This window comes from Platichthys flesus, chromosome 18, assembly GCF_949316205.1.
Source record: "Platichthys flesus chromosome 18, fPlaFle2.1, whole genome shotgun sequence".
Lineage (NCBI taxonomy): Eukaryota > Metazoa > Chordata > Actinopteri > Pleuronectiformes > Pleuronectidae > Platichthys > Platichthys flesus.
The window spans coordinates 9625676-9697764 of record NC_084962.1 but is presented as its reverse complement, the minus strand read 5'-3'; positions in this window follow the sequence as shown (position 1 = coordinate 9697764).

Genomic DNA, 72089 nt, shown 5'->3' with positions numbered 1-72089 from the left:
GAGTGAATAATGTATAATTAATTCTATTTATACATCTACTCTTGTTTGAGTCGGTCATTGCAAGCCCACTACACCAATAAGCCAATAATTGCCATGTTGTTCTCACCAGTGTCAGGAGAAAAGAAAACCTTAAAGCTGACAAACACAAACCAATCCCTAATAACAGGGCAGCAATTTCCTGGGGACCGGGGAGTTGTGTTGCACAGGGGAACTGCAGATTAAGACCAGTCCATGCACCTCAAGCACAGTATGTCTGTACACCTGTGTACCATTTCCATATAGATTGCCTATCCATCATTTCCATTTTGATATTGCAGGAGAGAGGCAGGACTGACAGAATAGACTGTGAAAAGAGCAAGGACGAGGCGGGAGAGATTTAGAGGCAGCGATATGTGTGGACACGTGGAGGCGGAAAGCAAGTGAGTGAGAATTGCAGATAATATGTACTTTGAGTGAAAGGACAGTTGTATATTTTCGTCAATATGAAGGCAAGACAAAACATGAACGGATGAGGCGTCCTGACCTGGTTTTAATCTGCAGGTGAAAGAAAGAAATCTATCTGTAGCACATGTTTTGTTTGAATATAATGCTGCTGCAGCTATTGCACATCATGTTTAATTTTTGAAAATATCATAAGACCATTTTGAGCCATTTTTGGGAGCGTAACATGGCAGCTGTTGGCCCACTGAGAGTTGGCATGGCTAAGAGAAGCCCTTTCAGTCATTACACCACAACCCTGAAGCCTATTAATCTAATCACAGGATGATTTCTCCCCTCTCCATCAAGCCTACATATTGTTTTTTTCACAGATAATCCCTCTACTTTGTGTGTAGTGACAGTAAAACATGTTGCTTCAGGTGTGTCATCCATGTGCGTCACCACGTCAACTTCGTTAAGAATCAACCCTGACCCTCTATCACCCCAATTATGGCGTACAAGTAATCTCCCCCCCCACACACACTTCTCCAACACACACACACATACGCACACTAAAGCTTCCCAGCATCGATGAGCTGCTGATTGTTTCTTTTTTTGCTGAAATCAATCAGGGTACAGGGTTTATTTGCAGCTTCCACTTAATATGCTCTCAGTTAAAAGTAATTGGAGCTGCTAATGAATCATTATGGGACTGTCACATGTACCCACGAGTCAATAAAAAATGGCCACCAGTGCAAATAACAACGTCGGAGCTCCAAAAACAACATCAACAACGATGAGAAAAAAGAAATTACAGAGCAGCTGTGTCCTTGGTTTGCTTGATTCTGGCGTAGTTCATTTCTCCCTGCTGACACACACTGCTTTTAATCTCTATTCCATGCCACTCCGACTGCTGTTGATAGGCTAGCTGTGTGCTGCTTCATGCCCATGAAGGCAGTGAATGAACAGGATGCGCCAAGGTTAAAAAGGTCACGTGGGGAATCTCCCCCCCTCACTTCAACTTATAGAAGCCTACCTTTCTCCCCTCTCCTGTGTGCACCTCCCAACCGGCAACAGGAAGATGAATTGATCAATCTGAAAACGATAAGGAAAAATACTTTTCCTTTGGAGGGTTTCAGAGTGCATGCTGGATGTGCTGGCTGCCGTTTACATCGGAGTAAATAGATCAAATCCTGATCTTGGAGGATGGATAATTCTCACACTCCCTACTGACTCTCGTGGTCCCGCCTCGGCAAAGCTTGCCGGATATAATTGTCCTTTCTCTGACTCATAAAGATCAACACAGCTAGGAGAATCATCGTTTGATCCTGTTAGACGTTCGTCTGAAATTGTGTCACGATTAGCATGTGAATTCTTGAGTCACTGCCAAAAAAACCACAGACCTTTGACCTTTGTCCACGTAATTCTAAATCGGTTTGTCCTTCAGTTGGAGTGGACATTTGGCCGGAAGAAATGAAATTCCCTCAAGGCGTTCCAGAGATATCATAGGAATGAGACGGAAGGGCGAACAACCTGAAAACATAATTCCCTGCATGGCCATGGCTTCAGCTGGAGCTGAGGCATACAAATGAGAATAAAGTTTTGTAAATTTTTTAGTCTTCACTGTCAAAACATAACTTGAAAGCATTCCCATTATACTTCTGTATTTGGCTGTGAAATAAGCTTCAATGACAGATAATTAAAGCTTTCTTGCCTTTTTTGTATAACACAAAGAGTAAATAATGTATTAATGCAATTACTGTTTAAAAGCAGATAACGGAAGCTGCAGGATTTGGTTGTGACGGCCACCCTCAAACAATGTGGTATCATTTTACGCTATTTACTTCTGGGGACATAAATCCTACTTATCATTCCTCCAGTGTTTGAGCAAAAGAGATAAGAAGGAATCAAATGGCCTGGTTATTCTGTACTGGAGAGCTCCGCTACATCCATGGGGACGGACAAGACAGTGTGTTGGTTTGCAGGTAGAAAAGTCACACACAGGTCAGTGCTTCACCTCACCTGCAGGGGGGGGGACATATTGAGGAACACTGCAGGACGACATTGACTGGATTTAGAGACTGAGGTATTTTTGAGAAATCCTCGCACGTCGTGCTTTCACTTGCCTAAGAGCAGCGATTATAATACATTAATATTAATCAGCTTATTTGTCTTCCTCCTTGTCAGACTGCTCTGGACCATTTCTTAGTAAAACCTGTTTTCAGATATTGACTGCGAAAAAATATCCGCACAACTGGGTCTAAACACAGCAGGGGGCTCTTCAGCCTCTCTCAGATGTGTTCACAACAAAACAGAAATCTCCAGCGCGTTCGGGTGACGGGTTTCACGTAGTGCATGCAGAGGAGGACACAATGTGTAAATTCCGCCATTCTGCCATAAAAGCTCATGAATCATCCCTACATGAATTATCCCAAGTTGACATCTTTGCCTGTGTCTTCTACGTGTTTGGCTCCTCTAATTTATCCCAAAACATTTATATTCCTTTATCTTTTGTTTCCTTTTTTTTAACGTGTTAAAAAAGTCAATATCTCCTACTTTAATCTCACAGACACTCATTCAGATATTGTCTGGAATTGTTACTTTGGAGCTGACCGGAGAAACTCCAAATAGTGTCTGCAGCAACTGACTGCTCATGATTTCATTGATGCTAAAAAATTTAGCATCAACAGAATGTTTTGTTTTACAGAACAATTTGTTATATGGTTTAAAAAAGACTAGTTCTTGGGTTGCCAGGTTGAGTTTGCAGTATGAAGGCTTAATGTTTTCTCATTATCAAATAAACCAACGGCCTTTATGTGGATGATGTGCGGTAAACAATCAGCAATAGGTACTAAGTTATCTGCATATATGCAACTGACTCTTCAAACAGTTATCCATTTAGGGTCCAGATCATAGACTGCATATAAAGATGGAAGATGTACTAGAACGAAAGCTGCCATCTTGCATATTTAGAGCCAGAGTTGGGCAAAGGGCAACAGTAGCGAGCTTTCATCTAAACATGTGCTTGACCAATCACAAATCATCTTGCACCGTTTTTTACAGCATCAAATAACTAAATAAAAACCAAACTCATTGGAAACATGACCATATGAACAAACCTCATTGAGAGAGACATAATCCATCTTTGAGAAATGTATTTGACGTGCACATTGACTTTTCGGTTGATGTCTCATCAACATGGATGGGCTGGGCTTCATGACCAATGCTGCAGCCAGCCACCAGATGGCGATCAAGACAATCTGGCTTCCCTTTGGTCCAGACAGTCTGAAGTCATTGAAGGTGAGTTCACACAATATTTCTGCCTTCTGAGTTGTTTCCTGTGTTTTATTAGGTGATCACATAATGATCAATCGGCTCGGCAAGGAGACTTGGCAGAACCACAAGTTGGACCCAGATCAATAATACCATCCAGGGAGAAACCTCTCTGCTACTCTCGACAGTACCAGCACTCAGTCCTTTGCTTTGTTATGTTGTGAGTTCTCTGTGCCGCTATGATTCAACGTTGTGTTGTACAACACATAAGTCCTCAAACTAAGACAGAGATGGCGTAAAGCTTCTGATTCACTGACGCTTTTGTTGAGAAATCATTAGTCATGAATCGTTGCAGTTGCTGAGTGGGTTTTCTTTCATGTCGATGCATAATGTGGCATAAAATGAGCAATTTCTGCTCCTGATGCATATTTATGGTTCAAATGCCACCCTATGTTTGGCTGGGCCATACCTGATGAATTAAAGAGCTATATCTCTATACACAAAGCAAATGGACAAACACCAGACTGGTGGACCTTTGTCTTTATTCATGCCTTATTAAAGCTCTAAAAGTTGTGTGTAAATTATTTGTTAATCATCTATAAAGTCAATTTTTACAACGAGCCATTGAAAAAGCTATTTACTGTTGAATTAATGGAAGACTGGAAACTTGCTGTCAGGGGTTGATCTCTAGCGATGCTAGATCAAACAATTTAGGGATAGCAATATCAGTCGGCTTTTCTTTGACTAGTCTAAACTGAAAAACGTCAACGACTATTGAATGGACGGTTATGAGCTTTAGGACAAATCTGTTTAGAAAGTACACTTCAGATAAATTCTGAATTTTCTTTTGATGAGTTATTTCTATTAGTTATTTTACAATGTAAAAATGAGATGAACTGTCATGACTGCATTTACCGCATTTATCATTAATTGTCATTTGGGGCCTATATTGTTCAGATGGATGAATTTACATTGTAATATTTGAGATGTTGCCTTAAAATGGTGGGCAGTAAATTTACTTTGTAGTAAATAGTTAGGGATTTTGGATTCAGCCTTATTCAGTTTGTTTTGTACCAAACGTCTTTTGGAATAGACTGCGTGTGTTTTTCTGCATTTATTCATTTTACCTAATGTGATATTTATTCATGGCTGGATCATCATTTGAACACATCTCCACAAACAAGGGCATTGGGAACCATTCCACTCTGTCACTTTCACTCTCACTAATTACAAACACAAGCACCAGGTCAATAAACCTTTAGAATGGTGTGAGCTCTTGTACACAAACCCATCGTCTTACCCGCTTTCCTTCAGGCACATTTCACATCCCCTGAAGTATGTAACAGACTTACTCGACTGCAGCGCTGGAACCAGGGCTGCTTCTGGAATGTGATAGGCGGAGATGAAGAACACGGAGGAAAACAAAACATTAAGCATTTGTCTTCCAATCCCAATTTGTCATGGTAGGAGGGAGCAGAGGGAAGAGAGAAAGAGAGGGCCGGCAGCAGACAGTAAAGTGAGCGGGTGAGAGGAAGTGTGAGGGATTTGCTCGACTGTGACATGCTGACTAGTTTGAGTCAGATATCGCAGCTGTTGGTCCTAATTACTAAACTGTTAGAGTAAAGCAAGCGGGGAACTTTGGGGAGCTGGGACGTGGTTGTGTGTGTGTGTTTGGGGGGGGGGGGGGGGACAAATAGATGGAGCGTACAGATCCATTATTCACGTTTAATTCCTTTTGTGAAAACAAGTCAGATTCTCTTGAGGAAAAAGGAAAATATTCATTCATTGAAGAATAATATCAAAAATTCAACCAAGCTGCCGACCCGTGCAGTGCAACCTTTTTTGTACCGCACTTCCTGTCCAAATGTGGTGTTCATCAATTTCATATCGGCGAGCTCAGAGGGTTGATGGTAATATGATTCCCCCCATCATATGAATTGGTTCATTTGGCTGTTTGAGACAGGGCCAAGAAGTGTGGGGCCTATCAGTGTTGATCAAGAAGAGGCAGCGAGGGGTGGTCTCCAGTGAAGCCTGAGTGTTGGTGGCTGATAAGGTGACACGTTGCTGTGCCCTCGGGAGCTCGCTGTCTCACTTTCTTTTTTCAGCTCTACTCATAAACACACACACACACACACACACACACGTTTCTTATCTCCGAGGAACGAGAGCCCCCACTCCACGAGCACAGTCGTTCTGCCTTTCCCCTCTCTTTATCTCCTCACAGTCATTTATTTGGGAGATGGAATCAGAGCAGCTCCCTTCGCTAACACGCTGTAGCTCTGGAGATGTATATAAAGAGGCATAGCGGAAAAAAACACGAGGAGGAGAGAGGAAGCAGGTGGAAGCCGCCGGGAGCTCTGCGGGCCGGGATAGGAGGTCAAAGCTGGTGGTTTAAAGCGAGAGGTGAAAGAGCGAAATGGGGGAATTGGGGGGAGAGCTGGGAGAACGGAGTGGATGAGAGGGGATAACGTGATTTGCCAACGACTACATGCACATGAGACGAAGGCAGTGAGGCAGAGGGAAGAAGCTGTATCAAAGACCAGGTTTAGGATTCAATTTCAGGATAAAAGTGGTTTGACATGGTTAAGGACACAAAATGTGGAGTAATAATAGAGTCACGCCAGAGGACTTCGGCACATGGGAAGAGACACTGTAATGAAACTGACTGTGGCTTTGCACAACTGCAAAGAAGTGGAAAAACATATATAAGGGACTGATTCTAGAGAGAGATGGGCATTTTCCAAGAAATACAACCAACACCCATATCAGGGTTGGCTCCTCATTTTCTTCCTCCCTATTTGGCCAATCATTTTGAGCAAACATATTCCCTCAGGCAGTGTTGGAGGACAGATGAAATCTCACACTTCTGTCACTGGTTGATAAAAGGTTACCATGTGGGCTTCAACATGGATCCCGCAGTTAAAATAAGCTACACAGCTGAAAGGGTCTCACTCCGTTTAAAGGATAGTACCAATTATATTTTAAACTGCACCCCATTTTTCCCAATTATTATCGACCAAAAGGATCAAGCGGATAAAAAATATTTGGAATTGGTCCAATGTAGAGCAAGAACACTGTAATTGGCAATTGTAAACAAAACAAAGTGACCCAAAGATGCAAAAATAGGTCCAAGTTTAAAAATAGTGGAATTGTAAAGGAGACATATAATGCTAACCCTAACCCCCCTTAAAATGTTCACACACTCTTATAACTTTAGATATAACTTTCCTCATCGTGTCCATTGCTGCAGCTCCTCTTTTCAGCGTCTGTCTGAAATGCTTGTTTTTAGCTCCTGTCTCTTTAAGCATAGTCAGTTCACTTTTATGCTCAGTCCCTGGAAGTCAGTTTGGGATCAGATGAATTTATAAGAGCAAAGTCAACTTGAAAAATATAACAATTTATGCAATTAACCCAAACGTGCTAACCGTGCAAGGGGTTTGTCATCCATTAGACATGTTCAGCAACGGGGGAGGGCTGGAGCCTGTGTTGGCTCAGAGGAGGATTTAAACCACTGGTTTTCTCTCCAGTGCCTGAGGCAAAACTATGACTAAATAACTTGATGGGTTTCTGAAATTAGAGAAGATCAAATGCACAGTGGGGAGCCTATTACATTTATGAACCACGGGACCATGTGTCCTATCAAAGATATAATTTCTCTCCTGACATCATTTTTGCAAATGTTATGCTTTTAATACAGCATTCAGAGGTATTTTAATTTTGCCAAATGTGCAGTAAATTATTTTATATATTACATTTTTAAAGTTTTACCTCCCACTCTCGCTGTGTTCTGCTTCAATTTAATTTGGCTGTGTTTTCTCTTCTAATCCCTCTTGTGTTGCTTATTGTGTTTAATAGCTTTCTCTGTCACTTTTTGTAATTTTGTGATGCAATTGATCTGTAATGTGCAGCTTGGTGGTTGAAAAGAAACTTCCAGCAGAGATTATATCAGGGTTCAGATGAGGTAGAAACAAAGAGGGACATGTTTTTCATGCAAATATTCGTTCATCTTTGCAAACGACTTTGTGGAACGATGCCTCGTCACCGTCATGCATTAAATCCTCACTATCAGACATCTTGGTTTGCTAACTCAATATGTTAAATACCACTTGCCTAACAAGTTTCAACATCTCTCTGGGAACATTTCGGCTCCCTTGCTTTTCCCTCACACAACATATTGTTGCTAACGTATTTGTGTTGGTGCCATGGTTCCCCTTGGTGAAACACTAGAAAGCCTCTGTCGCTCGCTCTGCTTTGCTCCGCTCTTATCACAAAAGCTACCTTGAAAGGAACATTTCAAGGACATCGAATTTGGGCAGTAATTATCTTTGAATGTGTTTTTACAGGAACAGCAGTGGGATCAGACGTGAGATAAACTGCTCCCTGTGGGCGATGAAAAGAATGTAGAGTGCGGAGGCAGTTTTAAACTTTTATCATTGGAGGTCACTAAAAAGTGATAATTAAGTGCATGGATACATGAAATCGGAATGATCGCTGCAAACCTTTGTCAATTTGTTTGCTGGTTGGTCTGTTGTCATGTTTGTTTGTCAGCAAAATCACACAAAAACCTTGTCATTGATTTCCCAGGTAAAACACTTTGGATCTTGGCACATTTAGGGGACTCATATCTATGAGTTTGTGCAATTGAATGCAGTTTGATTTAATTTAAAGTGACTGTTGAGTCTGTGCGGGGGTGTGGGCTCGACTGGGTGCTGTTCCAGTTACCTCAGCCAAGCTCATGTTTCCATGCGTGTTTAACTGCCTGTCAGTTAGCAGGATTAGGCAAAACTGTTAAAAAATTGTTTTTATATTTCTTTAACATTGCAAGATTTTCAATAGTTTATTAATTTCTCTGAGAATAACCCATGTATCTGTTACTGTTGTCCTGATACATGACAGTTATAGTGTAATAAAGCAACTAGAGTGGTTTGGTTGCAATGCTACACACAACAGAACATGTACCATTGAAACACAATAAGAAGCAAAAACACAGCGTCTGTGCTGAGTAATTTATACATGAGCACTTTGCTGTTGCAGATCATATCAATAAATCCACATTGTCCTGTACAAAATATGCAGAGTGCAAAAGTGCTGAGTTGGTTCGCAACATGATTAGATTTACGGGAACGATCTGCAAGTTTTCATGAATAGATGTCAGGGTGGCAAGGATCCAGAAATAGATAATGGTTGATTTATTGCAATTACAACACACGCACAAAAAAGAGGCATTTTCAATAAAACACATAAATAAAAATCCAAGTGGTGCAATGACCCAGACTCACATTCATTACCTGCTTTGCTGGAGCAGCGACAAAGCAAATATTCCCACCATTGTTCTAAAATGACAAATACCCCACCTGTGACAAAGTGTCCATTCGTAACTTTTAGAACACAAGTCTGCATCGTGGAGCAGGAATGTTCTATAACGCACACACACACGTGACATTTTGTGTTCGCAGCTTTATTAATCTTTGTGACAGTCTTGCACCGGCTTCCTATCACAGAGCGCCTCTAGTCCGCAAGAAAAATGGTTAGATAATTCAATCTCCTTTATGAATTAAACATCCATTGGGCTGTAACGAGCTGCATATTCTCCCGATGTGCTTACGATGCACAAAGCCCATGATGAAATGATCAAATGATGCATTATGCCTCATGTACACTTCATACCGTACCTGAAAACTCTTTTAAAGTCAAATGAGAATGTGGGAATTATTTGCATGTTTCAGTTTTTCTTTTGCAGCCTTGGAAGAAGTAACAGTTTTCTTTCATGGTGATATGTCCCCAACTTGTGACGCATGTTCAAGCACTCTCACAAGGGCCACGGTTCTGACTGACAGTAGAGAGGTTACGAAACCAGACACTGGCATGAGGTGTGTCTGTGCTTTATTTTTTTTTTAGACGCCTGCAGGGTGAAAAGAGGGAATGATGAAAGGAGAGTAGTGTACCTACGGGAGGTCAATATCGACACAACCCTCAGCTCAGGAAATTACTGGCCTGAGGAGCACAGTAGTAGTTCGGGCAGAGGAGCAGCCAGATTGAGTACATGGCAGCACAGTAACAGTAATACTGTTCCAAGCCCGACGGCTGCTGGTGACCAGCATCATTCCGTCAAGGATCCTTCAAGGTGCTTTGCTGTTTCACTGGGCAGTTGAAATGTAACTATGACAGCTTTTTACAGACTTGAGTTGGAGACACAGAGGTACAGAAAAGTTTTAAGGGTGCAAGCTGAGACAAAAAGAAATATCTCCTTATTTTTGTTGCAGGTATTGTTCTGTCACAATGCTCCTGGAAACAACTGGCTTCAATCAGCGGAGCCTGGACACCACAGTGCTGGATGGCTCGACTGAAGGGAGCAGGGGGCTTATGAGTGTGAAACTGAGCATCAGCAGAACCACATGATATCCAGACTAGAGGGGCCTGTCTTAGGTGAGTATTTCATATACTAGTATAAGTATACTAGTACAAGTATTCATTTCAATAAAAATGAGTGTAGATTAGGTCTTCTATCTCAGTCATCTAACTTAAAGGAGAATGAGTTACTATATAAGATCCATGCTGACCAAAGCATATTCAGATTGTAGTTCATGTGAAACAACTTCACTTTCTACAACCAGTAACTTGTAGGTTAATGAAGGAAAACTCCTTCTTTGCCCACTCTTGGAAAAATATGGTCAATCAGAATACAACATTTGTAAGTGTTTGTAATAAAAACCCTATATGCTCATAATGTGCATGATAATGAGAAACTTATTAATAGTTTATAAGTGCACACTAATATACACTGGGAATTAAATTCAGACCAATAATTGTATCTAGATTCTACTAATACAAATCACGAGTCAGCCTTTTTTTATAGTAGCAACTAACTAATTAGATCCAAAGTAAGTGGAAAAATGACGACTTGGAAAGAGAACAATGACAGAGGCTATGTTGGAGAAATATGTATTTAAACCTGCACTATGACTTTTCTGATTGATGTCATGTTGACAGTTTTTGTCTTGTTACGTCATTGTTGTAATGCCTAATAACTTACTTTGTGCTCCTGATTAGCCCTCATGGCTCTCTAGTTGTGTTTTTAAGTTGTCACTTGTTGCGTTTGTTTGCTACTGACAAGTTTTTGTGTTTTCATGTGCATTTTTTGAAAGAACAGAGGATGATAACATCCGTTTTAAGAGAAGAAGCATTACGCTCATGTCATTCACAGACATACACTCACCCCTATGTGTTCCACCATGCTGGTCGTCCACCCCTGTTCCCATTTACCTAATCATCCCTTTTGTACTTTACCTTCCCGTTACCGCTCCCACCTGTCGTCAGATTGTCTTTGTGCTCACTGCCAAGTTCTCCAGACCTTAGAATGCTGAACAGCTTGGTTCCTGACTGTTTTCCTGCCAGCTTTTTGTGCCGTTGCCTGCCTGGTTTGTGTGCCCCTCATTCGATGGTTCTACTAGAGACTCCTTACCCGAGCTTTTCTGAAAACACGAGAGACACTATAAATAAAGTCCACAACACACTTCAGTCACATGAAATGTTTGACAGCTGCACATCGGCAGAAAATGTGTTTAATGAGATCTTCGTTAAGTTGAGTCAATCTCATGATATTCATGGAATGCTGTTTCTACATTTGGTTCTGCTGCAAGGAACCGACCCACTAACAGAACTTTTCTGCGGAATTCAAATATTTATTGCATGAATAAAAACAGGAAGGTATGTGTTAGAATATATAGTTGAGCATAGGCTGTTTTCACAAATCACTTGAAGTGATTGCAGCATTTCTACAGATCAGCTTGTTTCACCCAACCAGCTGTGTTTCCCATTAATTATCTAGACTGTGGCGGTCCTCCATATTCTAATTTGTCCCACCACAGTTTCATATAGAATCGAAATACATTTTTTACACCTCTCAAAACATCAGAGATCTATTAGTATTGTGCTGTGTTGCTGCATTGTATATCTGTGCAGGACTATTTGCCGTGTGCTCGCTCCAATCATCATCATCCATAAAGTTGTCACCATCCACACAGACAGTAATAGCTTCAGCTGCGACCACACGTCTGTGCGTATTCGCAAGTGGCACGCAATGCGGTTCTCTCTCTCAATCGAGAGCTTGTCTTTCACTCTTCAGTCTGTAAACCTGTCAGACAGACTCTGTTGCACATGCGAGCGATGCCCATGCACGCACATGCACCTGCACTTCTGCCATAGATTAGAGAAATCCTGTCGGAAACGCTGGGGCTCATCCCAAAGCATTTTTTTCTGCTAAAAATCATACTGTAATTTGAAATGATTTCTTTAATACACTCCATCCAGTGGGGAGGAGCTTAACATTCTGTTTAAAGACAAAAAATAAATCAAGGCGTGCTATGTCATATTTCACAGCTGCAGAAAAAGATATGTTGGACACCTCTGTATGTTTCAGGCACTCTGCAGGGTGTGTTTATGGTCTGATCCCTCCATTAACAAGCACTGCATGTTCCCCGCTCCTCTCCACCACACACACTGCACACACATGGCGATGATGCAGGAGTAAGAGGTCAGCCTCCGAGTACATACCGCTGTTTTTTTCAGTGGAAGCGCATCTCTGTCGTGTCCACAAAGGAAAACCAGTAGGATCCCGCTGCCGCGTCAGGCATCAAGCAGAGCCATACACAAAGCACTTTTACATGAAAACACAGAGAAATACACACAGAGCGGTGCTTTGTCAGACGGGGGAGCAAGGGGAGGAGAATTGAAAGCATGAGAGGAGGAAGACATGTGGCATAATGTGGCCTAAGCTGTGATTTAAATGTCACCCAGTATGGCGCCCCTGAGAAGCACTGAATCTCAGCGTTTAATGACAATGATAGTGTGTCGTGCATTCATATGACTTCCTCCCAATCCATAATACTGATTTCATATGGTTCTTACTGTGTGTTGACCAATCCGTGGTATTGATCAGGCTGACAGAGGCAGAGAGAGCTAGAGCCCAGTTGGACCCATGCTATTGATCAGCAGCAGCAGCAATGTAAAGAAAAAAGCTTAAAAGTAAATTTCAAAAAGTGGATTCAGGGTTTCTGAAGTCCAAACCTTCCCCAAAACTCTTTTTCTTCTGTGATATGTTTTAGATGGTTGTTGGACAGAAGTTGACTTTCAAAGTCAGATTTTTTCTCTATAGTATGTGTGAAATTCAAACATTATTTTTTCCCAATGTTTGGTTCCGTGTGTGTGTGTCTGTGTGTGTGTGTGTGTGTGTATTTGTTGTCTCCCTGAACTCATGAATTCAGAACGAGTGCTGGAGGCCACCCACCCCAGTGCCTTCAAGTTGGTGTGCAGCTCAACAGCAGAGCCTGCTTATCCACACAAACACACAGGGCAGTCTGCACCACCAGGATACCTTAATATGAATTTCACTGCAGTGGAGATTAACAAGCTCCCTTTGGCTGAAATTAATCAGTATTCAGGGGGGAGAAGACGACAGCCTCCACGCGGCCTCCCCTGCAAGTAATGAGATATGGTGCAAGACCAGCTCATGAAACTAATGTCGCCACCCAATCGTCACGCTGTCAGATCAGGGAGCAAGAGGCCGGGGGGACGCAAGCTCGGGTCAGGGCGGGCAGCCATCCCGACCATCGAGCGCCAGGGCCTGGCAGTGCTCCAGCTAAATGTCGAGGGCCTCACCACCGCCAAACTGGACATCATACGCCACCTCGCCGACTCCCATGAAGTCGCGGCCGTCCTCCTCCAGGAGAGGCACTGTGGAAAAGCAGACTTTCTCAGGTTGCCCGGGTTCCACCTCGCCGGCTCCATCCTCAGCAGGCAGCACGGGATGGCCACCTTTGTCAGGTCTGACCTCAGCTGGACAGCCACAGGCCAATCCCCTCCAGGCGCTAGTCTCGAGTGGATGTCAACGAGGATACAGACAACAACGGTTGTGAACGTGTACAAGCCCCCACCATCTGTACTGTCCACATCGGCCCTCCCAATTACCCCGGCACCCGCCATCTACGCCAGGGATTTCAACTGCCAGCACACCGACTGGGGATACTCCCACACAACACCGGATGGGGAGACGCTGAGCGAGTGGGCCTCCAATGCCAACGCCCATCTCCTGTTTGACCCCAAAGAGCCACCAAGCTTCTACTCCTCCAGATGGAACACCTTCACCAACCCAGAGCTCGCCTTTGCTGTGTTCACAGTAAGGACCCGATGCCAGAGAGAAGGGTCATTGACAGGTTCCCCCGATCACACCACCGACCGTCTGTCATCAGAATACCATCACTGGTGCAGCCGGTCGCAGGGAAGCCTGTCAAAAGATGGAATTTCCGGAAGGCCAACTGGCATGCTTTTTCTGTTGACACAGAGAGAAGATCTGTCACCCTCCCGGACCCAGACACTCCTAATGTGGATGCTGCAAATGCAGCCTACTGTGAAGTGCTGACAGGGGCAGCGAAGAAAACCATACCACAAGGCTACAATGAAAACTACATCCCGGGTTGGAACGAGGAGTGCAACCACCTCCTGCGAGCCCACCAGCAGGCTAGCTCAAGAGCTGAAGTGGATGCGACAGCAACGGCACTGCTTGAGAAGCTGGACGCCACTCGCAGGGCTAGATGGACAGAGGTCGTCGAGTCGATTGACTTTACCCACTCCAGCCGTAAAGCGTGGCAGACCATAAACCAGCTCTCAGGAAGAAGTACACCGCCTCCCAAATGCCCTGTGACAGCAAACGCCATCGCAGCCCAACTCCTGAAAAATGGCCGCTTCCCAGACGCAGACAAAGAGTTTGCCCGCTCAACATCCCACAAGGTATCCAGTCTCTCTAGGGCGGCCAGGGTCAATGCCAACCTGTCAGGAGATTTCACACCAGCTGAGCTCAAGGACACTATGGCCAAACTCAAACAAGGCAAGGCACCAGGCTCCGACAACATCCACCCAGAATTTGTGATCCACCAGAGCGAAATAACATCCGCCTGGCTGTGTGCTTTCTTCTCTGTGTGCCTCCGGAGGTCCAAGCTCCCAAGGGCATGGCGACGGGGCGCTGTCATAGCCCTCTTGAAACCCAACAAACCTGCGGATGACCCCAAGTCCTACAGACCAATCTCGTTGCTGTGCGTCCCTTTTAAAATCCTGGAGAGGATGATACACAGCCGAATTGAGCCAGTAGTTGACTCACAGCTACCGAGGGAACAGGCTGGCTTCCGCCGGGGCAGGTCTACACTGGACCAGGTAACCCTTCTCACACAAGATCTCGAGGACAGCTTCCAGGCCAAAACCAAAGCTGGGGTGGTACTACTGGACCTGACTGCTGCTTACGACACCGTCTGGCACAGCGGACTCCACCTGAAGCTGCTGAGAACAATCCCGGACCGTCAAATGGTCAACTTCATCATGGAGATGCTGTCAAACTGCAGCTTCATGCTCCAGACCAGTGACGGCCAGCGCAGCAGGCTCAGGAGGCTGAGAAACGGGGTCCCACAAGGGTCTGTCCTCTCACCAATGCTCTTCAACATCTTTGACCTACCGGTGACGACATCTAGAAGGTATGGATACGCGGATGATCTAGCCATCATGCTACACCGGCCCACATGGATGGCGGTTGAAGAGGTTCTCAATCAGGACATGGACGTCCTGGCTGGCTACCTTCGAAGCTGGCGACTGCAGCTCAGTAAGGGAAAGACTGTATCAGCAGCATTCCACCTCTGCAACAGGGAAGCAAGAAGGGAGCTGGAGATCTCAGTGGACACCAAACTCCTGGAGTTCCAGCAGGCCCCAAAGTACCTGGGCGTACGCTTAGACAGGACACTGTCCTACAAACAGCATTTGGATGAAGTGAGGGCTAAAGTAACAGCAAGGGTCTCACTCATCCGGCGCCTAGCTGGTACAACCTGGGGGGCCTCGGCCAAGGTTCTACGTATCTCCACACAAGCCCTCGTATTCTCTGCAGCTGAGTACTGTGCCCCAACCTGGAGTAGAAGCCCACATGCCAAGAAGGTCGATACGGCCATCAACAATGCCCTCCGGATCATAAGTGGCTGCCTGAAACCCATCCCCGTGTCCTACCTGCCAGTCCTAGCAGGAATAGCGCCAGCCGGCCTACGGCGAGAGGCTGCTACCCTCGCCCTGGCAAGGAAAGCCCAGAAACAGCTGGCACCTCCTCCATGAAACCACCACCATGGCAACACCTCCAAGCAGACTCAAGTCCTGCCACCCATACAATCAGGCCACACAAGAGATGCTTATTTCCATCCCGGAGGATTTGACAACCAAAGCCTGGCTGGCAGCGGCATGGAAGCAGGAGTGGGAGTCAGCAGGACAGACACGCCTACACCATTACATCCAGGATCCTGGAGGTGGCGTTGAGGGAGAAGATCTACCTCGCCGGCAATGGACCCTCCTGAACGGCCTTCGCACAGGGGTTGGCTGCTTCAAAGCGTCCATGAAGAAGTGGGGCCTAACAGACAGTGCAGCGTGTGAGTGCGGGGAGCCTGAGCAGACTGCCGACCACATCATCACCACCTGTCCCCGGCATAGACCACCCTCAGAGGAGGGCCTCTTCCAAGTGGGACCTGAGACGAGGGAGTGGCTACACGACACGAAGTTGGACATATGAAGACGATACACGAAAGAAGAAGAATCAGTATTAAGAAATGAAACATGCTAATAGACAAATCTCTGTTCTGAATGGAAACAACAACAATCTTAACTCACAAAAACAGAACCATTTTTTATGATAACAGAAAGCAACACACTTAAAACCACAATGTTAATGCTGTTGGTCATGGTCATAAATAAAACAAATCCACAAATAGAGGGGTACAAATCTAAGCGTGCGCTCGTTTACCCTTTAAACCACAACAGACATGACCAAAGATATTTAAATGCTTTAATTCCTGCCACATTATCAACAATGTTGCACTGCAGGAGGCAAATATCACCAAAAGGCATGGCTGTACGTCTACTGTTGCCATGGTAAGCTGCTGTAATGGGAGCTATTATGGTGGAGGCCATAGGACAGGGAAGCAGTGTTATTCTTAGCATCCATAACAGATCACAAAGTGAGGCTATTTCTGATCTAACAGCGCAGCAACGATACACACTGGTCTTGTTAAGAAGCTTTTATGGCTCATAATAGTAATAGTATCCATTAACGTTAAGGTTTGTTTTTTTATACTTTTATAACTTTATAACTTTTACTTGTAGCTTTTTACATAAACCTTTGTGAAATATCAAAATAGAATGGCACACATATCTCTGCCGAGGGCGGAAGAATAACATCCATGAGTGTCTAGTTCTTGTAATGGAGATATCAAAGACAAAATGAAATTCAGCATTTTCCCTGTTATCCGGATCAATACCAAAACTTAGGGATTTGTCCAGGCTCTTCTTCCTTTCATCAAGTTTGGTGACAGTCTATAGTTTTTGCGTAGTCTTTCAAATTACTACACTGATAAACAAACATTTTAAGAATATCCTCAAGACTAATGATCTGTTTGACACATAAAATACATTTTTAAACCGTATAGTATAGGTGTGTGTCTCTGTTTAAGCATTTACCCTCAAATATTTTAAATATTGTAAGTATCCCTACTACTCCTATTACCTGTGGAGTGCCACAAGGTGCAATTCTGGGCCCAGGGCTTAATGCAGACAAATCCCAGTTATATATCTGCATTTTCCCCAACGACTCCAGTTTCCTGACACCCCTGTGTGTCAGCCTACATCTGATCCGAACCTCTGCAGCTTTATTTTCTTGTATTTTGTAGGAACTCATGGTACACGTTTTCTGCCCGGCCTGGACCTGAAGACTTCTCAGCTCACACTGAGCACACACAGTTAAGTGTATTACTGTGTCTTCAATAAGAGAGACGCAAGGGGAGAAAAAAGAAATAGGGCGGCAGATGGCTGTAATGTACAGACAAAACTGCCTGTTCTCCAGCAAAGTTCACTTTAGAACAGGTCGTGTGACAGCAGCCATGTGGTAGATTTGGCTGCAGAACTGCTCAAAATGCAAGACCACCAACCAGAATGTCTGACATGCCAGAAATCTATCCAATTGTCTGGGCAGCAGGTCAATGATCATTCAGGTGATTAATTGCATTCTGTGACCCCCCCTCAACCTACGCATCAAGTGACTGTCAACCTGACATTGTTCCAGATTTTAGAACTAGACAAGTGGAACCGATTTTGGGGCTAAAGTCAAGGCCAGTGTCTGTCTCTTAACTGAAATTAACAACAGATATCTAAAACCGCAGTTTCCACTGTCCCCAATGATAAAAGACATAATGATGATGCATATTTAATGGCTCTCTCACCACCATAGGAGTCTTATCATGGTGTTAGATGATGAAAAAATTCATGTTATAGAACAATAGAAGCATGATAAAATAACATTACATGAGTCAGGACAGTGGGGAAGTGAATATCAGTTGTAAAAAGCACAGTGCAGGTAACAATGCGAAAAACTTCCTTTTGACTGGAAAAGAAAAACGGAGGCTTTTATTCGACGCATGACACGATGGCCCCATTAAAAGTTGAGAGGGAGGAAACACGATTCAAGCTTTCTTGTGCACCAGGAAGAACATCGTCTGTGTTTTGTGATTTGTGTGTACAAAGCAAAGTGCAACATTCAACAAACAACGTGTCGAGGTAAAGGACAAGTGCTTGGGCATGGATGAGCCCACCCAAGGTGAGGAGGGGGGGGGGGGTAGGGGGCAATAATTCCCAAAAAGCTGCTCTGAAGCCAAAACCTTCAAAATTGAACATACAGAATATTGTTGTTGTCTTATAAGTTATAAATATACTTTATTGCTTTTAAGCGAGGCAACACGCAGTATATGGATGTTCAGTCAGTCTTCCCACAAGGTCATGAGAGGATTGTTCTCTTGAGCATATTTAGTCTCAGTAATTATTGTATTATTGCTTTTTTGTTGTGTGTATCTCTTTCTGCATTACAAACGCGCACACTTTGATTGTACCTTTTTATTTGAAAATATTCAACGTTCAATAACAGTCTGGGGGGGGGGGGTGTCTCAATTTTCTTTCCTCATTATTCATAATTGAAAAACAAATAAAAGCAATATTACTTGTTTACGAACGATATAAAAGTACACATTTCCCCCCTGGCCTCAATTGCGTCCAGATTCAACACACTGTGCATCTATTACCGCTGCCTCTGGAGGTTGGACACACACAGTGTAAACAGGCAATCACCGGGTGAGTGCTCCCAGGTGATTCGCTGGAGCATGTTTGTCTCGGTGTGAAAAAAGGCAGCGGAGGGTTCGGGGGTCTGAGCGAGAGGGCAGGGGGTTGGCAAGGAGCCAGGCGGCGCTGGTTTCCCACTCGGCGCGGGAGGTTGGATTTAAGGGCGGCGTTGAACAGACAGACTGTTCTGGAACGGATTCGCTCGTCTCTCTGTTTACCGAGCACTAAAAGTGCGATTTTGCATTCACACACATCCCAGGGGGGCGTTCATGCTCAGATTGCTCAGGTCAGTGCGCCGTCTTTCCCTGGTTTTGTCGTTAGTGAATAATGCTCCTGTGAGTCCAGAGCAGCCATCAAGCAGACCTACCCCTGGAAGACGAAATAAAAATACATTATTGCTACATAAGGAGACATTATTGAATTTGAAGCCTTAATAAACAAATTATTTTTTGTTTTCTAGACGTTTTTGCTGTGGTTGCCATTTTAGTCTAGCACAGTCGCTGGCTAACGTTAGATATTTTACACTAATCACAAAAATGCAACTGAGGCTAAAGGGGATAAGGCCTATTTCAATCTCTAAAGAAAGTAAGAACCCCACAGTAATTTGACTGCATCCTCCCGTGACAAGAACAGATATCTGGGAATCTTCTGATCACAGCTACTGTTGCACAATAACTGTCGGGATCCAACCTTCTTATATGCTGCGCCATCTTGAAACCCTGTATTCTGATCAGAGGAAAGCAGGGATTGTTTTGATGGCTTACATCTCAGAAGGAATTTAACTTATGAATTGTTTTTCTACATTGTGTAACTTTTGTTTTACAGCAGCCTGAGCGGCCGTCAGAACTGCGGTCAGTGGTGCTGTGTAGAAGTCAGCAGCCTAAGGCTTCTCAGATCAGGAAAGTTGTGGCTCAGAACTGATCTTTATGTTTCTGTCTGCAAACTTTTTTGTGACTCATTTTGATTGTCCTGCTCTTTACGCCACTAATGAAAAGAGCATCCTGAAGAGCAAACTCGATGTTCAATCCCAGACGGTCTCCTGTTGGACGCCCATGATGATCGGGGGGTATTGATAAACACAAAGCGACTCTGTGTTGTGAATATAATGCGAGAAGTGATCTGGGACAATAGCTAGAGAGCAGCAGTGTTTGGAGGATTGATTTTTAGATGCAAATAATAAACTCAAAACATCTGAGCCTTCTCCTGCGTAGTGACGTCTAGATGGCGATCAGCTGGCTCGTCTTCAAATCGGAACACGACAACTGAACGGGAGCTGTCGAATGCTGAATAGCTGTCATTAATACCTACCACATTAGTCTCTGCCTGCTGTGTCGGGGGGGAAACGGCTAATCTCCAAGACCCACATCTTTATTAATAGTTCTCATTTTCTGAAATTCTGGAGTAAAATGACATGCGTTCACGGTCTCTAATCGTGGCTTTCCCACAAAAGGTCTGCAGGGAATATCACATTTAATGGAAATTGGATTACCTTTTAGCTTTCATGTCCCTTCTCCATGCACGGCTCATTTCATTTAACTGTCTCCCTCATGAAAGAGCTGGGGAAATAGTTTTTCTTTTAGACCTTACAAAGAACAAAACACATTAAAGCCCCCCCCAAAAACGAAAATGAAGTCAGACGTTTATTCCTCTTATTCCAAATCACTCTAATGTGCACAAATCGTCTTGTTTTTCGATACAAAGGTGCAGGCAGCAATTTTGTGCGAGTAAATATTTGGTTCAATGAGATTTTGACAGACAGGAATTTAAATGTAAAACTAAGTTAATGAAATTTGCTAAAGGCCACGGCAACCCGTGATAATGAAATTCAATTGGTACAGAATAACACACATCACCATATTTAAACACATCTGTTTTCTGGTTGCTGCAATTATGTCACAATTACTTAACATCGAGGAACCCCGTGCATAATGCTGACGGAGGCTTTTCCCTACAAAGCAAGTTACTGTTTTTTTTCTCCTCCATCGATTCCCTCCGAGCCAATTAAAAGATTACTGTACCTGCACTACTGCAGGTCAGCGGGAAGCAGCTCTGTTGTGTGCTACAGGCAGTATTAAGAGAAGTTGAACAAAAAAACAAAATTGTGACGGTGTATTATCTGAAACAACGTGCAATCTCGTCAAAACCAGATCTTCACCTCGCTGCCCTCTCCTGCGCTTGTTTACTCAGCTCGCTGTTGACTGAAAAATACTTTCCAAATCAATTAGGTTTTGAGAAAAACAATGAGGCCTGAGGTGCCACATCACCACTGGCATTGACGTTGAGGGGCGGACAGGCAATTTGCCTCTTGTGTGGACTTTTTTGCGGTTTATACGGTGGAAATTAAGCTGTGGGGATTTCTTGTTAAATCAGGGAGAACACGTACTAATAACTCACTGCCGAGTCAATCAAGCTATTGAGAATAAAGGTGTTGGTAAATTATTATATCCTGCTCATAAATATCACTTTAAGAATATACACACGCTATTACCTTTGTTGGTGACCATGAAAAGAAATTGTAAATTCAAAAGAACTTAAAGTAGAAAGACACTCAGAGAGCGCATACCTCCGCCAAGGCAAACACCCCATCTTTGATAAAAAATAAAACTTCACCCTTTCATCCGCGCCCAAATTTAATTTATTCTTTTTTGGGTCATGCCCCCTCCCTCCACAAAATCAAATGGAAATCGGTTCAAAACATTTGGAGAAATCCTGTTGAAAGACAGACAAACAAAGATGGCACTCAGGAGAGCACAGACCTCCATCCAATGCCTAGTCCCCTATGTCTGCTATTTTCATCAGGATCCATGAACTACTTCCTGGGAAACCTGTTAAATAAATTCCTGGATCCTCCCCTCTGTCCAGATCTGCACCAACATTTAATGGGTTCTTTCTTGACCAAGTTGTTTGGAAATCAGTGCGGAAGTTCCTTTGTAATCCTGCTCACAGACAAACCCACTGACAAGGAGGAATAACAAAAATAAGTCATGCCAACAGATAAAAGAAATTTCATCTAGCTTGCCTTTGTAATACATGAACATGCAGCCTTGAGTCAGACAAAGGGAAATAGTGTTTGATTGTCATGTGTTTCATTCCTGTTAACACTCCTTTTCATTATTGTGACATTCATCATCTGTCTAATTAGCACCTTCGTACATATCAGCTCATGTTTGACATCTTCCCCTGAGCGACCATCTGATCAGACCGTTTGATATGTCTCCGACATCATGTTTGACTGTTGATTGTCTGTAGTTGAGTGATTACTGCAGGATCCACAGACATGTCTGTCTTTATTATTTACGCCTGATCAGAGCTGGTAAGAGAGCGACAGCTGAAGAGCACATCTGTAATTTAAGCTGTAGGTTTTGTGCGCTTGTCTTCAGTGCTTGATCACACATCTGGCTTTATCCTGTATCCCTGCTTTGCTATTTTTATCCTCTTTCAACAACAAAAACATTTGCTCATGATGCAACCACCTCACACATCTATGAACTACACATAAACAAATGAGGAAACATGTTGTTGGGCAAAACAAGCTTCACTCATATATGTTCAAAACATGGCTGTGTGCTGTGAAAGAGGCTGATCAGGGTGATACCATACCTCAAGCCAGGGTGTATGGCCAATTTATCACCTTTACCATGCATATACACATCTTGATCATTGGATCCGCACTACTTGATTCCACCACCTTAACCAAACTTGCTCCAAAATAACGACACAAATAAATGTATAGCACTTCTCGAAACACAATCACAAATTCAAATCAGAACAATGCATGACAACCCAATACAGTGTTTATGCGTAATCCTGCAAACAAACAAACAAATGTCAATGAAGACATGACCTCCATTACATACATTGTTGCATCTATTCTCTGTATGTACATGCCCATGCAGCCTATGGCCACAGCTAGACATTTGGTCTGAGGAGGTAATCATATAATTTATGATAAGAACGGGTTCGCTTTTGAAGGAGCAGAGAACAAAGAGCTGAGTTATAAAATACAGCGAGAACCATGTGGTGGTGACACCTGCATGCACACACAAACACACACACACACACATAGACCTATACACTCAAACAATAGTACAAAGCATGTCTGTCCTTTAACAACATTTGTTAAAATCTCTCATACATGTCATGAATATATGTGAAAACATGTTTCCGCTAATCACTTAATCTTTCCACTAATTACAGCTCCCGGTGAAAGAACCTGTGATACACTGACGGCTGTTTTTGTCTTGACATTCTCACAACTGCTTTGCTGTCTCTGCATTGCACGCAAACGTCGCACGCCGATGGTTGCACAGACAAACCCCCGTGCACACAAATGCAGAGGTGGTTATTCCTGAAAAAGCAGCACACGCGCAGCTCGAAGGGTGGAGAGGGATACGAGGAAACTGCATCCTGTGGAGTCGAACGGCAGGTCATTAACTGAACCAATGAAACATGCATCTGAGCTGGGCGGCTCTGACCTGCTCTCGCAGAGGAGCCCGCTGCGGCGTTATCACACACTCCATCACTCAGTCTCACCGGGGCCTTCTGGGGGCCGAGCGCATTGTGTGTGTGAGGGACTCTGTGCAAGATTATGCATGGATAGTTGTGTGGGTGCGCCTTAAGGTTGGCTTTAAAACACACACACACACACACACACACACAAACACCTTGGTGAGTATTAGGAGAAAGGGCAGGGTTGGAGTGTTTGTCTTGACCTTGTTGTCTCTCAGTTGGTTTTCATTATGAAGGGCTTCAGTGCTCATACAGTGCGCTGCCTCTCAAACCTTCATCCCGTGACCTCCGTGCCGCAGATGAAAAGCATTACAGTGGAGGGTTGGTGCACACTGTGTAATTAGAGATGAAAAAGGCTTCAGCTTTATCCTGAGGCCTCTTCCAGTGAAGTTCCTGGATGTGACTGCGACGGCTGACACAGGTGCCACATGCGCGTGGCATCGACAAAAACAAAACAGTTCAAATCGAGGTTGTTCTCTGGTTTTGTTACGGATAAAAAAAAAAGATTGTAATACAGCCCACACACATTTTCAGCACGTGTGTTGAGAACCATTTATAAGTGATCTGTTGCTATAATCATTTCTTTAAATGACAAGGTCAACGTCCAGAGTCCTCATCCATAAATCTAAGCACCCACCCACGTGCACGAGCGCCCGCCCGTACATCCATTTGATTGTTGATTTGTTCATTAATTCTTTATATAGCTTAAGGGTTGCGGGGGGACTGGGTCCAGTCCCAGCTGACATATAGGCCGAGGGGTACAGTTCCCCCTCGACTGGCCGCCAGTGTATCCCAGGGCTGACACATAGAGACAAACAACCATACACACCTATGTTTAATTAGGGTCTCCAATCAACCTAACCCCAATCTGCATGTCTTTCGACTGTGGGAGCAGCCTGAAGTACTCATGCCAACTCCACACACCAAAAGACCCTGGCAAAACCGGCTTTCGAACCAGGAACCAAGTTGCTGTGAGGCGACAGGGTTGACTAGACCTCATTCTGTGAAAAATAAAATATCTTTATCAAATTCTTTATGAAAACACACTGTTGATTTGATGAAGTTAGACAATACTCAATCCTTACATTGGTGTTTGACTGAACTTAGGAACGTATCTTTTTGAGATTTCCACCAAAGAATGCTCAAACAAATTGCATTCCACCCTTTTTTGGGGACATTTGCACACTGTCTTCAACTGTTGCTGTCCATGGTGCTGAAATACTTTACTGCTAGGTAATCACTACTGGTGGAGCTTTTCACCCTCAAGTCTTCTATATTTTATGCCAGTTAAATAATATGCACATATTTATGTTAATTTAAACCTACCTTATAATTAGGATAGGGCATCTGCACTATCATTGGAAAGGGCACAAAGTTATTATTTTGTGTTTGCAAGTCAGCACTAAAGCACACAGATTAAACAACTCCTACTTTCTTCTGACTTTATTTCAGTCAGATTCATTAATATCTATTAAAGGACATACAGGAGAAGATTAAGGGACATAGACATAGAGGTAGAGAAAATAATCAAGAGTGACAGAAAAAAAACAAAGTTGAGAGGGGGCTGCACAGATGAAGGAATAATGGCTCTCGGTTCTCTCAGCTCTCACCATGACCAAGCACAACCTAAGATGATGGTGCTGATCTTACTCCCGGAATAAAACTGTCCCTTTATTGCTTAAAAAGACTTTGAATGAGATTTTGATCACAGTTATAAAGATTGAAGATTGGTTTTCTTGAGTCGTGGTGAAGGGGTGCGAAGGGTTCAGTTTGGCGAAGCTGCTTTTATGACTATTTTCAGCTAACATCGGAAAGCGCAGAACATACAATGTATCAAGTGCTGACCTTTTTCTAAAGTGCCAGAATGATTCCATTCCGATTCGAGTGGTTTAAGTATTTTCCTGCACCTTATCACACTGCATACCAGAAATACAAATAGAGAGGATATAACTCATTGTTATTTCTGTATTTTACACATACATTGCTTTAAATTACTCAAGACTAAAAATGGATTTAAATTCCATCCAGTGTGGTGAAGAATGAAAAAGAAAAACAAGATTAAAAATAAATTAAAATTACCAGGGATCTTCCAAGACGAAAATTTGCCCAGATGGGGGTTGGTGTACCAAGCCTTGGGCAGATTCCCAGGGGGGCATGCATAGTTTCAATAAGTCTGCTTAGTTCAGTTTGAGTCTTTTGATTCATGTTTGAACTTTAAAAAAGATCTTACCGGCTCTGTCAGTAATTCACTGCTCCTCTGTGTCTCTATCATGCCCGCTGCCAACCGAATGGAGCGCGCCTCGCCCCCTCTTGCAGCTCTCCACGAATTGACTAAGTTTAGAGAGAGAGAAAGAGAGAAGTGTGCAGCAGAGTCAGTGTTTGTGCAAGCTCTGTAGTATCAAACAAACACCACGCAATTCATTTAACCTTTCCACTGTACTAGAATTTCGTCGGGAGGCAGAGGCTTAACAAAATATGACGGATGCGGGCGACTTGCGAACCTCAATGGGGGAAAAACCCAGATTACATGATATCACTTAAGTTTCCTCTCTGGACCCTTACCTTAAGTATATCTGTCTCCCGCTGGCCGTAAAACTGTATGTGTTTGCTAATAAGTAAGACAAATATGCAAGGTAAGCCTTTGAAAAGAAAATTGCGGTGAATGTTATGGTTGCACCTGCATGTGACCGAGAGGAGTGAAAGAAACACGGAGCTCGCTGCATCAAATTGTTTCTGATTAGACAGTTAATTGTCTGTCTCTTCATAATTGCATTGCCGTGCTGTATTTGATCAGAGTAGAATAATACGAATCGCTGTGTGCATACATTCGGGGCAGGTTTACCATCAGAGCAGTAGCTCATCACAGAGTGAAGTGTTAATAACAGGAGAAAGGACTAAATGCTCCCACGAGCCCCCACTGAATCGAGCTTCATGGAGCCAATTAGAGGGTTAGATACAGGATACATTTGTCTCTCTCTCTCTTTCTCCTTTACACAGACACACACACACCGAACACAACCTGTGTCCATGTGTCTGCCACGTGTGTGCAGCCTCGCAGACCCAGCTGTCACGAAGCTTTGGTTTCACCCCGTTCGACCCTCAGCTTTCAGGCCATTGTGAGCTCTCTTTCAATTCAAGCCATTTTGGAAACTGCTGAGTGTATCGAACTTTTCTGCATGGCTACCGAAGAAGAAAAATCTGCTCATCAGAAAGAAAAAAAAGCTCTCCGGGGCTTTCAGACAGGCTGAGACAGGGATTGGTCAATTTACACCTCGGAGAAGATGTTTCACACTCGCTTTTGATGGCTGTGTCCGCAGGGTCACTCTGCAAGGAGAGAGTTTACCGTGGCTAAACTGCTCTATTAGGAAACCCACCGAGGATTCATTTCTTATTTGTATCAATTACGGTGCGTACAAGTGCAGCAAAAGATGGTGATAATTGAAATGATGGGCATATATCATAGATGATCAATTCCTTTATTTCATCTACTCATTTTTTCCTTTATTTAATATGTTATAACCATTTTATTGTGCTGCTCAATGGATGCAGTGTCTCAGTCGATCCATCTTTTAGGTACAGACTTGAATATCTCTTGTAAATGCATTGCTATGACAATTTGTAGTGATATGTGTTGCCCCAGAGGATCCAACCAAATGAGTGCTGAATTCCAAACTTCATTTATTTTATTTTAAAGTGTGCCTCTACTAGCTGTGTCTGAGGGGTAGAGCGGTCATCCTCCAACCTGAAGGTCGTCAGTTTGATTCCCAGTCTGACCCATCTGCATGCCGAAGTGTCCTTGGGCAAGATGCTGAATCCTGAATGGCCCCCCATTGAATAACGAAGTGCTGCGAATAGAATTTGCTGAATGTGTGTGAATGGGTGAATGTAAAAACTGTACTGTAAAGAGCTTTGAGTGGTCATCAAGACTAGAGAAGCTCTATATGAATACAAAACCATTTACTAGGTGGAATTATTTGGTTTAGCTTTTCCTGTAGCTCTCTAACAACAGGTCAAACATTTCACTCTGTGATTCTATCTGCAAATCACTTCAGCTGTTCTGATGCATATATCCGTATCTCTGGATATAGCTGGTTAGCATTTGAGTGTAGACATGTTTGTGTGTGTGTGTGTGTGTGTGTGTGTGTATTTATATATAAATATCAACGTTAAATCAATATATATGATTTAACAAGGTGTATTTGTCTGGATGTCTTTGGCACTCTGACACTGGCTGCATATAAGTTCACTCAGCAGTGGTTGTTTGCAAAGCAAACACTGGTCAGAATGTTTTTTTTTCCCATTATAATCAGTGGAACCGTTGTAACTCTTACTGCAGATGTGCTCTTTCATCACTGTTTGCTTTCCTCCCTTCCTCATACCACTCTTCCCTGTCTCCTCCTATCTGCCGCCGCACATCACCTATTTGTATCCACAGCTGCTTCATGATTACATTTTTCCTCCCCACACACACACACATCCCACACCCCAAACGCACGCACACACACACGCACACACACACACACACACTGAACACACATCTCCCTTTGCCCCCTGCCTATCTTAGATTTTGATTTGGGTTTGTCTTGGGCATGTTTGCTGTCTTCCTTGTACTCTGCAGCCAATACAGAAAAAGAGCAGCACGGCTGATTATTGTTTGCGAGATGTGTGTGTGTGTGTGTGTGTGTGTGGGTAAAGAGAAAAGATAGAGCAAGATATTACGTCGCATTATTTCATAGACAGTAGTTCCTGATGTGTGATCTTCAGCCTTCTTCTTGCAGGAGGTATTCATGCGCCCACTGTGCTTCTCAAGACTGACTGAGGTGAATCGCTCCTTCATACGTTCAACATTTTATTCCCTTGTTCACCGCAGCCAGTTCTATTACTGCGGCCCCAGACAGATTTTTTCTAAAGGGGGGGGGGGGGGGGGGGGTTCCAGGCCTCAGGATATTTTTGAGTGACATGGGAGAACATTTAGTGTGTGTTTGGGGGGGGAAGAGAGCTCAGGATGTCGGTCAAAGCATGTCAGGTTTTAGACAAGCCCATATCAAAAACATTGAAATGTTCCAGAGGTCAGGGTGTAAATCTAACATTTTAGGAATGTCAGGTAAATTGGGAAATGTCTAGTATGGGCAACAACAAATTTTACATTTGGCAGCCGCGGGGGTGTTGTGAGAGTATTGAGACGGGATGGGAAATTAAACTAAAGTGTTGCCAGGGCTTCTCGAAGGATCCAGCCAAGAAAGAGACTGTGGTGCCGAGCTTCACTGCTTTTGAGTTCTCCAAAACTCCTGTTGCTGTTGAACCTGTCTGATATTCATGCAAATCATTTCTTTTTTTTACATGAAGTGTTTACAAACACAGAACTGAGGGAACCTTCACAAACCCAATTCTTTCTCTTTTCTTCCCAAATAGCAACCTCTGTTTGGACCTTGGCAGCTCCACAACCAATCAGCAAAGAGAGGTCCGTTGGGGCCGCTGTCTGTTTCCGTCTCTGCCAGAGCGCTGTTGCCCTTTTTTCGCCTGCGATTGAAATTCCATTTGAAGCGACTGATTGCTGTTGCCTTGCCCAGGGGTCCTGTGGAAGTGGACATTCAAGGCTGTGCCCTTCTGCTCATTTTACGGCCCACGGACCATGACACTGCTGGTTGGACGCCTGCGTCAACTGTGATTGGACGCTGCCATTCTACAAATCAAACCCTGCCAACATTTTGGACTGGGCAACGACAACGAAAGAGGAGCCAGCAATGCCCCCTTAAATTACACAAATGCTTTTCTATTGTTGATCACTAACTCATAAAGAATAGGCCTGTGAATCTGGCCAAATCACTTCTTGTGTTTTTACTCTTTCTCATGGACTGAGCTTATCTCACCGAGATGGTGGTAGAGGGAGGGGAGCATGATAAAGGTGTAAGGACATCGCTTCAGGTGGTGGAAAACAACAAGCAAAATCATGCAGTAAAAAAGAAATCATAGGACCTGTGACCAGTGTGAAAAAAGGATAATTGGTTTCCCTCCTTGTGGTTATCTTGCATGGAGATGAATATGAGAAGGCAGACAGCATTGTGGATGCACAGAAAGGAAGAAAAGACAAACAAAGAAAGAAAAGAGCGGAACGAGTTTAGCTCTGTTTGCTGTGTGAGCTCTGCAGTACACTTATTGTCTTCTGAAGCTTTGTGCGAGACTCCAGAAGTCCCTTGGACATGCTGGATTTACATATGATCTGGGATCACTTGTTACCCCTTGTGGTAAAGGACGCAATGTCCCGAAGAGAGAGACAGAGGAAGATGAAACGGGGGGAGATTAGAGTGGCGGAGAGAAAATCGGAGAGCGGAGGAAAAAAGGGAAGAAAAGGAAAGTTGAAAGGGAAAGATAACGCTCAATAGAATATTCATGAACGTTGCCTCATATTCATTCATGCTCTGTTGCTGGTGATGATGGGACCTTGACACCAGGGCCCCTGCGTACTGATGTGCATGCGTTCACGTGCTCCCACCCAACCCCTTGTGTTCACATGCTCCCCAGCCCCCCGCGCCCCCCCCCCCCCCCCCCCCTCCCATAGCCCCAACATCCCAACCCAGCTGAACCGTGCTAATTCTCAACCTCCGCTCGGATCCGCCGGCCCAACGCATCCCAAACTGTCCTCTTCCCCCAGAAGCCTTGGAGGCTCCTGAGCTGTAGTACTTACAGTGTGTAATATGATCAGGTTGGAGCGGAGCCCTCCATCACAGAGGACAGCTTGCTGTGGAGATAATTTTCACCCAAGGGAGGTCACATTTCTCCCTCTTACACGAATGACTGACTGCAAGCGTGCATGTGAAGGAAGGTGGAGGAAACATGTAGGAGCCCTTATCGCATGTGGCAGTGATGTTTATGCTTTTTGACAACGATATAATATAGAATCATATACGTAACAGAAGCTACGGAGGCGATTCTCTGTGAAACACCTCTCCAGCCGTTTTCTCATCTTTCTATCGGCTCTGCAGGAAGAAAACGATCCCATGTTCAGGATGCGAGAGGTTACAGTTGTCTTAGCAACCAAAATGACCCTGTCTCTTGCACTGTACTGTTGTAACCGAGAAAAAAAACATTCAGCATAGCATCACAGAAATACACTACTGTTATGATGCTGGTGTCACCGGCGTCGGCAGGCATGTTTTATTAATGGAGCTCAGATGAAGGTATAGAATGTTGGCTAGTGTATTTCTATTCTCTTCTGAATGTAACATTTAATAGATATTGAAAGACCTTTTTTGGGGAGGGGGGGGTTTGGAGTAGGGACCAGCCTTTCCCTTCAGTGAGATAGATAACAACCAATTAACTGCAAGAAATGATTTCAAATCATTTCAGTTTGAACACAACTTGGTGTCTCTCTAGTGTCCTTATTTCTGCCCAGTATCTCCAGGAGCTTTGTATTTATAGGACTTGATTTACAGTACGTCCAATATGGACAATCAGTGAAGGACGATGTCTTTTGTCCAGCAAGGTGAAAGTCCTGTGGAAGAAACTCACAGACCTGGAATTATCGGTTTACTACTTTTATAACCCACAATATTTAGGTCTTTAGTAAGCAAGACAGGGTAAATTCAGTTTCCAGCACACAATTACATTCACATTCATCCCTATAAAAACACATCCCATGAAACGAACACTATGGCAGCAGTAGAGCAACACCTGGCATCTAACAGGACACTAGACATGATTGGAAAATAACAGGCACCGTTGCATCCTATTGATCTGAACCAGTGTCCTGATGGCGTTATTGGAAATTTAAATATGATGTATTATCTATCTTTTTATTATCTAGTATTTATAATGGGGGTCGCCTTATTTATATCAATGTTTTTGACCAATGCTTTAGTTTAATTTCATCAGATATCGTATAAAAAATGTTAAGTATATTCCTGCTGCTCAATTGTTGCCACGACCCTGATTTCATCTTTTATCCAAGGGCTTCTTGGGGTTGGAAGGACGACTGGAAACACAATGGTAGACAAATGTTAAATACACAAACCCTAATGCACCACATTAAATGTATCCCTGATCCTCAGACCAGGTGGTTGGGTTCCCCGAGGCTATTTCCATCAGTGACACCTCTATTTGGACGTTTTTTGTAACACGCAGTCTTCTCTGGCGTCTATCTCTCTCTCACTGTCATTTTCGGGGTCGTCTGACTCCACTCTGCATTCACTCTCAGTCACTTCCTCTCTGCTTCTCTGCTGCCAGCATCATTCATACTGCTTTGTGTACATGCGTCACCATGGCGACGGGTAAATAGAGCTGTATAGCATCATTCAGCTTTTGTTGTCGATGTGTTATTGGCTAAATGTGCCGGGCAGATGCCATGCAGTGTTACATCTCGGAAAAGGACGTTGCTCCAGAGCAATGTGTAAGGCCGTCTAGCAAACGTGTTCTACCTGTTTGTTGTAATAGAGAGTTTAGCGTTTAATATAAAAATTGACCCTTCAGACTCTACGTGATGTGGCATTTGTATAGCATTTGTAATATATGTCCATACAGTACATTCAGAGGTTCAGAGATGGGTCCAGGTCATGGCTAATGACTGGGCCTTGAAAAAGCGGTTCAAACTTAGATATGATGACAAATTATGTGGGCCAGTAATCGAGATATATAAAGTATGTGCTTGCTCCAGTTTATAGGGGAATTGTAAAGGCAGATAAAAATAGTGAGTTTTATTGTTGGTATTATCCAAATTCACCTGATGCAAACTACATCTTGAATAGGCCAGCCACACATTTGGCCAGGATGGGAACCATTCATCAACAGCATCCATTCAGGACTTGAACGATAGTTTAGCTTTTGACATTGGGATCGTACAAACTCGCTGCTGAAGTTTTTCTTCATAGAGAGTTGGTGCTCGTTTATCAACCATCAAACGACAAGATACAAATGAGTCTGTAGCCATTTTCAGACATGAACTCAATACAACTGGGTCCGGACTTTCCCCCCGAGGTTGCCTTTCACGTACGAAGAATGCGAAGAGCGCGTTCACAATAACAGCAAATCTCAGGAGCATTGAAGCGAGAGGTGCCTAAAAACAACAATTTTTCTAAGCAAAAATGAAAACTAAATAAATAAATGTTTAACTTAATTCAGGAAATTGTTGCCAGACTTTCTCATGAATAAAAACTGATTAACAAAACTCCTGTGTCGCCGAGGGGGAATATATGAAATAACTTGTGACAGTGTGAGGAAATGAAAACTTGTAGTTGCATTTTGTATAGCTCAAAATAACATAAAAACAGATGAGGTCGATCTGAGTCCTCAGCATAGCGGACAGCCAGTCTACTGGCTTAGAATCAGACAGAGTTAAATGTGCCCTTGCTGTGGAGTCATGTGCACTGTGCCTGTTAAATGTGAGACCCTCTGCTTTTGAAATGGTGGCCTACTGACGACCTAGGAGAGATGGAGGGTTCAGCCTCAGGAAGTGGACGATCATAGTATTAAAGGTCTACATTTGTATTGTTGGTTAATGGTTTATAGGTTAATTATTAACATACTGAAAGACATAGCTCCTCATCAAGTCAAACATCAAATTTGTATTATAGTATGAATTGAAAGTCTGAATGCAATCAAAATGACTATCACATAAACAGACTCATGTAGCTGCTTTAACGTGTGATCTGAGTTATGAGAAGCCAATACATTATTCAGTTTTGTTTTGATCTGTGAAATTTATTTTGAAAAATCACTCCAGTTACTCGGACTACATCTCCAGGGTTTGAATTTTGAACTGAGGGAATGGTTTATGTTTGTGGGAACGATTAGTGAATCCAGATATTTCACGATGAGCTACTCACAGTGTGATGTCTGTTCTTGAATGCATCAGTTCTGTGCAGGTACAGTTACTCTATTCCTCTTATGAACACATGTATGGTTCAGTATTAATCAGAGGATTTTGTTTTTTCAGGCTTGTAGCCTTCATGAAATTCCACTGCTGGTGTACATATGCTACTTTAGGTTCTCAGTGAGGATTTACTTTGGCTTAATGCACAAGAAGAGAGGAAGGCTGACGTCATATGTATTAATTTCACCAAAAGTTTAATCTTGTATTACAAGTCCTGCGTTGCCCCCTCTTCAGACTTACTGTATTTTTTCTGGATTCTTGTTTTTAATGTGCACAAATCAGTTAATTAATTATGATAGATCAGTTTTCTGTGCTGGTTAAAGGAGTATTGATAGCTTGAGTAAAACACATATTTCGCGGGGTGTCCTCTCATTTCGTCTTCTTGTGGGACACGTTGTCTTTTTTCCCTCTGCCAAGGAGGTTATGCTTTAATCGCCTTTTTTTTGTTTTTGTTTTTCTGTTTATCTGTCCATGTCATTTTCTTGGAGGGGCAACTTCAAAACTACAGAAGGCTCCTTGGCATTTCATACACATTACACATCACCATGAGGACGTTGGCAGAACAATCAGGCAACAAGTGGGACGTCCCTGTCCCCATAGTTGCACCTCTAGCTCTTCCTGGGGCGTACTGAAGCGTTCCCAGGCCAGACGGGACACTAAATCCCTCCAGTGAGTTCTGGGTTTGTTGCTGGGTCCTCTCCCAGTTTAGCTTGCCCGTAGACCTCCAACAGAAGGCATCTATAGTCAGGGTATCCAAACCACCTCAACCGTCCCCTATTGACATGAAGGAGCAGCTCCCTCCAGATGGCGGAACCCCTCACTCTATCTGTATAAAGAGAGACAGACACACACACAGCCAGTCTGTGCACAATTTGATCCACAATCCCAGCTTGCGGTATCAATACCAGTCTGGAAAAATGATAATAATTGCCAGTTCTATGCCAAGTTGACATATTGCTGATTGCACAGGGCTCATTTGAGATTACAGCCTGTGCCACAGATGTAATTGATTTGCTCTTCATGTGGGATCGACACCCACCAGCATCACCACCAAGTTCAACCCCCGAGTCGGTTTGTTAATGGATCAAAAACGGGACATTGGAGCAGGTTTTCCTTCTGCAGCCACCTCAGGTGACTCCTCTGCTTGGACGTTCACCTGAGAAGTGCTTCTGTCTCTGGTTCGCCTGACAGGAGCTCTGCCTTCACTCATCTTCTGTCTCCCTCACAGTGAAGTTCATGAGATCGCAGGCAGAACGGCCCTGTTGCTGCGGAGGCTGATTAAAGTGCTATCAAAGCCTCCGCCTGTGGCTTTGAATACATCACACGTCGGCTTATATGTAGGTTGTATTGAGTAATAATCCTATAGCTTAAACAGCCCTCGCCAGTCGAGGGATGGATCCTCTCCAACAACATCCTCTTTTGGAAATACGATTTATCTGTGTCCGGCCCAATTAATATATCACTTTAAACTTTGTGAGAGTTCCGAGCTAGTTTGTATTCCAAGTCTATTCATTAGCTTGATTGAGTGGTTTGAAAACAATCTCCTTTTAATTGTTTCTGTTTGATTCCGACCGTAGCAGGGGCTGTAATTAAAAGAGAAGCAGACAGAGGGGAGATAAATGAAGCGTTCAAAGGCCAACATGCTCAAACAGGCTGAGGAACTAAAGGTGTGGAAGCGATTTCCAGGCCTCTTAGCCTTAGGCATACTACAGACACTATGTTCAACATCATAACTTGCTTTCTTACGTGAAAGGTATGCACATAATTCCATATTTATGTTTCCAGAAATATTATGGGGAAACTCATTCGCCCAGATTGAATGCTTGTCAGCAGGGCAACAAAATAACAAACATAAAAAATTGTCTTTCTCTGCCCTGCAGCCTGGAAATAATCCATCACCAAAACTTTTCCACTGGGATAACAAAGCCTGATGCTGCCCGTGATAACCGGGCTGAGGACACACACACACACACACACACACACACACACACACACACACACACACACATACAGGAGCTATATGTGAACTGTTGCAACTGCAGCAACAACAAAAAAAGAATACAAAATTGAAATATCTTCTTTCACTGGTTTTATCTATATGTGTTGCAGTGTTAACTCGGTATAATTCAGTATTCAATCTGACATCGGCATCACCAGGCGCTGAGCCACAAGCCCGGGTCCATTTTCCGTGTGACATAGATAACCATGTTCATACAGCGACAATATCCTGTTACATATATTTTTGCTCACGACCGTCAAAGCGGCATTATCTCCCCACTGACCCACAGGCTGACCCGCTCTGTTAAAGCGTTATGCTGAAAAGTGCTGAGTGGCCGTTTACTACAAATGGGATTTCCTTATCTCTGGTCAGAGAGAACTCTGTCATCAGCAATAGATGGCTCTCTCCATTTTGCCCTGTAATTCATTTCCTGGCTTTCTCTTCGCTCCGCTTCTCCTTCTCCTGACAGGTGAGATAGATACAAAAAAAAAAAGCTGCGGGCCTGTTGTTTGCCGACGGGCTGTTGAGGATCTCCAAACTTCACGAGGGCAGATGGTGTAAACGCAACAAGCTCAAAAATGAAATCCTACACAGCTACGGAGTGAAATGAGGATTATAGATAAAAATCCAAATGTGATTTTATAATTAAAAATTGATACACACGTTCAATTATTTAACATTCAAATAATGGAGATAATTTGCACGTTTTTAATTTGTGAAGTGCCTCTGCTGTGAGACGAGGCCAACCGCTTTCTGCCTGTATGCTTATCTGCTGTGATTATGATCTATCATTTTCATTTTGCAAAAAGGACACACACACTCACACACACACACACTCAGCCCTCAGTGCACAGTGATGTCTGCATGACCTTTTCACAACTACCTACATGCAATTTTGTAGTTACTTTCTAATCCTAACTCCAGACTTAACTTTAACCTGAACCAAAATGCAAACCTAAAGCCTCTTCTTAGAAAATGCCGTCATCTTAAAATTCTATTATTTTTATTATGGTTACATGTTGTTTTTAGAGTGATTGTGTAAACAGATTTCGGTCTCCATAACATTGGTTATACATGCACATATACACAGGTTTGCACAGCTATCCTTATAAGGATGTTCCATTGATTTCCATTCATTGTACACAGCCCAAAACCTTAACCCAAACTCACATGTTACTCCCAACCTTAACCAAGTAACTAACCAAGATCAGTGCTTTTGCTGGAAAAAGCTCCAAAAGAGGTAAGAAAAATGACTACATACACACACACACACACACACACACACACATGCACACACACAGTTAAATGGCTTCCGTTCAGTGGCCCTTTGCTGAAGCCTCTGGGCTCCACACCAGCAGAGCGCCATCTCATTATCTCCAGTTACACAAATGTTGTGGGAGTGTTGAAACGTCCATTCCACTGCAGCAGCAGCAGCAGCAGCTCGACACGCCAGGTGAAGTCAGGACACGTTCTGCTCACACTTCAGCAGCAGCACAATGAACGGTAAGCGTCCATTTGTCTTTTTTCTCAGAGTCCATCATTTTCAACTTGGATATTTGCAGTCCATCTGTTTGGGGAAACGTCCTCTTGAGAATGAGGGAGGAGAAGGCTGCTGTTTTGATTTTGACTTATTTATTTATAAAGGGAGACAGGAGAACCTTGAGAATGAATGAGTTTTCTTTTATTATCGTAAAGTTAACAAAGAATGTATGGTTTTGCGTCGGAGGAAGTCAGGAGTAATAAATAAATGGAGCGCTTTAGCACTCTGGATCATTTTATTCCTTCCTCTCTCACGGCCTTGGAGATATTGCCTTTCATCATGTCGACACTCCCCCTTGTGACCCATGCAGTGGCGGACGAGAACCTTGCTGAAGTTGGCGGTCAAGGTTATTAGTGAGTCATTACTACAACTCCCTGCTGGCCCATTTTTCAATCCTTTAATGATGCGTGCACACACTTGCCAGCAGACAGACAGAGACGAATGAAAAATCTTTTTCTGACCTCCTCCTGTACTCGCTCTCTTAACTCTCCGCGTCTCCACATATCCATTTGTGCCACCCTATCTCCTCTTCTGCTTTGTGGTGTTGACTGGGGGCAATATCTCTCCTCTCCTCCTTGACATTGATTCCAGGGATTTAAATCCTCCAACTCGTGACACAAATTACCTGTAATTTACAGCCACCCCTCCATTTTGCTCATAATATGCTCCAGTGAGAATTTAATGTTCCTTCTGTCTTTCTCTTCCCCACCAGCCCCTTTCTCTGTTCCTTGCTCTTTGTTCCCATCAAACCCCTTTATTCTCTCTCTCTCTCTCTCTCTCTCTCTCTCTCTCTCTCTCTCTCTCTCTCCGTCTCCTCGCACTTGTACCTTAACTGCGTCACGATTTATGGCCCCGGCTCTTCCTCGTATCAAAAGGAAAGCCTATGCAAGCACAGGGGGAACTCAAAGTCTAACACCCTCCTTTTGAATGGCTGCTGGGATGTAAAGCTGAAAATGAAGTGTCAGCGCTGCCACTAAAACAGACAAAGGCTGGATCCATCAATACTCAGCAAAAGATAATGTTGGCATACATCACAAGAAAAGCGCTGTTTCATTATGTTCCTCCTGTGGTTTGAGACGCTTCCTAAATTGATCAGCTTCTCCAACAAAGGCTCCTCAACAGGAGGGGACATGTCGTCACATGGCCCCCGCTCAAGGATATTCTCAAGTTTCTGTGGAGACAGGTTTCATCCTTTTACTTCTGTCATTTGCCGAAAAGTTAAAACCAATTTGCTGCTTGATTCAACTGGTGACAGCGTAAATCCCGACTATTGTTTCCCCCTGAGAGGAAAATTTGAGAGTGCATCAAATAGCATCGCACCCGAGACGTTTTATCTCAAACTTGGGGCTCACTCAGGAAGGGGAATAGGGGGTTGGACCGTGTCATAAACCAGCGAGTGGAAAATGTCCTCTGTCGCTTTAGTGTCTGCAGGTAGAGGCCTTGCAGATGTGGCACTTCAAGAATGGAGGTAGCAATCACCTCTGAAATGAAATCATTGAGCACTTCACAGCTCACTGGCATTCGAGCGCTTTCAGCGGTGTGCCATGAAGAGGAAGAGGCTCAGACAGCTAGAAATGATACAGACCCCCAAACTGTAGACACAAAGGAACTCAATCTCTTCTCCGTTTGCTGCTCTCACAAAAAGGAAAAGAAAGTCTCTCTCTCTCTTCTCTGTTCTTCTTTCTTTTTCTTTCTTTCTTTTGCCAAATTGCTGTATTTCTTACCGGGATTGTGATTGAGACCTTGTGAACTTCTGAGTTATGGGTGTCTTTTTTAACACCCGGGGAAAAGTGGTGCCGAACACGAAACCAGCATCTCTGCTCGTTTAAGACAGATTCAGTCCCCCACCCGTCAGCCCGGCCCCTTAAAGAACACTTGCCTCTATTTAAGCGCCCAATGGACTTGGAATTCGTCTTCGAGGTCGTGATGAGGTCATGTGCTCTTTTGGTGAATTGCTCAGCCTGGGTTTGGGTGCCCACTGTGACAGTGGAAATTGCGGACTGCTTCTTTAAGACATACTGTGTTGCCTAGCTACAACAGCAGCCTCATCTGGTGGTGCTGTGTGTCTCTCAGGTTGGTGGACTCCTGCACCTCCTGTTGACTTTGAGCACCTGTTCCACTGTTGCCTCTCGACGCACGATATTATGAGTTTAAGGTAAGTGTGGCCTTCATTGTCTGTGTGTATGATAAGATAGTAGCTGTTCAAACAAGCTCGGTGAAGTTGATACATAGCTTATGTTAATAAAAGGATCAATCCCAGCACCTGTGCGGGGAGTGTTTGACAAACATTAACGCCACCAAGACACACGTGGTCCAAATGATTACGACAACATACGGACACTTTGTGTTGTACAGGTGCAGCTGCTTCTTCCCGTGCCTGCATCATCTCAGGGAAATGTGGTGGGATTGGGTTTTTGCAGCTAGGGTTAGGGTTAGGTTTCCTTTTCAGAGAAGTGATCTCTTGGTCAATACACAGTCAGTCCGCTCGTTTACATCGGTTATTTCAATGAAGCGTTAGTCTGGTCCATTGGAACTTCTGTCCCAGAGTGAGAATGTTATAACATGACCAGGGAAGTTTTTCAAACTTTGTATTGGGGATATGAGAGTAACGAACTTGACCTGTTACTGTCACTCAGACTGTTTACGTACTTGTTTTGAAGGCTTGAATAGCTATTCTCCTGATAAACGATTGTCACAGCAATTTAATGATAATTTAATTTGCTGCTGGATGAAAACAAGATCTCCTGCTGGTTTGCTTTGTTCGTTTGTAAAGCATTCAGGGATTTCCTTCTACCAAGTCTTATTTTGGAGGGGTCCTGAATAGACTACGGTTGAAGGTGTGTTTGAAGGGCTGGATGGCCACTACCTCTACATCACATAGAGAAATGGACCAACACTACCCCTTCACACCTTTGTGCAAAACAAAGGGCTAAGGCCAAGAGGTGGTGCTAAGGGGTTAATTGAGACAGGGCCTACTTAAAACCCTTTCAGATCATGCCCCTCATGCATCAGGAGGTCAGACGGGTTGTCAACTTACCAGATGGTCGGCAGTTCGATTCTAGATCAGTTACTGAACCCCAAGTCGTGTCTAATGGCTGTTACGGCAGATGGACAATAGAGAAACTGAAGTGCTGCCCATAGATGCACTGTAGACTAGGTGAGAGAAAAGCTATATAAATAACAACATGTAGTGGATTTTGGGGGGCATACCCTGTATGCACTTGCTCCATGTGCTTTACTCCATGTAATTAGATGGTTGGAATGAAGCCCATGGTTTTGACAAAGTATCAAAGATTAGAACAGATACCTGGACAAAAAACTGAGAGAGGGAACTTCTGTGATGGAGTGGGTAAATTTGTTCATCGTGGCGACCACTGACAGTCCATGACAATATGTTTTCCTCGTGAGAATTTTTTTTCCAGTCACTGAATTCTGAAAAGAAAATGTCTTAGATGAAAACACTAGAAAAACTTAATAAGACTGTGGCAAAACTCTGACCTTCAACTGATTGAAAGAAAATATGTGTCTTCACAGAGTAGAAAGACAAAAATGTACAGCTCAGCGAGGCAGACGTAGCAAAGACGGTGCGATATGATCAAAGAGCATGAGATAAGAGAAATAGCTCAGGTAGAAGATACAAAACTACAGGCGTTACACTATGATGACAATCCACTGAATCAAACAGGCCCATTTAAATGATAATGAAACTGCGGAGTGCCGTCCAGCTCGTCGCACACAAAGTCGACAAGACAAAAAAACAGTGAGGCGAGTTTAACACAATCTATTAAAGTTGTGAGCAGACGTAGATTTACCAGCAAGCAAACCACTTGACATTTCCATTTTTCATTTTGTGTTGATCTGCATTTTCCTGCCAAACAAACACACACATTCTGTCAGTATCCAGTCGATGCAGAGCTTGTTTGCAACAAAAGAGATCTACACACGCTGAGACGTTTCCCTCATTAAAATTTCATCAGGACAATATCTTTTATTTTGAATGATTTCATTATTCCCCCCGTCAAAAGTTGGCAGTTTTTCTGAACTATAGAGGCTATTTTTGTTTATTAAATATTTGACATATAGTCGGGGTGAAGTTAGATACATTAAAGTGATGAAACTTCCCGAGTCAATAGCTGGCAGACCTGCGGTTTCATTGCACTGAAGTATTGCAGTAACACTACAGATCAGGATTTCACCTTTTACGTCTGACAACTCAAATAGCTTTCTGCCTCGATAGTGGTTGATTGAATTGCTGATGTTTTTTGTGCGTCTGTGAGTGTGTGTGTGTGTGTTTGTGTGTGTGTGCGCTGTGGGAAAAAGGGTATTATATAGTTGTGGTGTTTATTGATATTGTGAGACTCTGGGTCTCTCCACTCACGCGCTCACATACACAAACACATCTTTAATCTTCATCGAACATTTTGCTCCAGCCTGATATTGTTATGCTTTACAACCGGCAATCAGGCACCGTGGAGAGCTCGACCTGGTTTCTGCACCAAAAGGGATTAAAGTGACTGTCCAATTAAACTTTTTAGTATTCTGCTGTCGTGGCCGAAAGTAACTGCTCAATGTCAATGTATTTTTTATTTGGCTTTTCTTTGATATCTTTTCTCCAAACGAGCCTCGACACATTTGTCCTTCACCTGTTTGTGAAACCCATTCCTTTGTTGATCTTTTCCTCATAGTTTCAGACCTGCAGCAGAAGCCGAAGATGAACCAGCCGTGTGCTGCTCAGCTCGGTTCCCAGCTCTGATGAAGTGGTTTTGGATGATGCACTGACGCTGAAATGTCTTCCAGCTGCTGTGGATGCAGAGCACAGAGGCTCCATAGAGATCCATTGTATATGGTACATGCAAAGATGAGAGGAAGGTTGAGCCGGGGTCTTTCTCAGAAGAGTGTACAGAGCCATCGGTGAAACTGCTGATTCCAGTTGCCCAGTGCTGTTGTGTGAAAAAGATGCATCTCAAAATGATTGGCTTTTAAATTACCTAATATTCATTGCATTTTCCAGATAATCCAACAGAGGTTTTGGATGTTTAATTCAGCAACAGACTGATAAATATGCTGTCAACCATATAAAAAAACCATTTAATTCTTCAATCTATTCAATGCCATATGGTTTGAATGAAGCTTAATGCTTCATGCTTCGTGAGCTGTACCTGGTTACAAGGCTCTGAACTGATGCACACAACTGATATCTGTTCAGAAATTCAAGTAGAATTGTAGTTTTGCCCACTTCTGGTAAAGATCCTCTTTTTACAGAGCTAGTAAGCTACAAAGCTAGAAGCATGAAAAACAATGACAGAAAGTAGAGATCAGTGTAAAGTTTATCAGCAACTCTTGATAACCAATTCATAATTTTTGTAATTTTTAAAGCAAAAATCCAATTACTAAACAAATGTTCCTTGGCTCTAATGTCAGATTTTGTCATAATTGTTGTTAATTAAACAACCTCAATATATTTATTTGATCTCTTATTGGCTTTGGGAAATTTTAACAAGCATGTTTTTCATTATTTTCAAACACTTCATAGCCCTAATGATCATTAATTTAAACCCTAGATCCCACACAGCTGTAAAAAGTTGATTTTCAAACAAACGCTGTATTTCCCAGCTCAGTGGAACGACCGCTTGCTACCTGCCGGATCGCACAACACAAAGTAAGCACTCCTCCCCATGTGTAGCCCATTACCTTGAACACAATGTCATGCTAGATAAAGCAATTCAATCCTATTAGGTGACATTATTGCAAATCCAGTCCAAAACACTGTTTTGTGAAGTGATTACTCCGTTCAGCCTAAAACCAAAATACACATTAAAAAGACTCACGGAGCAGGAAGACACATTTTTATGGGGTAACTTGGAGGGATGTTGGATGCCATCTTTTAATTAATACTCGAGCTTATGTGGATAAGATGGGTTATCCATTTTATAAAGTGTTATAATAAAAAAACAAATGAGACAACCAGAGCAGTCACAAACCTGTGTTTTAACTTGATGCAAAGCAGACAGACATAATACTATATCTATTCAGAGGAGGCAGAAACTGTGGAGCTTGGCTTTCGGTTGACAGGTCGGTAAATGCCTCTGCCAGACTATAGAATCCCATTATAATTGTAATTTCTGCTCATGATGTCAAACCCAGAATTTTAAGGGGCCCCTGGCATTACCCAGAATGCACCTGACCTCATGTTCTCCTCAGAAACCCAAATGGCACATTTCTTCTGCAGAGAAAACTAAACAAGAAAAGACACATCAGAGCCCAGTGCGGAGAATATAAAGTACGGGAAGAGGAGATGGCATTTAACTGAAGACTACACTGTCAACAGTTGATGTCGGATCCTCAAAGATCTCTCTCTGTGAGAATAATGGTATAATTCAGTCTGTTTTGATGAACAATATAAAGGACTTGGCAGGAACAAAAACAGGGAAGGTGTGGACTCTCGGTTCCTCTGGATCGCAGCTTTGTTTTAAGCTCCCCAATTTGTTCCTCGATGTCATTTAGTGCTAAGCCTGCAACAGCAAAGTTTTTAGGAGACCCAACTTTTATTTACTGACCCAAGGCGCCTCATAAAGACACACTCTTAAACCGCAGCATTGTTTGTAAACGGCCGCCTTAAATCTAAAGACCTGACAGAATCATTAATGTTTACAAAAACTGTAATATCTCGGCCGTTGAAGCAGATACAGACATTAAATTAAAAAAAGAATTGCTAGCGTAAACATTTGGCTTTCATTCTGAATCATTGTTGCTTCCCTGCGGGTCAGCAGGAACATAACCTTCTACGATGAAGAAGTCTAAATCTTATTTTTTCATAAATTAATCTTATCTGCATCAATTTGTCCCCTCGCTAAGATCGTCAACTACCTCAACTTTAGAAACTTTTGTGCAGGCTGCACTGCGCTGAGAAACAAACAAAGAATCATGATTTATATCATCATATTAAACCTGCACACATCATGGGGCATGGTCACACAAATGCAAATGTGAACACCACACAAAGCCATGCTGAGATTTGTCCACAGGAAGCAAATGTTTTTATCTGCCTGTACTCATGTGCTGATTGAAAGTGAACCGAGAGGCAAAGGTTCTCCAATAATACATTTGTGTACATGTCCCTGTGGCTTCATCCTTCTCTAATGAGTGAGGCACACAGAACAATGCACCTGGTCTTAAACATGCACATGTTACATCAGGTCTAAATGGGCTGAATGAATTAAGCATCACATGTATTAAGGGGTACAGATATTTTTATATATATATTTATATTTGTATGTCTGTGCATTAGGTGAACAGCTGCTACACAAAGCACACAACGGTTACACTGTGGCCATGCTGGGGTCCCACTCTGATTGATCATCCCACATTTTGGGCCCTCCCACTGGGGCCCCACCTGGACCCCATTCCAAAGTATATCACACTGGTAATGGGGAACCATGGTGGGCCGCCCGCTGTGGGGACTTTTTTTTCTGCCCACACAAACAGATTTTAAGGGTTAAATTAAAGCATAATTATACAGAACAGAATGAGCAGAAGTCTTTGCACGGGCCGCTGTGCACATGCTGCCTCCTGATTTAGATTGTGTGCTTTCATAGTGCACCATATGTGGTATCCTAACAACATACTTGAGGGACATATTGTACAAAAAGGGCCGGATACTTGAAATTAATGAAATCAGCGATTTCATTCAAAACACCTCTAAATTGCTGTCTGTACCTCAGGGACTCGGGAGGCTGGGTCTGTTCTGTGTGTGTATCAAACAAAAAGAGAATGTGTTTGCTTTTGTAAGAATGCTCCGTACATGATGCAACGCAATTAGGTATGCATAATTACTGCCTGCAATATGACGGATTTCACAGCTCGCAATTTACAGCAGGCAGGCTAATGCGAGACGACAGGAACAATTCCTCTTCATTAGACCGCTCCAATGTTCTCAGTCACAAAACGCCCATGTTCGCATGACACCAGAAAATACACAAACCGCTGCAATATGCAATACACAATATGCCCACTCCTTCTGTCTGCAGTCTTCATTAACTATCGTATTCCAATGTGGAAACACCTTCTTCTAATTGTCTACCAGTTCGGAGTTTCGGACCAATTGCAGGAAGTTGAAATCGCATTAAACAATAGAAGAAGAAAAAAGATTTACAGGATTGCTGAAGTTGGTGCTGGCAGTAATATAGTGATAACAAAAATAACAAACTTCCTTGATTTTCTCTCTTCAAATGGAGAGATGACAGGATGCATGTATGTCTGCTCCCGAAACTGAAATGTGAAACCAAAACTAGATGGATTTAATATTAACAGTATGACAAAGAAATTAACCTTGGACTTTCAGGTTTGAAAACGCCCTCATAGACTGAAATGTCACCATAAGTTTAACATCTTTCAGACAAAATACACAATTCTACCTAATTTTTTAACTTACTAAGTAACATTACTACACTTAAAAATAAAAAAATGTTAATATACCTTTAGAGAATATTTAAATTGGTAGCATGCAACTGAACTGACAAGTTATATTAACAAAATCGCTAACTTTGTTTTAAAATAACTTGATTCATTTGTGTGTTACTAATTAAAGGCTAAATTTAAATCTTTTTTTATGGTGTGGTGTAAGTTGTAATTTTCTTTTTCAGTGTCACTCAATTAACAACACATCACACAATTACATCTAGTTTACAAGTCTTTGCATTCCCGGTATAATGCGCTGTATAGAACAGAACAAGTGGTTCACAGTACACATGCACGTGCAGGAGGAGTGGATACTGAACAAAACCAGTATACAGTCTGCTCCCAACACACTGCATAACAGCTGCATCCGTGGTGTGTATGTTGTATGTAGAGACAAGTTGAAGATACCAAGGTTAGTTATTATAACTTTCTATTGCAGATGGTTGAACATATGCACTGTGAAATTTACTGGATATATTAACACCGTGGAGGCAATTCAGGTGCCTGTTGGTGGGTTGGTAATTGAGAATGTGGGCTAAGAGACAAGTCCCGTTCGGAAATCCCCAGCACATCGGCCATTATCCCACACTGAGGATTGGGTAGCTGCTCAACAGCTGACATTTCCATTTATATCTGTTACTTTCGGATCCCGAGAAAATGAAGAAAAACGAGAAGGAAGGAGGGAGGGAGGGAGAGGAAGGAAACAGTTGTTGGGAGGCTTGTTCAGGGCTGTAAACAAAACCTTTCATATGATGGTTAGCATGTGTGTGTGTGTCTCTGTGTGTGCATGCTGCATCAATAGACTGGGCTCTTAGTGGTATTAGAGACTGCTGGTGGAGTAAGCTTGGGGCTCACACACCTCTTCCACAGAGAAACGAGATGAAGTGCAGCAGTGGTGTGCACCAGCTGGAGTCCACAGTGAGTGGCGACCCAGGGAGACGGGGGAATGGGATAAATTGGAATTGAAGTTTCATGTTTTTGTCTTTAGCGTTTGGGGGAAAAAAAGTGTCTACAGTCATCGGAGCAAAGCTAAAGAGAAACAATCAGAGCATCTTTGTAATGCATTTAAAGTAAATTCAACTTTGTGAGTTCAAATAAGAATTGATGGTGCAATGCATGGTTCAAGGAAAGGATTACAATATTCTGAAATGCTTTTAGCAGGAAGAGGGAAGGAAGGCCTATTTTTTAAAGATTTAGAACTTTGCAATGTTCAAATAAAGCTTCATGCTTCACATATGACGGCTGACAAAAACCTTTGTACTGTGCTGAGAAGTGGTTATAATTATTGTGATGAACGCTGTCATTATAAAGCCATTATTTACTCTGTCAAACACTTACATAAATGGGACTTCTAACAGAACAATTTCTCCAAATTTATGAAAAACAATAAGAGGTCAGAGGGTGCCACTACCATCGCTCCTTAGGGGCCCTTACTGAGTCCCTTTTGTCTTAAGGTACACCACCAGGTCCAATGCTGCACGACTCAGGGATGTTCGCCGGTGAGAGAGTGGAAATCGGCTGCAATAAAACTCAAGGAGCGACACTGAAAAATGGAATCGCATCCCATGCTCCACTTACATAGTACATCTCGTCTTGCTCTTGGCCCTGGCTGATGAAAAGGTATTGATCAAAGGAAGGCATGGAGTAGAGGAGGATGAAATCCAAAGCATCTATTATGAAAAAGGGGCTTTCATGTGTACTGTATAATTATTTAAAAATGGACCATGGGCTACTTGCATTCTTATTCCATTATTAGTCTTTGTAACTTCAATTTTGGTCAGAATGATGGATTCATCTGTATTTACAGCATCTGTCTGTGGAGTTGTAGATTGTCTTTGACTGAATTGGAATAGTCCTTGTATTAATGCAGACCACTGTGTCTACTTTACATGTGAACAGGCCTTGTATAGTGGTGTCTGTTATAGTCTATTATATATAGATGTTATTGTCAGCGAGACAAGGTGCTGAGACAGTGTACCTGTCTGACGCCTCTGTCTCTGTGGTGCAGAACCTCTCTTCAATAGATGCACGTAATGTCCTCACTGCTGAAACATTTTGATGCAACCGGCAAACCTGTTTTCCTCTTTGTTCTCCAGAACAAGTCTGTCAAAGTGGCTTCCCTGAATATTTGCTTAGACATAGACTCGCTTGGCTCAATAAGTAACTGTGTGTTTATGGATAGAATAGAATAGGATGTGTCAGCTCTTTTACAGTTGTGAATTTGAAAATGTCTCAGGTCTGTATATTATATTGCGCCTCTCTAGTCTTTCTAGTCTTATCGACTGCTTAAAATGTTCACCCAGTCACACACATATTTATACAGTACGCCGTGCTTTCACACAGCATTCTTATCCTGCCGGCACAGCCACAATTTGATGGCTGAGTGTCTCGCCCAAGGGCACTTTGGCATGCAGACTGGAGGAGCTGGTTGAACCACCAACCTTCTGGTGAGAGAACGACCTACTCGTCCTCTAACCCCTCCTGAGGGTCTCACTTCTCCCTTGTGTAAAATCCTTTTCTAACAAATGTTTATTATGCACTTTAAAGTGGCAAGTAATCATCAGTACAGGTGAAACAATGAAACGAAGAAGGACGCGGAGAAGAGAAATCTACGTAGCTACATTGGTTGTTACCAATAGCTACCTCCTCCAATAGAGTTTATGTTTTCGCCCGTCTGCTTGTTTTTTTGCCTGCAGGATTACGAAACTAGTAAAACCGAATACCACAAAACTAAGTGGAAGGATAGATATACACATATATACACGGATTGAAAAAGAAACACTTAAGTTTGGAAGGAATTTGGACAAAAGGAAGGATCTAGGAATCTTTTTGTTTACAGCTTTCTTTGAGTAGGTACATTTACACACATTTCCAAGGGAATAATACATCAATTATTTATTTTTACATAAATTTTTTTTTTATCTATATTTTGCAATGAAGATTATAATTTCAAGATCTGCATTGTTTTGTCGCTGTAGATACAAGTCTTTATACAAACATTTTTTTTTTTAAGTACAGACATTAACAAATAATGAATCCAATGTTAAGAATATTGAAAAGTTTTCAGCGTTGATTTACTCTAAAAATAAGTATACAGATAATATGTGGTCTGATTTGTCTGCACTCTGCAGTCTATAGCCTACCTCTTCTTCCCCTTCGATAATCTTAAGCAGTCTGAAGGCAAAGAGAAAGAGGGATGATCACTCTGACCAAAACAGTTGCCATTTATATGTGCCAGACACCCACAGGTCCTGAACAGGAGGATCTATCCTCTTGTCTTGGAGTAAAAGGCCCATGGGATCAGCACAGTGGTTGGATGAATGAGGTGTTGTGCCTGACACCAAGCGATTCCAGTTAATAAATGGTGTGCTTGATCCGAGGCCGACTGTGCAATTGTATTTAGACAGTCTGATGAATTGGGGACCAGGAGCTGTCCTCACTTTTTTCCTGAGCAGAGGTGATAATTCATGTCGGAAGGCTCGTCTTTAAACGGTAGGCTTTTCTGTTTCATCTGTAAGAGAGGGCCCTCGAAACCAGTGACTGGAATACCAACCAGTGTTTTCTGTGGACATTCGTAAAAGTGTGGTGAACTGAGGTGAAAAAATGACACAGTATAAATCGAAATAAACAAAGATGAAAGGACCAGTTAACAAAGAAGTAACATTACTTACTTTTTTTAAATTTCAAAGTCAATTCTCATCCATTGATCTTGAAGAACAGTTGAAACTGGATCTTCCTACAGCCACAGTTAAAAGTTAGTTTACTGTAGACACATACTTGCATTTCCCTTGGTGATTTTCTCCGTGAGCAATGCTCTCTTTCTTTGAAAGGGAAAAATAACCCAATAATGAACTGTCTTCATTTACATGTATGGCAACAGAATAATTCAAGAGAACAACTAGAGGCTCTAACCACAGGGAATCGAGCACCAACATGGCAACAGCTGTAGCCGTAGAACAACATGACAAAATACAACAAAAACCACATTACACACAACTATACACAAAATAAATAACATGCCAAACTGATATGAGAAAACAAGACAAATAGAGAGTGAGAACCCGTTCTGGGGATACACAAGCAAGAACAGGTGGTGATTTCAACTGTGATGCTATGGGTTTTGCTGCTATAAATATAAATCAGAGATAAGTCTTTGCTTGTTGCTCAAAAGTACAAACTTGTAACAACCCCATAAATCTAGATCTCTCATCTCCACCGCAGACTGGAGTTATTCAGTTTTCATATTGTTCAGTAATATTTGTTCAAGGGGAAGACTGAAAGTACAATATATAAAACATATAGTTTATGATATTGGAAGCAAGAGTGGTGCAAAAATTGTTAGTCTCTTAGATACTAGTGGCTGTAATGAGATCTGGATTTTTTTAACAGTCCTCAGTCTGAACCCGGATCCTAGACAACCTTAACTTTACCCCCTTGCTAGAAATGCCCGACTACAAGAGGCAGTCTTTCACTCAAGTCCCAATCTATATGACTACATTATATTCTATGATACAAACGGTCTTATCATATATTAAATCAGACTAAACTATTTTTGTAAATATTTAGTGTATTTGTTCTTGCTACATCCCTCCATGTTTTTATTCTTTGAAGCTGGGGCATACGCATCCTCAACACCATGAAGCAATAAATTATGAGCTGCTTCCTCGAGCCAAGTCTGCAGGATTACAGACTTATGGTGTGCATAATAAGCTCTACATGTCTGCGAGACAGCACTGTTGCCTTTTACACAGTCGGACAGTTTCTATATCCAGAACGCACCTAAACTTCTGTGAGTCAGTGAGTGCAGCCGCTGAGACGCCCGCTGAAGTGTTTATGACGTCTTCAGATGCATGACACTGTGAGATTACTGCTTTAAGGCGCGTGGTGGAAGACACCAGATTGTCCGCTGCCACATGCCTGAAACAACGAAACACGTGTCCATTTCACTTCTCTCCAGCAGGGACAAGGAGTGTGTGAAGGGCAAGGTGTTCTGATCCCACAGAGGATGTTTATAAATAAAATACGTGTGAATAAGCGGACATTATTGTTTGGCATTTTTTTTATGTACAGTATGTTCCCTCTGTGATTTGTTCCCAGAGAAAAAGAGAGCGCTCTGGTTTCTCAAACCCCTGATCTCTCTGCACCTCTTACATCTGCTCAACTGTGTATTCCCTCGCAGCCAACAAAACAAATAGTTGACACGTCACAATAGCGGCAACAGAGCGCAGCCAACATTTTAAAATGACCTTCAATGTTGAATCAGAGAAACATCTATAATTTTGCCAAATCATGTAGAGACAAAAATCGCAGCTTAATTTTTGTATGCAGATGAAGCCCCAGTCAGGCTCGGTGCCTAGAATAGCCGGTGAATGGGATGCAAGGCAGAACTCAGTGCGACTATGGCCATGCCAAATTACTACCTGCTTACATGGAGACAAAACATGAAACAGTGATGCTTGATTTGCATGTATCTCATACTGGATGCATAATGCATCAAGAGCATGAATAATTTACATAAATAAGTAGAAGGAATCTGTTGGGTGCTCTGCCATCCTTCCCTCGTTTACTTCTACCTAAAAAGCTGGCTTCTGTTTTTTCTTTGGAAAAGGGAAGAAGAAAAAAAAAAAAACGCCAAAACAAACCTCCATATTGGAGAGACAGATGGCAGACCGGGTGAATCTCAGTATCCTGTCCAAATCACACTGTGATGGAAAAGGAGGTTGCCATGGAAATCAGGAAATGCAGCGACATGTTCGACTCCCCCGAGAGGACGCAGCGGTCAGTTGGCGAACTCGCACAGAGTCTCCAACATCTGGAAATACTTCTGTACTTCTCAGGAAGATTTCAGATGAAAGGTGAAGCTGTGGGAGTGTTTTCATTTGTTGTAAAAAGCCGACGTCTCAGTAATGAAGCATTAATACTTTTGAAACATCCCGTTAAGTCTATGGAGAATGAAACTAAACAGTTACTAATAATCCAACATATAATAAAAGGAATGAATGGTCATAATGGGGTTTAATAGGGTAATATGAAGCAAAAAGGGTATAACAATGTGCAAAACTGTAGTTTAAGAACTGTAACAAAATAGTGATCTATCATAGCGGAGTAAGAACAGGCATTTCAATATTATTTAGATAATATCAGTGTAATGGTTGAGGTAAAAGGTGGGATATTGATGGAAAATATTGGAATAAAAGGCAAGCCTGATAATCATTATTAATTGTGTTGTGTGTGGACCACATGTTATAACTCATATTTGCTTGGTAACCTCATTTTATCTTCACATTCACAGGATCATTTCTGTTGAGTAGCTCATCGTGAATCTGGGTGGAAAAATTCTGCCAATGCTATAACTGGAAATATATGACTGATTAGACTATTTACTATCTTTTTGTTCTTCACCCAGTTATTACCATCTTGTATTTGCAACATTAACATGTTATTACAAAAAATTTTAACATCACCACTAGTTTCAATTTTTTTTTTATATTTCAGGAAATTAGATCCAGAAATAAAGCCCAAATATCCTGGATATAAACGCTGCTATTTTCCCCTAATTATGTTTTTTGGAGCCGATGTATGCTATCAACCAGTCGCAGATCAGTCTCAGTTGCCGGCGTTTTACTTACTGGAAAAATGCGTCTTTTAGATGGGCTCATGCCACATCCACTAACATGGAGGAGGCAGGGCTTATGACCCACACAGCATTTAGCCACCAGACTGCGAGGAATATGCTTTGGCTTCACTTTTGGGGCAGTGTCATCTCATCCATCTTTATATGCAGTCTATGCTTTGGACAAAGCCTGACTAGCTGTTTCCCTCAATTTCAAACTGTTCAAGCTGCTAGCTCCAGCTACACATTTACCAAACATCTTACTCCTGCTAAGAGAGTGAACATTAGTTATGTGTAACTAATTACTCCACCGGAATGTGAACACTCTCTTGAGGACTATTTCGCTGTATGTTACTAAAGAGAAGGTGTTTAAGATAAACTATTTTACACAATTATGCACTTTGTTTAACAACACTGTCCAGTCCCTCCATCAAAAGCCCTTAACTTTCACATGTCTTTGATTTTCCTAGAAAGGAAAACAGACATTTGCAAAGACCTAACCCACAGTGAAGGACAGTGGTCCTTAACTGAAGGTTTCATAACCCTCGATACTGATCTTCAGTCACCGCAGCAAGTCATGCTTGCTTGTGCTGGGTGTGGTGGAGATGAATTTCACATAGGTTATATTTTTCGTCAGGAACACACAACACACGTGTCCCCGGCTCAGCCTGAAGTGCCATGAGGTGTCTGGTTTCAATCAGGAGGCTGGTTTGCTGCTCGGTCCTGCTCTCATCAGCTCCCATTAAGAAAAGACACAGGAAGACTGTTGAATATGTTCCGTTGCTAGGTAACTAGTGTGTGACAAGGAACACTGTGTGCGGAGTCATGTGTTCAAGCACATACGTCCCAGATGTGATAATTTGATTAGATTATGCTAAATTAAATTGTCATTGTGTAAAATAGGATGCGTTTTGTGTTGATAGTGTGATGATTACATTGAGTACAGCGCTGCAGCACAGTGATGTTACTAAGTCAGAGCTTAGACCTCAAGCTGGTCAACTTTTTGGGGAAAGTTTGTGCTTCAACGCTGCACTCTGCCCACAATTCATCCCACTTCTCTCAATGTTTGCTTTAATGTTATAATCTGCACACCCTCTGCACCACAGGCAGGCTCTTTATTTAGCAACCAGCAACATTACTGAAGATTTTCACCACCCACATGGACGAGAGCCCAGACCAGTTTCTCATCTGAACAGGACTCAGTGTGGGCTTTCCCTGCAGCAGATCCAAATATAAACCGCATCCTCACATGTTTTCAGTGCTCTGGGTGTTTTTTTTTTTGTTCTGTGTTTACAGCTTATTATTCATCTGCCAAAGTCAAATGGTCAATCCTTTTGCAGATGAATCCATTTAATGCCAATAACAATACCTCCCTGGGATTTTATTGTGAAAGTCTCCTAAGCAGGAAACGATATCCAAGATCAGATTATAAACACATCAAGAGGAAAGGAAAACACAATGGTCTTTATTCTGAAAAGAGGACATTGTGAGGTTTACTCTTTCATTCAGTGACATCCATGTGGTTCGAATCCGTTTGAATTCTTAAAGGCCTTAAAAGGACAGTTCACCCAAAAATGAAAATATGGATTTTTTTTACAATTGAAGAAGTGGGTGACATTTACATCAATTGGATTTGGATGCAGTGCTGTTTAATTGGCGGAATCTGCCACTCCTCCATCGTCTTAGCGGTGAATAGATAATGAGTGAGTTTTGATTTTTGGGTGAACTATCCCTTTTAGAGATGACAGCACATTCTTTAATCTCTCTGCATTCATCTGTCAGAAAGCGGCGTGGCTTGTTGTCTCTCTTAATCATCTTCCTTTAACGATTCACTTCGCCGTGGATTGACAGCGACCAGACACCGGCGGAGTGATGAATTGCCTGCTCCGTTTTACTGCATTACCTCATCATTTCGGGTGACAGATGGCCATATATGGTTCTTAACAGCGGGATATAGCATGATGGAGTCGTGCATTTCTTGGGAGATCAGCTTCATAAGCCTTGCCCGGAGCGTTGAGCTTCAGAGAACCTCGGCATCACCACTGGAGGATGCTCTGTGGCGTCGGGATAATGGTTTTACTGTACTTTATCTGATTTGAAATGCACAACGTGTTATCATACTGAATATTTGGCCCCAGAGGGTATCTTATGGCTCAGCCTCCGCTTTTTGGACTTGTCAAAGAAAACCTCGTCCTTAAGGCTTTAGAGGTTTCATGGATGTTTGGGGCTCTTATGTCTCTGACGTTCATGTGGCGCCCGCTCATGTGAGAGCTGCGGGTGAGGATGCACTCTGCAGGGACATGCTTGAGTGCTGGCGAAGACAAGTGACGGCAGGTAGCCATTACAGTCAGTTGTCTGCTTGTTAGATGGTGTGATGGAACAGCCTACATGTCCAGTTCAAAGCTTATTTCCTTGCTTCAGTAACAAATGGCCGGCTGAACCAAAACTGACATGTGGCGCCATGTTGGACTTGTATAAACACACACACACACACACAGTGACAAGCTGTCTCACACATTCCCACCTACTTGTTTGCCCTCACATGAATACTTCAGTTTGTTTTTGGAGAGCTTCTTATTCTTTATCCACAGTTGATAAACCAAGGTTAGGAAAGTGCTTTTCCTCCGTAAAGTCCTGATTTACGTCCATATCCGAAGATTAATCTCTTCACTATTTATGTCCAGTGCCAACATTCAATGCTAGTACAGGAAGCTGTGGGCATGTGAGGTGCAGGGACAAGCTTGTAAGTCACGGCGTAAAAAACATACACCTCATCAGCTTGTGCACAGAACGCGATATGTGAAAAGTGTCATGACTGTACATTGGACATTGGCGAAAGCACAGAGACACACTGTAATCAAGCTCTTGTCCAAAGCAAGCAGTAAAAGTGATCAACATACATTTTAAATCAATCCCACACTCCACTGAAGCCAATTTGCTGTTGCTTAGCAGCATTGCAGACTAACTGGTTGGCAGAAATGTGCGATGGATAAGACATAAGGTGTTCAGGGTGTTACAGCAGTCAAGGCATGAAAACTCGGGCATCAATCACAGTTTCTCTCATTAAAGGGGAGAACAGCTCAATTTATAGAGGGGTAAATCTTGTTCTACATGGTGCTGTCCAGACAAGAACAGAGTGAACTTATGTTGGGAAAATGAAAATGTAATCCACAAGTATGCCTGTGTAACAAAACCCCTTGTTTTTAACCCAGTATGAAAGGACCCACTCTGTGTCTAATGATGTGATGGAGGGTATATTACATTTTCTCAATGATCATTTCCTTAATTCTCCCTGTATGACACTTTAAAGGAGATATATTATGCTCATATTTAGGTTCATGATGTTAATTTGGGTCATAACTTGTAAAGCTTTATAAGCTGGACAGAAAACACTGACACTGTTTTAGCTCCTGTCTCTTTAAGGCCCTCCACTCCTGACTGCTCTGACGGGCTTCACTCTTCTTAATGGTCAACTGCCTTGAATGTCCATAGGTGATATTGGCCTCTGCTCCCGCTTTGCTTGCCGGCCAGAATACTAACAAGACATCTGAGGAACTTCCGGAGCATTGTTTTTCTATTTCCGTGGACTTTTATTGGATTTTGCAAACATTTTGCATGCAGAAAAATAACTAAGTAACAAACTGAAAAAGCATGATGTGACTACTTAAAAAATATTCTACTGCAACAAATAACAGATTGCATTATTTTCACGCAGACGCCAGAGTGTAAGAGAATAAAATAACATCCGTCATAAGAGTGAACTCATTGGGGTAAAAATAAATCAAACTGTAATAACAAGAGATGAGACAGCTGGAACAAATGAGGAAAAAACATGTCGGAAACATTTCGTAATGAGAAATAAACTAAGGGACGTCATGCCCCTCAGAACAGAGAAAATAAAACAAAGCACAAGTTTGTCAGCTGAGTTGCCCACGAGACTGTCATTAGAGAACCATGGCAGGAAGAGTCTCAGGGTTAATTATAGCCTCTAATCGCATTAAGAGGTGGAGGTTGAGAGGGGCCTGACAGCGGGGACTGAATCTGCCACTTTACACTCATTGTTGCACGCTAGTGGCTCGTTCATGTCCCTCTCGGTGTCAATCAAGCTGTCATCGCTCTCCCTCACTGGGCTGTACCGGCCTGTCACTCCTGCTATCACAGCATCAGGTGTGAAGGAACCCCCCCCCCCCCCCCCCCCATGTGTTGAAACACACTAAAGACAGCACTGAGCAACCGCTGAAGGTTTGATTGTTCATCTCTTTACGTTATATTCATTCATCACATCAACAGTCTCTTGGCAAATCAGACAATGTACGTGTTTTTGCTTTCGTTATAAAAAAGTATTCAACGTCCACCACAACTGAAAGCAGAGATCCACATGACTTGACCAGTACCTGCTCCACGATGTCAACAATTCCAATAAAATCTCCTCATTCCAGTCAAACAAAGTCCTAAAAGGAATTGTTTACGAGAACATGTGGATTCGTTTGTAAGAATGTAGAATTTTCAAGCGTTCACACACTCGTAGATATCAGTTTCTTAAATATACCTTTTCCACAAGATATATGCATTATTCCCTAGGAAATGGTTGAAAATGTATAAATGTTACAGAAAGTTTAACAAACAATTACCGATCAACAACAAACTAGTGAGGCACTCAGGTTGGCTGATTGGCAACAATACAATCATATTACATGTATTAAGATCAGAAATTGAAAGTTTGAATGATTATTGAGGAACTTGTGTGTAATCTTGCCATACGAATAAAAAAGCAATGAAATCATAACCCCTTTCCTGACTGAGACTGTCAGCATCCATCCTTCTTCTGAGTTTTGATTGTGGTGCTGATTGACACCGTTGTCCCACAATGAAAAGCACAACAGAAATAGATATATTCCCAACTGGGATTAAATGTGTAAAAAGGTGTGGACAGTGGAATGACAGCTCCAGTGACGGTTCGGAAGATAAACTAAAGAAAAAACTGGGGGGAAATTTGTGTTTTGGAGCGAGGCTTTCTCTGAAAGCTGCAATAGTCGTCTTGCGTCGCAGTTTGATTGATGTCTTTCAGTGAATCTCTGCTGAGTTAATGTATAATATAACTGGAAATAGCGCATTGTCTACATTTGATACGGAAGAGGAGAGTTGCATAATGGGATGGAGGAAGATTTAATCTATTAGAAGACAGAGGGGTTTAAAAGACAAATAGCATGAGCAGTTTTAAGAGATAAAAGGAGGTTTAGGAGCAAATGTATTAACACACACTCCTCAGAAATGATGTGGGTATAAAGGTGTCCAGGATGGTGGGCAGCGAGTGACAAAGCTTCAAAGGGATGAAGAAAAGAGCAAAACCGGCTCTTGAAAATTCAGTCAAAACTGGCTGAAAAAGCGCTGATTTCCCTCCAAATGCACCAAAATGAATCAGCAGTCGAGCTGAACAAAATGTCCACCCAGAGGCTTTCATTTGCCTGAATTCAATTCTGTAAATCTGCTTTGTATTTTGAAGCACAGGAGGGACAAAAAAAACTCTGAGGTGGTGTCGCAGGATTAGTTCTTTGAAAGCCAGACATTTTTTTCCTTTCTGAAACAGGTCTTAGCTGTTTCTGCAGCTCAATGAAAAGTTTTTATATCTCTGCTGATATGGACGACACATCCACCGCTAAAATGGAGCTGTGGTGTTTCTCAACTCATCCTTTATCACTGACCGACCAGGCAGCATTTACTTGTCAAAGCCTTTGTGACTAAACCAAGAGAATACAAAATGCACTGCAGTTTTGATGATCGGAGAATGAAAGAAGTGTCCCAAGAAGCTGTTTCTATTTCAAATATCATTTCACACGACATATAAAAAAGGATTTAGTCCAATATTAAAGGAATATTAGTCCATCGTTAAAGCGAGACAGATCCTTTAAACAAATAAACTGAAGGAATACTTAACTATTGATCTTTATCTTTCATTTTTAGTCTCTTTCTTCATGTCCGTCCTCAAGATTATTTAAAGTTTCAGTGTGTAGAATGTAGTGATATCTAGTGGTATAGTTGCATGTTGCAGTTGAATACCCCTCCCCGAATATGGTACAACTTGTTCAGTATTTTTATACATTTTAATGGCACTTGGAACACTGCGAACTACCTAAAATGACAGAGACTAGAGACAGATACTAATATGTGTGTTTTATTTTAACTTGGACTTTTTTGTTTGGTCTTCTCTGATCCACTAACACAGAGAAGTCGGAAATTATGATGATGTTTTGGCTTAGCTTTTGGGGATGACATCCATCTTTTGTCTTTAGTCTTTATGTGGCCCTTTAAAATACATGTGTATTCTCTACATCTTCACATTATTGAATAATGTACAGTCTCTAAAAACATGCCTCTTGGTCACAGAGCAGTACTAGACAAACCATATAAAGGAAATGAAAACAGGAGTACAACTTTCATATGACCTCCCCACTATTATCTGTCAGTCAGCGACTTTTAAACCTGTGACACGTTTCCACTCTTAAAGTACGTGTGCTGTGTTCCTCGGAGAATTTAAACGTCAGCCAGTTTGTGTGAACTCCATTTTCTCCTCTAAAACGGCTTGTTCACACCTCCAGAGCGTCTCTGAGGTTCTCGGTTTAAATGGGCCAATCGAGGCAGAACAGAGAGGAAACAAGAGGACTGATGATGCTTCGTCTGAAGTCAGAGGGAACACTGGGTTTCAAAGGTGACGCAACCGTTAGGACGGATCGGTTAACAAATAAAACAAAATGAAATCTGTTTGATTAAATATTAAATATAATCAGTAACTCACTCACTCACTCATTGTCATCCGCTTATCCGGGGTCGGGTCGCGGGGGGAGCAGCTCAAGCAGGGGGCCCCAGACTTCCCTTTCCCGGGCCACATTGACCAGCACTGACGGGGGGATCCCGAGGCTTTTCCAGGCAAGTGTTGAGATATAATCTCTCCACCTAGTCCTGGGTCTTCCCGGAGGTCTCCTCCCCACTGGACGTGCCTGAAAAACCTCCCAAGGGAGGCGCCCAGTGGGCATCCTTACCAGATGCCCGAACCACCTCAGCTGACTCCTTTCTAAGTTAAGGAGCAGCGGCTCTAATCCGAGTTCCTCACGGATGACTGAGCTTCTCACCCTATCCCTAAGGGAGACGCCAGCCACCCTTCTGAGAAAACTCATCTCGGCCGCTTGTACCCGCGATCTCGTCCTTTCGGTCATCACCCAGCCCTCATGACCATAGGTGAGGATAGGAACGAACATCGACTGGTAGATCGAGAGCTTTGCCTTGCGGCTCAGCTCTCCTTTCGTTACAACGGTGCGGTAAAGCGAACGCAATACCGCCCCGCTGCTCCGATTCTCCGGCCAATCTCACGCTCCATAGTACTCTCACTCGCGAACAAGACCCCGAGGTACTTGAACTCCTTCACTTGGGCTAAGGACTCATTTCCTACCCGGAGTAAGCAATCCATCGGTTTCCTGCTAAGAGTCATGGCCTTAGATTTAGCTGTGCTGATCCTCATCCCAGCCGCTTCACACTCGGCCGCCAGCCGATGCAGTGAGTGCTGAAGGTCACAAGCCGATGATCAAATGAGGACCACATCATCCGCAAAAAGCAGTGACGAGATCCTCAGACCACCGAACTGCAACCCCTCCCCACCATGACTACGCCTCGATATCCTGTCCATGTATATCACAAACAGGATTGGTGACAAGGCGCAGCCCTGGCAGAGACCAGCACCCACTGAGAACGAAACTGACTGGCTGCCGAGGACCCGAACACAGCTCTCGCTTTGGGAGTACAGGGATTGGATGGCCCTGAGGATAGACCCCCTTACCCCATACTCCCGCAGCACCTCCCACAGTTTCTCCCGGGGGACCCGGTCATACGCCTTCTCCAGATCCACAAAACAAAAGTGGACCGGATGGGCATACTCCCAGGCCCCCTCCAGGATACTTGCGAGAGTGAAGAGCTGGTCCGTAGTTCCACGTCCGGGGCGAAAACCGCATTGTTCCTCTTCAATCTGAGGTTCGACGATCGGCCGAACCCTCCTTTCCAGCACCTTGGAGTAGACTTTACCAAGGAGGCTGAGAAGTGTGATACCCCGGTAATTGGTACACACTCTCTGGTCCCCCTTTTTGAACAGGGGAACCACCACCCCGGTTTGCCACTCCTTTGGCACTGTACCCGACTCCCACGCGATGTTGAATAGGCGTGTCAACCATGACAGCCCCTCAACACCCAGAGCCTTTAGCATTTCTGGCTGGATCTCATTAATCCCTGGGGCTTTGCCACTGATAATCAGTAATGTGTCCTGATTTAACTTTGACCTCTTCAGACAACTCTTTGAAGGAAAACGTTTTCCGTCTTGTTTGACAGCACACCGAGGCACATATGGTGGAGATGCCATGTTTTTCATGGCTTTTTTATTTCTCGTCCTGAATTCTTTTACCTCTTTTCCACACATTCTTATAAGGTAAAAGTGAAACATCTGTCATTCCTTGTTTTACTAGTCTAAGTCAAAAGAATGCTTTCTTTATTAACAGTATAAGAGGCAAAGAGGGCTCCTGCTGGGTAAAAGCAACATGATCACTTAAATTGTATTTTTGGTTTGAACAAGGGTTTTTTATATCATATGATCACATAATTTTACATCAGGTCTCAGTCTTTCTACCTCTAGCATGCTAAGGGGTCTCTCCTAGAATTTGATTAAAGTTGAGTAGGTCTGAATGATGACACAACATGGGTATTTAAAGATTGAGATATTTGTGAGCGTGAAACATGCTGATTCCAAAGTGGGCTGTATAGTCAATGATGAAATAACCCTGTATTACTAAGATTTTTATTTTATTCATGTTTATTTCTTAAGATTTTTCAGTAGTTCAGGGGCCTACTATGTTTATTTTTTCATAGCCAAGTGTAATCTCAAGTTTCAAGCAGCATCCACACAACTTTGTTAAAAAGACGTTGAGGTAACTGATGTTTCCTTGACTTTCAGTAAAGCATCTATGTACGTGTCAATGAGCACATTAAAAATAAAAATATAAAAACCCGTTAAGTAGTGACATGCTGTGAATTTGCATTTGGACCGCAAAGGTCTGACAAATGTCCCATGGGTGCAGGACATTTTGTGAGCAGGTGAGCCTCGGGGAAGATACCGGGGGACGCTCTACTGTATGGCGGCTTCAAGGAGACGTGAAAAGTGATTTTAAAGGCAAAGAAAACCACAGAATCAGTTTTCATTGTAGTGTTATCCTCTAGAGGTGGTACATTTGAAAGTAGAGTAAAGGCCAAAGGTCATTCTCTAATTGAGATGGTTCATAGCCACATGGTTCTTACTGTCATTCTCTTCCTCTGTGTTGAGAGGTTCATCAGGTTTATAGGTCATTTTCTTTCTTCGGTGTGATTTCTGCTTCATTTTAGCTTGATGTCTGATTTCTGTTCAATTTTGGGAGGATTTTTTTTGTTATGGCTCTTTTTTGGGGGGATAATTTTTGCTTGATTTCTTTTCACTGGCTCCATTCTAGCTAGATTTTTTTGCCTTTGGATTCATTGAGCTTCAAACACCTAAGTTTGTCTTTTGGTTTGATTTCAGCTTGATTTTGGTTTCTCCTTTCACCTATTCTTTTGCTTTCTTGGTTCATTGTTAGCAAATTGTTAATCCCAATTTAGCAAAAAAGGTTTAACTATACAGTTGGTTCATTTCAACAAGAGTTTTCTTGATGTGATGCACAAGCTTGTTTTGGGGCCTGCAAATTATTTTTCTCCCCTGAGTCTATCATAACATTCAGCTTTAATACTTTTTCAGTTAATTTTATTTTCAGTCTTATTTGTGTGCTAACTGCAGATTGCTTTTCCTCTTGATTTTAAATGCTAAAATATAAACAGGTTCTTTATAAACGTTGGCTCTTGTATGATTTGGTATTCCTTGAGCGCAGAACATTCAAGAGTAATTTACCTCTGTAATTCATAGTAATATCTGAAAACAGATGAATATCGAGCATGAATCATTTATTCATGCTTGTTTTTCACCACGTTCACATTTACACAGCATTTTCTTCTTTCCCTGAAGTAATGTTGTCATACTGTTTAATTATCTTTCTTGCAGAAACGCTTACTAATTCATTTTTCAAATATAAATAAATCACCAGCTTAAGTTCAATGTTTGACTTTTTCCTTGGTCGTCCCATTTGTTTGTGTTTTCATCTCTCAACGTCAAGGACACAAGTTCAGAAGCAAAAGCGTTTTGCAGCTGGATGCCAGTTGTAACGTTCCTCCCGATGAAAGCAAAGGGCCCCAGTGGCTCAATTTGCAGTCGCCTGTGAAGATGAAAAAAGTACAAGTCATGAGGGAAGAATAACTTCTGATTTGCTGAGTGTGTCTGGATACAAAATGTCACACTGCCGCCGGCTGCCAGCATCCCATTTCATTCCCTGCACTGCATGTGGTCAACAGGGTGGCTTGAGGGGCCGGCTAAAATAGTGTGGACACTTTTAAGAGCAGTCAAAGAACTATAAAAATTGTGTTATACATGCATCAGTGCCGGCGCTGGTGTTTTTTAAGCCCTTTCCGAAAAGGATGTTCCAAGGTTACGCAGTTCAGGCAGAAACCCGGCTCTGACGTTTGAGGATGGTTTTTCCTCGAGCCCTTCAAAGGTGATGATGGACGTAAGCAGAAGCTTTCAACGTAATAGAAGACCTACTTTTCCTCTCGGCAAGCATTTTTCCAATAATGAAACTTTAACAGGGTGCAGGTCACAGTGATCCTCCATCGTTACTTTCTGCATGAAATGTTCCAATGTGCAATGACGAAAACCTGTGAGTACCACACTAAAAGGAGTTCCTCATTGTTCCCTATTATCATCTGTTCCTAGGAAGAGATGTTTGCGGCTCTGTTTGTTTGTTGTTCAGCAGAACATCTGAGGTCAACACAATGCAATGACATTTCCGGGAAGCCTATGAATAACTTTTTAGGGTAATGTGACCAGTATTTCCTAAATAAATGCCTGCGTACTTTTAAGTCTTTGTGTGGAGTGCTCCGTCAGCTCATGAAATCAGCGTCTCCTGTTTGTGTGACAGAAAATGTAAATATCGTCCAGGGGTTTTCTCTTTGAATAAGAGTTATCATATTTACTTTTTGCTGATGCCACTTACTGTCAGGCTGTTTTATCTGTTTCTTATTTAGACACTGACTTCCTACATTTTCCAGAATATAATAGTGTTGGTAGTGTATCTTGCCCAAGGACACTAAGGCATGCCGAAGTGGAACACATGGGATCAAACCGCTGACCTTCTGGTTGGAGGACAAACGCTCTGTGATTTTTGATGGCACTACCATGGCACTGGGCTACTTTTGGAGACACTTCTGCATTTGCTCAAATCCATTAAAGGTCTCACTTGACGTGAGAGGCTAGACACCACTCGGTACCTCTCGGTGAGACGTGAGGCCCACACTGAGATGGGAATTACTCGTGGCCCAAAATCAGAGCTCTGGAGGCTGCTCCTCGTGGAGAAGCATCACGACAGTAAACGAACCACGCAGCAGGCGTCACATTCGAGATCACACTCAGATTCTGGGATGTCAAGAGCAACATCAGCTCCCGCAGAACGAGACGAGCTGCTGCCGCTCAGGCTCCGGCATCTTATTTCCCCTCTACAGACGTCAGCCCTTTTTCACATCCTCCCTTTGGCCTCTGATAGAGATTTGATGACGGAATTACTACCAGTAAGTGTTCCACACGGATCTGGATACTATCAGTGAAAAGAACATTTGCTTAAGTACTGCGCTTAAGTACAATCAGTGATAACTTGTACTTTACTTGAGGATATATTTTTAATGCTACTTTATACCTATTCTCTTTTTTATATTTTTTTTTCTACTTAAAAATGCAATACATTATTATACATTGAATCTAACCTCTCGCCAGAATGTAGAATTAGTCAAACTTGCTGTAACGCGGGTACCTATAAGAATTAAATGCACCACACATATCTTATTATATTGTTAAAATACATTGTTATATTAGTGTATTATTGTATTATATAAATTACCCAATAATATAACAAGGCTCATACAATAATACCAAAACATAAAACCCTTTAAAGAGCTGGAGTGTTTCAAATAGTCTAAACAACTCACTGCGCGATGTGTTTTTATGTAATTTACTCGTTTGTGTCAAACATCAGTCAACACTAGCTGTTTTTAAGCGTTGACTCACACGTCCAGGATCACTTGACTCATTCATCCACGACTTGACCACAGTAGGTAGCTCTGCTCGTTTCGTTGTTAACATCCATGGTCGCTCGCTTCCATCGTGGTCGTGTTTCCTCTCAGAATCAAGAGAACATAGTGGTGAAAATGTTTCTACCATCTATTCTCAAACAGCTATTAAGTATGTGTTGAAGAAACATTGCATCATTAAGCTGTGGGGGTTAACCATTAAAATAAGAGGAACAAATAGAAACGCAGAAAGTCTAAGTACATAACAAATTGTTTTGAAAAATGAAAATCTTTTATCTTCTTTCCTATAAGTGCACGCCACAGTCCCTGAATAATAATGAATCAGTTATAAAAATAAGAGCTCACACAGTTATGGACATTTTCAGTAAAGCATAAGTATATGTCACTGCCAACTGATTCGTTGTGGCTCCTAGTGGATAAGAGTGAGCGATTGGAAGACCGAAGAGCCCGTCACTTACAGTAGGTAACACTTTCCACCGAGCCTTGAAGTGTTTTCCTATCTACAACCTCCCTGCAGAACAAAATATACTACAGACCCATGTGACCTCTGATAGGATAGGAGTACTTAACGGTTTTCTGTCAGAGTGCACGTTTATCCAAACCTATTACTGCTGCACAGACATGTCACCCACCTGGGAAGCTCTGACGACCTTAGAAGTGGACGGACAGCTCCATCCTCAACTATAAAAAGATTCCGGCGAGGCTACACTTGTTTGGCCGAGATAGCAGAATGCAAAGGGGGGGGGGGGGGGGTCACAGCTGTATGCCCTGACTACACAGCTGTATGCCCTGACTACGCACGCTGTACCAGGGGGTCAGGCAGCTGCCGCCGAACCCATTAGCACATTACACGGCCCTCTCAGCCAGGAAACGAGAAAAAGCCATTGAACATCCCATTTCGCCGTGCCACACGGACCAGAGTGGCCCCTAATGCAGCTGCGATAAGGGGGGCTCCCCGTGAGAGAGGGAGTGGAGAAAGGGAAGGAGAACAAGAGCGACGGAGTGAGTGAGTGAGTGAGTGATGGGGGGGAGGGACGGCAAAGAGAATATAAGAAAGAGAAATGAGGAAGCAAATGAAGCATGCTCCACTGATGATCATTCTCTTTGATGGCGTATGGGTACGGCCTCCAATAGAGCGCGCATTCATTAGGGACGGAGAACAGAGTGCAGGTCTCCCTCGCACGCCCGCTGAAAACAGGCCGAAAGTTAAGATAACAAAACCTAAAGGGGGCCGGCATCACTGTTCATCCTGCTCCATCAGCACAATAGTACAACTCTGTATTCTGTCCTCGTCCCTTTTTTGTATTTAAAGTCCCTCTGAGTCTGTGGGGGGGAAAGTAAAGGTGCTACCCCCCATGGGAGAACCCTGTTGAGCACGTGCCCTGTATGCTTGAGTTGAATGGGGACACATATTGTATCCTTTGAGTACTTTTTTTGTGGATCTTTGTGGGTTTCTGGGTCAATGCGAGTGCATGTGTTAATGCATTTGTTGTGTACGGTGAAATGTCTGACTCCCCGCGCTCCTTTGCGTGATGATTCCAATAGGTTCATGCTAATGGAGCGGCCTCTCGATGAAGTGCCTCATCCTCTTGCCGCCGCTGCCTTGTTCTCCTCTTTCATCCCCCCGGCTCGGTTTGGCTTTTGATTTGTTGTCGCTCCGCACGCTGTGACGAACATTTGTGAGGATATGCAAAAGGCTTGATGTTATCACGGCCTCTGAGGCAAATTAAAGCAATCCAATTAATAAACTTTTTGTTAATTCATGTTTGTGTGTGTGTTTGTGCTCCTCTGTGTGTGTGTGTGTGTGTGCCCGCCAATGGTTCATCAAAGGACAGGCTTACAAATGCTTCCACAATGTGTGCCTCTTTCATAATTTGCTTGATATCATTAAAATAATATCACTTGCTCTTCCCGCTCCTCGTCTGGCGCTCGTATCAGTGATCAGATGGTGCTGATGGAGAGGGGGGGCAGTGGGAGCAGGCAGGGTAAGGGGGGTGGGGGGGGGGAGTATTTTGGGGCTGGAAATACTAATGGAAACATCTCACCTGCATCTATTGTTGAAAAGCAGTTTTTTCTAAGAGCGGGAGAGTGAACCCATTGAAAGTGGCAGGGTTGCTCAGCGATTCATTAAAAGTGATTTAAAAGCTTAAACAAATTCCGTGCTATCTGCCCCTGCAGACGTGAAATTCCTTTGGGCATATTACATTCACTTAGGGTGGATGTAATATATTGGATGCCTCGTCCAATAGATCCGCAGATGGACAAAGAGATGGAGGGAAGAAGCAACAAACTGTAATCGCTTTTAATATGGCCCTGCCTGTCCGTGATACGAAAGCCTGGCGTGCGAACAGAGGTGTGAAAATTTCCATTGAGCAACACAACCATCAAACAGGACCTTATTTTGTCGCCCAGCCTCTGATGAAAAATCCCTTTTGGTGTTATGCTAAAACATTTTTAATCATTATGTTTGTCTTTCCAGTGAGACCTTCCGATTTAATCATAGCAGAAAACATATTTGGCCACATTGTTATTCCCGTTAATTTTCATCCAGGGACGCCGCCACAGTTTTATGCTAATATTCCATTAAATTAATCAGTGGGCTGCACTGTGTGTGAGCAAGACTCTGAAAATAAATCCTGTCACAACATGTTGCTATAGCTACGAGCTTGTCTTACCTCCATATGGATATTTTCTAATTTGTTTCTTTGTACGAGCAATTGGAATCGTGCTCTAGTTAAGTGGGCTAACTGATTGATGAGATAATCAGCATTTTTCATTATTTAATTAAATTAAATTAATAAGTAGTTAGTGTATGATCTTGAACTGGACTGTATCAAAATTGCAAATATTAGCTGCTCGCTTGAGAATTTCCACAATTCTTTCATATCTATTCAGATAAACGTGGGCATCATTTCAAGAGTTATTACAGAATGAGATAAGGTTTGAAATAAACGGCGAGGTGAGATTCTTTCTTCCAAACACTGCCGGAAGAGTGAAACACTGAAAACCCTTGTAGAAGGTTGTTGTTGGTATGTGGATGTGTGTGTGACTGTGTGTTTATGTGTCTGCCTAACAAAGACACGCTGCTCCAGCCTCACCTTCACATCTCAAACGCGGCACACAACAGCAGCTGACATTTTCTCTCCTAAATTTATCTCAGTGCACAGAGACTCCCGCCTCTTGTTCCAGACACGGAACACCGGCGGCTCACTCATTTCTGCAGAAGTCTGTCAGTTCTCACAACATGCCCCCTACGGTTCTGTCGAAATGCCAAGTAATTGCAAAGGTACACCGCAATTACAACGCCTCCTTTGTCTTAATCACACAGTTGTCAGACGGAGACAATTAAAATTAAACTTTAAAGGCTCTCTCGGTTATCGGGTGTCCAGCTGGACTGAACAGGACATAACAAGAAAATCTGTTTCATCTGATGAGGCTTGCGAACAGGAATCTATAATGATTTCCTGCATCATATTCATAAGCATCTGTTTAAAGTGGAAAATTAAAGCTGTATTAAAATGTTGCTGCCATGGATAATATACACCCAGAATCAATGTGGACGTGTGTTGGCAGCTGTAAAGTATCTGCAGTTTTATTTCCTGCAATTACCCCTGATTTATCGCTTAAATTACAATTCATGAAATACCTCCCCTTATTATTTTTTCCATTCATCTGTGAGCACTAGTTTCATGCCGTCAAACATGTAGCGTTCAATATTTAATACATGCTATTAGCGTTGTAATGTGCTGAACTGTGCTCGAGCACAAACAAGCGAAGGCTTCAATCACTCTAAAGCTATTTCAAGTTATCGATTCCATTATTCATTAACTTGCCCTGCGTAACATCAACATGGGAATTCAGAGTGCGAACAGGAGGATGCAGATTATTGTGAGGAACAAAGGGAGAGGGAGACATGTGACAGCGCTGTCAGGTGAGTGACTCGCGTCAGTGGCAGCTCCTGTGAGAAATGTGCGTTTGTAATGAAAAGGCATGTCTTAAAGGCAGCGAGGACACAAAGACGACCCAGACAAGAAAACAAAACACATCAAACCCCTGACGACACAAACGCTCCCTCTCATAACAACTCATTCTAAACAGATTCTAAAAGACCCTGTCAATCTCCCCATCCGTCACTCAGAGACGCCAGCAGGAAATGTGCCTTCCACTGGAGGGAAGCTGCATTAGAGACAAAGGTGTGCTGATGTCCCCATGCACTTTTATGGTCTTTATAAACGCTGCTGAGGAGATAACAAGCTGATTCAAACAGTCAATTTGGTTGACAATGTTTTTCTATTTTAAAACCGCCTCACATGTAAAGCCATATAAATGGATCGGCCTATTCCGGGCTTGTTCATTTAGCCTGCTCGGATTTGCACAGCATAATGGAGCCAAAATTGCCTCTGCCTGCTCAGGGATGAGGATTTTTTTTTTTTTCGAAGGCAGCAGCAGAATGCGAAAACAAACAAATATACAAACAATGTGTTATTTTTGGCCCTGGGGTTTTTCAATACCAATATTGTTCTGATTTGGGAGAATAACTGACAAAATATGATGCAAACCCATAAATAGCCTCAGCCCAAAGTGTTTTCCACAAGCACGGCACAAGAACCGCAGAGTGGTAGAAAAGGTTTATCCAAAAACGTTTATTCAAAAAGCAGAACGTTGTATTTTCAACAGATGACCCCAAGTTGTTTTACGTTTTGGGCAAAGTGGAAGCCGCTTGTAGTGGTTCTTCCTCCAACTGCCCAGAAATTAAGCCAAAATATTGGCAGATAGAAACCCTACCATCTTGTGCATTTGGACATGGATTCTATATAGTAGTGATGAAGGGATGGAGCCTTGGTATCATGGTCCCGCCCCCAAACAACCCTTGACCAATCAGAAATCAGTCTGAGCTGCCAATAAAGCCATAACATCCCATTTAAGTAACTTAAACGTATTAAAACTTTATTGGTAAGTATTTTTACTTTTTAATTTGCTCCATTCCCCATCCGATAACATGGCAGAGTAAGAGTTTATGACCTATACAGCAGACAACCACCAAGGGGTGATCAAGGCGCTTTGGCTTCACTACGCTACATAGAGACTATGCGTAATGCTAACATCAACATGCTAACTTGCTCACAGTGACAATGCTAACGAGCTGATGCTAAGCTGTGTAAAGGTTACCATGTTCAGATCTCAGTTTAGCGTATTAGCTATGCGATCCTCATGGCGACAGAAGATAAAGAGCCGGGAGATCATTAGGACTTAATGTCCTAACACACATAAATGCTGAAAGTCTTCCTAGTTGCCTTAGTTTCTGCCATTGGATGAGAAATAACAACCTTAATTTGTATTTTCTCTCAGTGCAATTCCACAGAAGGCTGTTGTGTATTGTACATCACTGTTGCTGGCTATATTAGCATGAGATTTGGTTCTAATAGTAAGAAAAGGATGACTGATACAAACCTTATTATTACCTAGAATATAAATTCCCATGTTCTTATATCCTGACTGAGGCTCTTTTAAACGCCGGTGAACATTTCCAGGTACGCACAAGAAACATATCAAATCTGAAGATCTATTGGAAACTTACAGCATCTATTCTTGCTTCCTAGAGGATATACCGTTTCTGTTTTGGATATATGTGATGCTGCAGATTCAAGGCAGTCCCAAGAGTTAGTAATGGATGGAACTTTTATTCTTTGTTTGTGCGTACCTAGGAAACAACTTTGGACACATTTGGAAAAGTGGTCTCAAACTTTCTACGTCTATCCAGCTCCCGTACACCAAATTAGTCGGGGGGGGGGGGGGGGGGGGGGTGGAGTTGCAGCACTCAACTTCATTTCAGTGATTATCTTTGACATACCTGCAGTGGAGTGGTGAAGGAATACTGATAACCTCTGACTGTTATTACCCAGGAAAAAAACAGCACGCATGAATAAATCTCCCCGTGACAGGACTAATGGTACAGCTGTATTAATCAATCTCCATCTGTTAAAAACAAACGGCAGATTTATAATTTTCACACAGAGCGGCGGCCTGTCTCTGTCTGTCTGCTGAGGCAAAGGTGATATGAAAATTACTGCAATTGATGTGCATTCCTACACAACGTGCAGACTTCCTAATTACCCTGTGCTCGTTCTGATGTATTTTCTATTAAACAATTAAATTAAGTGTTCAGTATTGTCTTTTTGTCTCTCTGCCTATTTCTCTTTGTGTACAGCAGAGGAACAAAACTGCATTTCAAATGGAAAAACCTGCAGCACTGATTAGATCCAAATACCTGAAAGGGCAGCTGCACACTAGGGGATGTTCAAGTTTTGAACACACACACTGGAAGATTTAGCCACTTATAGGAAACGATTTCCCATTGTCAATTCCAGAGACTTAAAATCTCATCGAGACTCGCAGTGTCTTTTTCTTCCTTTTCAGGTTTTTATTGCAGTTGGCATAACTGAGCGTTCCCGCCAATTTCTGAACTGGAGCGCGGCTCACTCGCATGATTAAAAGTGACTTCGGAAGATGAAAACAAACATGGAGGAGGACAGACGGTGTGTGTTCTGTTTTTCAAACTATGGATGTTGACATGTCTGAGAATGCGTGTACATTTTGCAGCATGAGCTTGAGGTGAGTTGGAAATGTATTGTTGGTTTTAGTCACAGCTGTACAAGGTCAGGTTGGTGACGCTATCAGGTCAGCTCGCTCTCTCGCTCTGTCTCACTATTCGGTTTCACTCTGACAGAGCCGATTAACTATATAAATATATATATATATGGAATGCAGTTACAGACACTGAAAAGAAAGAAATGTTCCATGCTAAATTATTATGAGCTCTTTCATATTAAAAAAGATTTTCCTGCAGAGCAACCACATGACTCTTTAACCTTCGACCCGCTTGTGCTTCCCCCGCCTTTCCAGAAAAGGTATAATACATTCTGGCGCTATGCATGGACACTCACAAAGTCTGACAATTTAATAGAATTTATATATGACAGCCAGATTCTCAGATCTTGGAATAGCAGATCCAAGTTAAGGATTTTTTCCAATACCCACTACCAGCTGTGTCAGGCATTGGCCGCCTCTGTGGCGAAAGGGTGTCATCATCCTGCAAGGTGGGAGGAAATTCATTTCTCCGTATAACCACCTGTACTCGTCCATATCTTTTACAAAAACGATTGGGTTATGTGAGACGTGCTAAATGAGGTTTTAATTGAATTGGGGAATTAACAAGAAGCATATGTCCTCAAACCTATTTGTTCCTATCAACCCCATATTTGATTTCATTCAGCTGTTAAGTACGTGCTGAGATAACTGTGGCGACTCCGTGGAGCAGAAAATCACAGTGCAGTGAGGAGATGTTAATGTGGCATAGATGTGTAGGTCGCCACATTTGGATGAAGTTCATAGTGATAACTCTGCAAGACCTATTGAAAAGGTTTCCTCTAGAACAACATGCAGAAACCCCCTCAGGCAAGGAACGAGTCATTCCTCAGTTCTATCACCTACTGTCACATGCTGAATGATCTGTGCAGAGCGTCTCTGGTGCAGAGTGAAGTCAGTAAACTTTGTGTTCATCCTACCTGGTTTATCGGTAATGAATTATTTTACAGTCAGGTTTTTTTTATAAAAATGATAATGAATTTGCTTTATTATCAATTTTAGTTTTCAATGATTCACAGAACTGGTGTTATTTATTATGTCGACTATGTCAGAGGTTTTTTTAAGTTCAAAACCTTTAAAAATATAAGCTCCATGTATCGTGGTTCTAAATCTCACCAAATTTGAAACTGTTATTCCTCAGACCATTAAGAAAACACATACCAGTGTGAAGCTGATAAGACGAAGGGTTCCCAAGATAGCCTTATAGACAGACAGAGACGTTTGTGGAAGTAGAAACAGAGAACAGAGAAAGACTGTGTGTGACATTGTCGTTGCTATCAGAGCTGACACATCTGCACATTTTTGCTGAGATAAGTGAAATGTTAAAGTTAAAGAGAAAACTCCCTGCAAGTAAAACTCA